A 72,089-nucleotide genomic window follows, 5' to 3' on the forward strand; every position below is an offset into this window, starting at 1 on the left:
CAGCCTGCAGAGCAGCAAGGGGGAGAACAGCTGAGGAGCAGAAAAGCATTCAAAATGTGAACTTTCCAGAAGAAGAAAGGCTCTAAGTTTAATACTTTACAGGATAACTGGGGGAAACCTGTTGGTACTTCTCCTCAGTTTTCCTTTCCTTTGACTTACAGCCTTTATTCCCCCGGAGAAAAAGTATAAGGAGTTAGCTGAAATGATTGTGTTGCTGCAGCTGTCATATTCTAATGTTCTTTTATGAAGTAAGATAAACCCAAAGCAGAAAATTAAGATACTTAAACACAGAAAAGGCAGTTGTAACTTGTCCTGGTGATTCCCTGATTTTGTCTACTTCTTTTGCTAGAGAATTGTGGCCACAGCACAAAGCTGCTTGGCCCTTCTGAGATCTAGGAATCCTCCACTGGCACAGACTGCCAAAAGCCAGCTATTTTCCTGTCTCAGTTTATTAGCCTGAAGGCAAAAAAAGTAATATGAAACCCAATAAAGTCAGGAAGGACTGCATCACAGGTTGAATGCAGAAATGTTTGATCATAAAATTAAAATCTATAGTATAATGCTTACATGTAGTAGGGGCTGTCAAAATTGATTGCTTGTGCAAGTTTGATGACTCTTTTGCAACATAGGCAGTGCTTAGTTTTGCAGCCTTAATCATGTAGCTTAGTGTAGTTTATGTAGAGATGGCCATAAATGGTTCCTTGGGTCATCAGGCAGGCAGATCCTGTCTTCTGCACATCTAAAGTATTCATTAAGAGTTTACCATAGTCTGTGTCTGGAAGTTTAAATATACACTTGAACTTAAGCTTAAGCTAAAGGGTGACTCAATCTATGGTGAGTGACAACATTGAAAACCAAGAAAGGAAAACTCGGTAGCAGCAATCACAGTAACCAAAGCTGCATGAGAGAGGGGTGTGAGATGGGCTTGATAGTACCTGAGACACTTTCTATAATGACAGAAGGAATTTAAGTGCTGGGTCTGTGGGTGTTGATTAAATGTGTCTGTCTGTGCTTTTGCCTCCTTTGAGTTAGTCTTCAGTGGTATCTTGGATCAGAACTGTGAGGATGGTCTGATCCCATGCAGCAGTCCTGGACAGGGCCAAGGGAGCTCAGCTTGGGTGCTGTGGCACAGATATTCTGCAGGACACCTTATGAGGTCTTGATAGTCCTCCTGATCTGAGGAGAGGGACTACTGCCTGTTGGTGGGAATAGCTCCCAAGAAACGACTGTGCCGAAAATCCACAATAGCTGGGGGAAGACCCAGAGGTGGTGATATAGAAGCTGGCTCTAAACATCTGTGGAGAAACTCCAGATTTTTGTACAGGAATATTTTGTCAGGATTTTGACCTAGTGTGTTTTGTTTTGTAATTGTACTTTGATAGTGAATTAATGCTTCTCTTCACTGGGGATGGTTTGAGGCTCACTGGAACACAATCTAGCAGCATAATCTGCTGCTTAAAGAAAACCATGGAGGGCTCTGCTTTTTCTTTCAGGTTGTATTAATCTCTTTGATATAATGCATGGTGGCACAGTAGTTGCACAGTTAACTGTGGCTTTCTGCTTTGGAATGACCCCACTAATTACACTATACAGAAAAGATGGATTAAGTGTCTTGGGAGAGCATTTTACACAGCTGACATTTAGATGGCTGGAGGATGTTGAAGGTGACACTGGAAATGACATGCCCAAACTCTGCTGATGTGCCCAGGAAGCTGAGGATACATTGGTAGCTGGGTGGAAGCTGGTGAGGGCACCTGAGGGACCCTTTTTCACCTCTGTGGAGCTGAACATTGCCAGAGGTGGAGACAGATATGTGTCCCTCCACATAGAGCAGCAGAGAGATCTCACTGCCCACTCCCTCCCTGACCCCATGTAGTCTTTACAGCTCTCCTTGAATCCAAAGGTGTCCATTGTTGTCTGACAAAGCTTTCCAGTTGTGCTTATTGCAGATGTTTCTGCTCCTCGGCTTTCCAGGTTTTGATTTGTAGCAGATATCTGCAGCACTGGCTTCTGGCCGGCAGATGGAAAAATACATACCTTATGGAGTAAACATTGAGAGCTGTGAGCCACAGCCTGTGTGAATGTCACTGTAGCAAGAAAAAGGGTCGGACATGGAATGCAGGGTAAAAATAATGCTCAGAATCAGCATTTTTGAGCTAAGTATTGTAGGTGTTTTGGGTCTTTTCTGGTTGGTTGGTTGCTTTCTTTTGGTTGGTTGGTTTGGGATTTTTTTTGCTATTCCAAGGAGTTACATGCTTTGGTTACCTTTAAAAGTAAATACCTAATGTTTGCTTCCGAAAACCCCACACAGCAAAAGATACAAGGTGACATCATGGACAAGCATAAGGTTCCTTAAAAATAAGCCTAAATTTTACCTGCAGCTGTTATTTCTATTTGAATTTGCAGGCATCCATTTCCCTTATTGTGAAGGTTTCTTTGCACCAGTTTTAAAATGTATTTGTCTCTTTTAGATTTGGTTCTTTTTTTGTGGCTTGTTTGCTTTTCTTTTCATGCTGGAAGAATCCCCCTTTTCTGTTGCTGGGTGTTTGGCTGTTGTACCACAGGACAGTAACATCTGGGCCATAACCCTATGGACTTCTCTGGCCATGCCACATGACATGACAGCCTGGGTATCCTGTGAACCAGCCCTCTCTGAGAGTGCATTTCTGCTGTTGATGTTTTGTATTTGTGGATTTGATTAAAATGCTTGGTGCTGTGAATGTACAGTACGGCTTTTCTTGGGTAATGAATGCTGTGGTGTTGCGTGGGTGCGCAGTATTTAGGCATTGCATTTACTTGTGACAGCAGCAATAACACTTTCTCATTAACTATCTTCTGAAATCTAATTTCATGATGTCAAAAAGTTACTACTTTCATCTCACCAACATAACCCAAGTCCCTACCCCAGCATAACTCAAAAGGTTGCTGGAAAAATGCACAGTCTCTTGGTTTTTTAGTAGGTGAATAGGAATAAAATTATGAGCTTTTAAACTAAATAATAATTTTTTCCTTGTAGCCTGAGATCTGTTCAATCAATAATCTTTCTGCTAACTCTGGGGAGAATTTTAGTTGCCTCCATAAAATGTTTTAATTATTTAAAATCATAAAATATAAGTAGGCACAATTTGCTTGGAACTCATTAGGGAAATATATGAATAAAAAGAAAAGATAATGTTTGCTTCTGCATTAATTTAAAGCAGTCTTTAAAATATGAAATCTAATCCTGGAAAGCAGTGACTTATCATCAATGTTTATTTTTCTTATAATCAGAGTAAATATTAAAGCAGCTAGTTATGTGCTTATCCCTACAGTATTGCACTGAGCCAAAAAGGAAGATAAATAACTTGTCTGAAATCTCCCATTCATTTCCCTCTTTTGCAGGTTTTATGTTTGTTCATTTCCTTTTTCAAAACATTGCTTCAGAAATTATTATAAAACAGGTGACTTAGAAACCACGAGTAGCTGCAAATGCATGAGGCCAATTTTGTGTGATTAGAATTATGCAGAGGTAATGCTTTATATTTGGGCAGAGCCTTTTCATCTAGTGCAGATCACCGGCACAATATGCAGCAGCAGAGAAACGCCACAGCCCCGGGAAAAGGCTCAGCAGACCAGAGAGCAGAGCAAGTGATGAGTTAGGAAACAAAAGAATTTCTTTAAGCTTCTCTGAAGAAACTTCAGTGCTCACTGTGGCAGGAAATGCTCATTTGCAGCTCTTAGGTGTGCACAGAGGGAAAAATCAGCTTTGTCATTCTCTCACTCAGTACTTGTTTGGGATGTCATCAGCAATCCCTTCCCAAAAGACGCTTCTTGTTGTATTTGTGATTCCCACATTTTCATTCTGGGAAGGCCATGATAGTGCTCCCTCTCCCATTAAAATGGAATGAGCATTAAAATCAAATGTGCTGCAAACCATGCAGAAATGGGCCCAGATTGTTTGTGTGTGGGGTGCTTTAAGTTATTCTACTGTGTTGGTCTGGATGTCCTGTGGAAGAAGGGATGGAGCCACCCAGCACAGTCACCTTCTCCAGTGGAGGAGACCTCTGCACTTCCAGCAGATGGGATGGATAAAACCAAGCTGTATTCATCTCAGCTAGTAGGGTGTTGTGGTTAAGCCCAGCTAGCAACTAAGCCCCACACAGCTGCTGATTAAAAACACTTGAGTTTGTTAAAAGAAGGACTGACAGTGGTGTCAGAGGTTCAGGAAATGCCTGAAAGTTATGTTACACTCAGTAGCCCAGTTTGTCTTTAGGCCATTGCTTTCTTTAGTAACATGAGAGACTGCAGATACTCCCTGCATCATCCCCCAATGTCCCAGCAGGGTTAAAAGCTGCAGCATTGAAAATGCAGAACCAAGCCTTGAGCCCTGTGTCTACCCTTGGACAATGAGCTGGTTTTTTTGGGGTAGCCTTCTCTCTAGATTTCTGAGCATTTAGTCTCAGTCCTGCTCATTTAATTAGCTAGTGGAGATGCAAAGCCTACTCTTAAAGTCTTCAGTTCCCTTCTGTTTAAAGATCATACCATACAATTTTGAATGTGTGTCTTTGGAGCAGGGACTCAGATACCTAACCAGCAGCTAGGATTACATGCTTTATCTCATGGTGGCTTCTGGGAGTTACCACACTAGGGGGAATTATTTTTTTTCATTGTTGTTGTCATTCTTTTCTGTTAATGACCCATCCTTCAGCCCCATTTTCTTCTGAGCAAGTCCCAGCTGTACATTTGTCACCTGTGTTGGCTGGGATCCTCTCTTGCAAGCAGAAGAGATGTTGGTATTGCAGGAACAGCTGGGCTGGGAGGGTTTGGGCAGCAGCTGTGCCCCTGGGTCAGCTCTTCTCCTGGGGCAGAAGATCCTGAGCCTCTACTGTGTGAGCAGTAGCTCAGGCAGGTGCATTGCCTGAGAGGGGCGAGCAGACCCACGAGTTCCAGACCTGGTGCCTCCATTAGAGAGAGAAAAAGACTTGGCATTGTGTTAGTGGGTGGCCCATTCTCATCAGCTAATGGAAGTCTAAATTCTCATTGCCCCACAAATTCCCCATAGCCAATTCGGCACTCAAATTAAACCATGATTATATATTATCAGCAGTCATTTCATAGTAAGGGTGAAGGATCAAATGCAGTTAGCAGTGATGAATTCCAGATGTGCAGGACAGAAGCCTGAAGAGAAGGCCAGTTTCTGAGTAACTACAAGATAGAGTAATGTATTCTAAATATTTGATTCAATTAAGCTTCCTTCTGCTCTTTGTTTCCACTTACAGATGGCTCATCAATCTATAGTTTAGGGACACATTGCTATTCTTTCTAATGGTAATTAGGTGATCAGGATGGAGACAGGTTTGATGAAATACTCACATTATGATCTGCATATTTAAAATGGAACAGAGCCCAAAGCAGAGGCAAAATGATAGCTGGCTGCTGCACATGGTTTTAGCCTCAAGCACTTGTTAGGTCTTCCTCCAGCATAGGTAATGGGGACTTTGCTAGTTCCCACCACAGAAAGAATAGTTATTTTTAAATTATTCAACTATGAGTGCTTGTATCTGCTTTTGAATGTTGCTAAACTCTAGTTTCTTGCAAAAATACTCATGATGCTTGCCCATTTTTGGCTCAGCTTCACTGGGAGGATTCTTGCAACCTGGAAAATATAGTAAAAGGGTTGCAGTCTGTGATTGATGACTTCCAATGACTTCTCCATGTCGGGGAAAGGCCACCATGGTACTTTTAGGGCAGGGTATGTATTCTTAACAGCTTCTAGCTTGCACAAGTTTATCAGCTGTTAGCCTCTGAAAGCAGGAAAATTTGAGAAGATACCCTTGCTGTTAAAGTGTCCCATTTTGTGTTTTTAACCCTTAGGATTCTTTTGGTATGTACTGACAAAGTAAAACTGTAAAGTAGAACATGGCCAGAAGCTCTGCATGCAGAAGTGTAATGATCCTGTACCCTCCTTTAGCCACTCCATCTGAGGGCTGTTATAGCTACTAAGAATTTAATAAGGTATCATTTCTTTTATGCAGAGAAGAAATTTGAGGAGTGCAGAGGTTTGAAGTTCTGAGGGTAAATCTGTACTCAGAAAACAAATTGGGCAAACTTCATACCCTGTTTAAATTCTCCTTTAAGGGCAACACGCACCTTGTCCTGGCCTTCTCCCAGACATGGATTTTGCAGCCAGTCCTCAATTAAGCAGATCCTGATATGCTTTGCTGAATCAGGGTTTGAAGTGGAAGTGACAGAAATAGAATTGAGATCTCCTCAGTCATAACCCTACTCTGAAGCCATCAGGCAATGCTTCCTTCCTTCATTGCTCTCCACCGCAGTATGCTATGGCAAGTGTCTGAGACAGGCAAGAGCCATGCTCTGAACTTTGCCCCTTACCAGAACCCAAGCCAGTCAGCTGAAATTTCAAAATATGAGCCAAGCAGACAGTCCTAAACATTCTGAGACAAGGAATCTTTGTCCCCCAGTGTCTCAAGTCATTCAAGTACACTGTTTAAGCAAATGGACAAAGTATTCTCTTAGTTCTGATAGAGCTTCCCTTCAGGATGTCAACAAAACTGAACATTCCTCTATACATATGATACACAGTGTTATCAGTCCCCCAAAAGAGTTACCAGTGAAGCTTTTGCCTGTAAAATCCTACTTTCAGTTCCTTATTTAATCAATTTTTATCTGTACTAAAGAATCGTGGGCTGAAATTTTGTTACGTGCTGCCTAGGGAAGGGAATCTCTGTTTGAACAGGCAGTTCACAGCTGTATTGCATCCTCATACAATCAGGATCCTTCTGTAGGCTTGCCACCAATGCTCTGTGCTTGCATCTTTCTAGGAAACAAGCATCTAGCAAGTTACTTCTTTGAGGGGGCAAGGGGGAGTGACACAGGAAAGAGGCAGAATCGTTTTGCTTTACTTCTTGCCCATTTGCTTTTCCTCATACTGACTTAAAAAAAAAAAAAAATAAATCTATCTGTACTGTTACCTAGGCTAAAGAAATCCAGTTCTGGTGCAAAAAGGTTTTAGAGAATAGTTACCGTATTGTGAATACTGTTTGTCCTTTGGCAAGCTTTTAAAAGCAACTCTTTTTTTCAGCAACGTTTTTTTTTGAGGCTTGTTCTGTAGTATCCTTCAAAGATAAGGAACGACTTAGAATATTTTTAGTCTGGGAAGGCTAGCAATCTCCTTGATGTCATTTCATTAAAAATCCATTTTTCTATTATGGCTATAAACATTAATAAACTGCACTTCTTTTCCTTTTGATGGTACTGACTGATTATTCCACTGCTCAAGAGGCTCTTCTAGGACAGAAAATTACTTTGTTGCATTGAGGCACTTGGATAATCTATACAGGAGGAGTTTTTCAACCACTGTCTTACAAGGACAATTTCATATAAGTTTATTTCCTTTATTACAATTAAAGTAAGAAACCATAGAAGATCTCATAATAAATCTCTTTTCTCTACTTAGTTGCCCTTAGGGTCCAGCTGCTCCTAAAGTCTACTTTCCCAGGCTATGCTATCCAGTGGAGATATAGGTTAAATTGAATTTTTTATACTGTTCCACCTCCATTTTTCCTGATGATTTGATTGATATTTCCCATCTGCTGGGCTTCCTCGAGTTACAACTTGAATGCTAATGTGACTCCATCTCCCACTGGGAGCATGCTGATATTGACACGTGCATCTCTGAGAAGCTTCTCATTGAGGCGGTGGATACTCTGCGCTGCCAAGTCATCCTTCCTTGGTTTTAGCACCTTTCCATTCCAAAAGACCTATTGAAAAAAGAAATGTGATGCACCTCCTTCATTCTAATATGGTCCTTGGACCACAAAGGAAGCTTTGGAAAAGTTCCTGTGCATTTCTTAGAGATTGATATTATTTGTTGTATTTCAGACATCTTAATGGTCTCTGACATGGAACTCTCAAAAGTAAGTGGGACTGAGAGTCCACAGGCCTTGCTAATTGTACTGTAGATTTGAAGCCAAAATAAGTTTAATATCCTTTTTTTCTTGTAATAGTAGTTAATTGATAACTTATTAATAGTTACTGTTTACAAGTGCTACTTTTGATCTTGTGTCAGTACTGTACATAGCCTACAAGACAAACAAGAATAATACAGAGCATTCTCTGTAATGAATAACAAAAAAAATTCTATGATTTCTGTTAGTGTTTTATATAGCTTACTTAAAGAGTTTATGTTGAATTTTCTTTTTGATTGTGTTATGTGTAACTGCCTGTGCATTACCATCAGAACTGCAGTACTTACATTATCAATAGCTATTATTCCCCCTTTCTTTATGAGGTGAAAGCATTTTTCATAGTACTCATTGTAGCTTTCTTTATCGGCATCAATGAAAGCGAAGTCAAAGGTTTCAGCTTCTCCATTGGCCAACAGTTCATCTAGATGAGCAACACAGTGAATTGTTATACCCTGGTTAGTGCTGTGTAGGAGGAAGTAATCCGTTTGTGTCAAAGCTCTCATTAAATGTTTTCTGCTGCCTTGACCAGGCAGCCTATTCCTTCACAGGTAATTACTAGAAAAGCTTATCCCACAGAAACCAATCTAGACATTATGTATGCCATAAAACACAGTTACTGAGGTCTGCATGCTTAGGAGTTTGTGGAGTAGCTCCAAACCTGAAGGATCCAGCTGGGACTGCTGAAAGGGACAGCAAAAACAAGTCAAGCACTTTGAAACTGGACATACTCTACACCTTCAGCATTTTTTCAGCTGAGAACTGTTTTCTTGAGTGGATTAGAATTTTTCTCACTTTATGAACAGGTTCTAAAAGCTAATCTTTGCTTGCAGATCAAGGGCCATGACAGAGGTCATGAACAATCCTGTCAGAGATATTTGCAGCAAAAAACTGCTGTAAGTAGTCCCTCTCTGGGCCAAGTCAAGTAGAATTCAGTTTTAAGTTCTCCTAAACAGATTTCTTGACTGAGAATTCCAAATTGCCAGTTTCAGAGGAGGTGATTTCTGTCTCTGAAGGTCTCCTCTGACATCCCTCTGACTCGCCCTTAGCCTCTGTCAGCAGATCATCATTCTGTCTGAAGCAATGCCTGGACAAAGCATTGCTTTGACAGACTTTAAGGAGTGTGCATACCAACTAACTGCCTGTATTTGCCTCTTCAGAAAGGATGGATTTGAAAGTAATACAAGGTTATCAGGTGTGGATCCAGTAAATACCTTTGCTGGAAATCTTCTGCATCCAGCAATCCTAGAAAATTTATTGTATTTTCAGAACATATATTAGTATTTCCTCTGCCTCACATTTTCTCTTTCCCTGAATAAGAGAAGTCATTGCCTCACTAATGGCCTTGCATGCTTTTGGCACGTCCTAAATTTGAACTACTCTGAACACAATTCAGCCTAAAAGATACCCTTCTTTTATTTTTGGGAGCCCGAGTGGTAAGATGGGAAAAAATAGTCCTCTCTGGTGATACCTACTGGATCACTCCTTGCGGGAACATCCAATTCTCAAGAAGCTGCATCTGGTCAGTATATATTGGCTTCTGAATTTTTTCTGCATCTCAGCCCTTTCAGGGAACTCTCCCTTTCTTAACAAAGGAATACTTGCTTAGAATGGACAATGCTAAGAGAAATTTGGCTTTGTTTGGTTAGTCTGTTTTATTCAGCTTTCCAGAAGCAGCATAGTATTTGATAAATTAAACAAAGTGATGGACAGGACAGGTGAGTGGCCAGTACAGCCCACAACACAGGACAAGCATTTTCTTCCTCCCTACTAGTAGGCAGGAAAACTGTGAACTCTTAAAGATTTTTACTTTTTAATACAAGAGAAGCTGCCTCCCTATTAGCAAAAGGGATCACATTCACAACCATATTTGGTCTTAAATTTCATCACTATTGCATCCCTCTTCTATTTCTAGGGAAGGGGAAACAATCTGTTATTTCAGGTTACTTACCAAGTGTTTGAATTGCTGGCTTAATCCGCAGGTCAATTTTATGCTCTACTCCTGCCTAAGATGAAAAAGAACAGTGTTAATGGTAGGCTGTTAGTAGGCTGTATTCAGGGAGTGACTGGGGTTCAGATAGCTTTCCTATTATTTCTGGATTCCAAACACCACTTATTTTTCTTCCCAAACAGAACTCTATCAGCCTCCTTTAATGTTAAGAATATTTCTGTGTGAATTTGCAAGTCTAAAACAACAAGATCTCTTCACATGTAAACGTAGCTGTCCCCATTGTGTACAGGAGATGCTGCTTACCTCCTTCCACAGCGGCCTTCCGATTTTGGCATAGTCCTCATTTATATCACAGGCAATAACTCGGCCATCATCTGGCAGGAGAAGTGCCATACTCACGGCATTGTAACCTGTGAACACACCTAGGAAAACCATAAGAGACATCAACACTTACTGTATTGTGGAAAAAGGGTTACAGGGCTCTCTTCAGGAATAAAATCCCCAAAGGAATCAAGGATGGTAATTTGTTAATAGACAGTAAAGATTTTTCATTTTTCCTTCCATTTTAATGTAATGGTAGGTTGAGAAGAAGTTTTTTTTTTTTTAGCAAACTTCAATGTTAGCTTTTTCCAAAAGGCTCATGGCCAGACAAAGCGGAGTCTGGTCTTGAATGTGTAACCTAGAGAGACTGGATGGGCAGCAAAATACCAGGGAATTGTAACAGCCAGGCCAAGAATGAAGATGGTGGGAACCCATACCTGGCTGCTCAGTGTCAGCCTGTCTTTTAGGACATCCTGGTAATATAGGTATTCAAGCAAAGTGGATTTGATACAGGGCCTGTGCTGCAAAATCTCTTCTTCTAGCAAGAAAATGGTACAGGAAGGCCAGAATACACCCTGTCCTGCAACTGTTGAAGACTCAAGAGATCCATTTAGCTCAGTTTTTCAGATTGCCTCAGAATGGATGAGCCATCCATCCTGATGTCAGAACTATTTAATGCACAGTTAGACAAAGTGGCAACCAAGTGCAAATCAGACACTCCTTTTCATGCTGTAGTTTGCCCACCTGCTTGCTGACAGTTCTGCAGTACCTACCTGTATTTGGATATTTTATGTTGAACATGGCTGTATTTGGAGAGTGAGAGTCAAGAGTTTTATTTTATTACAAAGTGACACTCTTACCTATTTCAATAACTTTCTTGGCTTTAATGAGTTTGGCCAAATTTGCCATAAGCTGAGCCTCCTCACAGGACACCATCATTCTGCCATGGGGATGATCAGCAGTGAGCTAGGAAAGGGAAAAATCCAAACATATCACATCAAACAAAAACCAACCTACCAATATCCTAAAGAAAAAAACACAGTGAAACTCCAGGAAAAACAGACACCTCTGTCTTCTCATTTTAGACTGCTTTGTGGATGGAGCTAGATGGAGCCATCTATGAGCCAGAAATTGGCGTGAATTTAACTATAAGTAAGGAGGATGTTATGTGTGTCATAAGCAGAGGATATTACCATGGCTGTGGCAAATGCAGCAATATTTGTAACTAAATGAAGAATCGTAGAGGAACTCTGACTGTGAAAGTCCTTTATTTCTGTGAATTTGTGCGAACAGATGCACTTCCTTTAAGATGTGTAGAATGCTTTAATGAACTGCTAGGTTTGTGTCTGCCAAAGGTCAGACCACGTAGTCTGGGCTACAGAATACAAACTTGGAGCATGTGTGCCCATGCCAGGGTGGAAGGGCTCTTGGCACTGAGGAATGGGCAATGGGAGAAGCAGGGTTGTGCCATGACCATTGAAGGGAAAGCGTATCTTCCTATTTTCTGTCTTCTGATAGGGATCGTTCCAACCAACCTGTTCCAGCAGTTAGCATTTAATTTCTTTTATACAAGAACAGTTTGTCTCACCTGAAATGACTCAAACCTGACTCAGAATATCTCATCTCATCTCTGACACTGCAGCCTGATGGAAGGCATCACTTCTCTGAGCTACAGGTTCCTTACATGCCAACCAAAGTGAACAAAAGTCATTTGTTCAAGTCCAAATCAAGTGCAGCCCTGACACGTGGCCTTGGGAGCCGAGGATAGAAAGACATGTCTACAATGTATGCCAATACTATTAAATAGTCATGTAGGTAGCCCTGAACATAGAAGAGTCTGGGTATTACCAGTTTAAAAAACCCCTCTAGTGGGTATGCAAATGAGAGGGAGGAGGGAGATGTGACCAGGATCCCAGCAGCTCAGGACAGGCTGTGGGTGATACTGACCAGACGCAGCTTCTTGAGAATTGGATGTTCCCGCAAGGAGTGATCCAGTAAGTATCGCCGGAGAGGACTATTTTTTCCCATCTTACCACTTGGGGTCCCAAAAATGAAAGAAGGGTATCTTTTACCTACCAAGAAATACGTAATAAGAACTTCTACACTTTTCAGTTATTGCCATTTTAAATAAAGTAAATATTGAAGTATTACCAAAGGTTAAAAAGTTCTCTGCTCTAAAACAGCCATGAAAATGGAAAATGCAACATAGCTGGACAACCAGGTGGACTATAATTTTTTTTCCCTTCTCCTTTTTAGTCTCTAAGATGTCCATTCCAGGCCTCCAGACGCTGAAAGGGAAAGGCTTTAGTACTGTGTTTTTCAGTGGCCAATGTGATGGTTACAAACTGCCATAATCTTACAGGAAAAGTAACCCCATCAAAACTCAAAGGGCAAGTTTAAAGAGAGATAAATGAATGAGGTGCACAATGTTCTTAGTCTGTGGGCCTTCTTTTGCAGATGAATAGAGGCCACTGGGTTTTAGCTCCATCAGCTGATGTGTCTTCTCAAACCCTGTGCTCTCCTCATGATGCTGTCCTGCCTTCCAGCCTGGGGAAATGTGGTATTGCAAAATGCCTTGTTTAGCATGGAACCAGTATGCAGACAAAGTAGGCGCTGACAGCTGAAGTTTCAGTACATGTCTGCTCAAATACAGAACTGACTGCAGCTTTCATGCCCAATGTTTCTTTTACCAAATGGATTAACTATTTTGAAGAAATAACAACAAATTCATTTCCACATCTCCTGGTAGTTGTCTGCTAGACAGAACGCTTTTATTTCGAGGGGTTTATTTTCTATTAATGCTTCTATTTTATAGACGATCACGCCGAGATGTAAATGATTTCAACAACTTGCCTTAAATCAAAGATTAAGTAAGTGCCCGCGTTTCAAACTCAACAGCAGTCTCCTTCCCCTCCTGGATCGTGGGCTCGTTCTTCCGGTGTCCCCGGGGGATGAAAGCGAAACTGCCACCAGAACAATGCTGTGCGCAAGGACCACACCCCGGCCTTTCCGGGCTGGCCGAACAAACGCAGGCAGGGCACCGGGCGGGGAGCGTGTTCTCGCTTTCGCTGGACTTTGTCCCCGGCCCCACACTGCGGTAGCTGGATTACAGGGAGCGGCTTGGGCTCTCAGAACATCATTCTATTTACTGCAGCAGCTCAGCAAAATAAATCTCTGCCCGCACGGCAGCCCTAAGGGGTCTGCTCCCTGACCGCCCCCGGGACTCCTGCCCGCCCTGGGAGGGACCCGCCGGGCGCTGCGCTTCCCGTCCCGTCCCCGGGGCGGACACGGGGTAGGCGCAGCCTTCACGTCCCGTGTGTGTGGCTGGGGGGCGCCGCTTACCTGCAAGCACACCCGCGGCAAAGGCGACCCCCAGCATCGCCGTCCCCACGGCCACTTCCCTGGGCACGCTGAGAAGCGGCATTTCGGAGCCGGCAGCGAGGGGAGCGGCGCCGCCGGGTTCCGCGGGGCGGTGCGGGCGCTCCGCCTGCCGCGAGGGCGGGGCCGCGCTGCCCGGGCCCGGCTTCGGCTCGGCTCGGCTCGGCCCGGCCCGGCCCGGTGGGGCTGGGGCTGCCCGCGGGCCGGATCCTGGGCTGGCTGCGGTGGCGAGAGCGTGGGTCACCCGCGGGAGGTGTGCGCCTTCCTCTCGGTGACATACTCGGCTGTGGTGCGTAAAGTGACACAGCGCCCGGGATTTGTGCCACCACCTCCTCAGGGGCTGGTTGTGGTACAGCTTCACTGCAGTCTTCGTTTTAGAACACACCCAAGTGTGCTCGTACGGGCTGTCATAGAGCTTTTCACAGAAATACGCTCGTAAGAGGCTTGGTACTCCAACTAGCCCAGGCAGTGAGCTCTCTCCTTCCCCTAGAACACAGGTTTCTTTGCAGCTGAGGCGTGAGCAATTACTCGTCAAAATGCATGTAAGATTTTGGAATTTTAGTCTTGTGACCTGTGAGTCTCCAGGTGAAAGGAGTCAAGGAGGATTCTCCAAGGGAGGGGGAATGGGGCCTGGTTTCCTCCACTGCTGTTTCAGCCCCCTTCTGCCTTGTTGAGGGATCTCATCCCGGGCCAGATCTGTTGCTGAGGGAGTTGGTTTATAAGTAACAAGTGATTGTGTAATCTTTTTAAAGTCAACCTAAATTTTTTGTGCTTCTGTGCCTTTTGGAGATGGGCTGGGAATTCGGTTTTCATTTTGTGAAGTATTGGTAATATCTGGGTCTTGGAAAACACAAGCAAAATATGGAGATCTATAATTTTGACATTCTATGGGAGATTAAATTAGTGCTGTAGCGCACAGACTAGGAATACATAGGAATGGATTGGGTTGCAACTTGGCCTCCACAGATGTAGGATGGAAGCCGGTAAAAATTCCGTTTTGGCACATATTCTATCTTCAGAAAGGCAGATGAATAGTGTGTTGGTAGGTTTGGATGAAAACATGTCAACTACTTCCCTATGCTAGCAAAACAAATGTCAGTGCAGTTTTAGTCAGTGTTAGTGCTTTTTAAAGTACATCTTAAGTGTGGGATTAAGTATATCACTAAGGTATTTATGGGAATTGTGTTTGCCTATCACTGCATTTTTAGTGTGTTAGAGGTTATTTACAAAGCTTGCCCCCAGAGCTCTTGTATTTGTTTTGCAGCAACTAATCATGCCACTCACTAGGGAGGCTGCTGTGATTTCTGATTTGCAGAACAAAGTAAGACATATGATCTGTCTTGGCAGATAAAATAACTTCCAGTTCACTTCTAAAATTTATTTGATTTTGAAAGCTGTGAGTGTTGCTGGTTTCTTGGTGGCTTTTTTCATTCAGCGTCTTGTCACTTTCTCTGTGTACATTTTGCGTTTGTAAATGAGAGCATTTCATCCCGTCTTTCAGAAGATGAGTTATCAGCATGTGCTGCAACGTGTCAGTTTTAGGCCAAACAACTGTAGGAGGCAACAGTTCTTGCAGCGGCCATAAATCAGATTTGTGACGGTGCGGCTCCATCTAGTGATTCTTCTGTACAACTGCAGCATGAGGGAGAGGAGCTGAGGGTTGCTCTCTGCAATGGAACACGCCAAGGGCGAGCTTCCAGTGCTGTGTTGACCTGTCGACTCGAAGAGATGACCCATTTGGATGTCTCTGGGAACGTCAAGTTTCTGAAAGCTCCAAGAGAATTGGTGACTTGAATTGCTAATATACTTGAATGTGTTTCTGAAATTCCTTCCACCCCCAAGCTGTCAATCAGTAATAGTTTACCTTTGCTGGCTGTGTCAGGTGTTTTACTGTATCACTGTACTGGACAATGTTTCCTTTAGATAAGGAAGTAAATTTTCAGATATCTATGATATGATGACAAACTCCCATGAGGGGTTAGAAGAGTTATAATCTTCCAGCTGGACAGAATGGAGCCATCAGCTTTTCTTTGAGCCATTTGCATTTTCAGTTTACTTACCTCTGTGATATATATGGAACAGAAAACTTTGATTAACATATTTATTAGATATGTGCCTGCAGTGTGCTGTGGCTACCTGAGCATTTAAACATTTTGGTAGATTTCTGCCTACTACTTGTGCTAAGTAGGGTGAAATCTACCTAGAGATTAAAAACTGGGTATAATATGAGCAGTGGTTTGGGTACAAACCTCACTGCTCCCTAAATCTGTAAGGTCAGTCCAGTTGCACAGATTTCATGGGAGCTCAGGAATGCTCCCAGTGCTGTAGTCAGGAGGCATATTTGCCATGCCTGAAAGTGCCTTCTCTCTTGGACTGCATTCTAGAAAGGGTAGGAGGGTTTTGGAAGCATATTCAGGCTGGAGCAGGAACATGATCTAATTTGTAAAACATATGGAGCAGGACAGACAGGATAGGGGCTGACCTCAGGGTGTACAAATCCTCACTTTATCCATATAGATAATCTATTCAAGGTTTTACAGACACTGGGCAATTGATATATGAAATAGCCTGTTCTTCTCCTGGAACCTTCCTTCCAGGAGTGTTTTTCTATGTGAGAATGTTGCACACCATCTGCCTCGGTGTCATCTGTGTAGACTTATTGTAGAAATGGGATTGGCAGAGGGTTAGCCTACTGATAAGGCTGTCATCTCACTTCTGGGTTTCTGCCTTTCATTTGCAACTATTTTTACATGGACCAATTGTGCCTGGTAACTGAGGCACCACTGTAAAATGCTAAATGACTCGCCTTGAGTATATAAAGTTTTCCCTTTCACTCTCTTCATAATTTACATTTTTTTTTCTGCTCTTGTTTTTATTTCCCTCTTCAATCTTCCATGCGTCAGCTACCTGAACTCAGCCTGTTGTGGCAGGCTGTGCCTTCCGGGTCATTGGTGATGTTCCAAGGTGGTGGTAAAGAGTAGTGAACATCTGATAGTCTTACTGCTTACATTTGTGGCCTGCTCCAAGGTGGTGGTAAAGAGTAGTGAACATCTGATAGTCTTACTGCTGCACTAAAAAGAAGTAAAATCTATGGGTGTTTCAGCCTCTGTCCAGCGTGAACAGCCTGGGTATACATGACTCTTTCTAAAATCATACTCACTCTGTGGTGGAAAATCACTGTGTATCACAGATGTCCCAAAGGAAGTGTGTACAGGCATGTTTGAACAGCACAACCCACAGGAAATAAGGCCTGCATGTATTGTTGCCCTACACATTTGATGAAACTATATTGGCCTATGACACTGGAAAGCATTCAGTGGAGTTGCATGTTGTGTCTGCTTCATTCAGGCTGCAGTGGTGTGGCTTCAAGTGTCATTTAAATGTTGCTTACTTAAAGTCTTAGTTATCTAGACATTGTTCTCCTCTGTTTACAATGAGGATAGCTGTTACACAGTCCTCTAAATCATGCCAAAGTGTTGAAAAGCAAGTGTAAATGCTACATGTATGTAGTTTAGTGAGTAAAGTGGAAAAAATGTTTGATGCTTGTGTACAGCTGAAAGAGAAGACAGCTGTCTTTGTCCCCAAAAGCTTGTAATGTGAATGTAAAACCATGTCATGGGCAGGAAGTGTAGGGAATTGGATTGTAATGAGCTGTGCGCTTGGCAGTAGCCTAACTCAAGTTTCTGAGGAGAAATCAGAGCAAAGTTTAAAGGAGTTATCAACAGGAAGGAAAATGAAGTTTGGAGCTGTTTGAAAGTTTACATCAAGTATGAGTGCAGAATGAGTAAGAGCCCAAATACAAGGAGAAACCAAAGAAGAATGCATTCATGCATTCCTATGGTTAGATTAATTGCTGAAAATGCTGGTTGGGTTGAAATTCTGGATGAATGGAACTTGAATGAGATGAGAGCTGGGGGAAGAAGTTGTAGTAAGCAAGGTAATGAGACCTTAGACAAACCTTTTAATTGTGGAGATGAAAATACAATCTTGAAAATATGTCAAAATGTTTCTGCTTGTTTATGCATAGCTGAGTGTGAGGGTTTGGAATGCAATGAGGGTTGATAATGAAGAGTTACAGGTTGAGTGATAGGCAAAATAGTAATTTTTATCTATATTGATGGAGCAAAAAGTTTGTAGAGCTGAGGCTGACCTGATCTTAGCCATCCTCAGAGAAATGTTTGATACAGATTGGGATTTTAATCTGGTTTAAGAGGATAGGAGGGAAGAGGCATATTTGCAAGTTTTCTGCACAGACACTGGATGAATGCGTGCATAGATTGGGCCAGATACTCAGAAAAGACATCAGGCCATTAATTCCTTACCTTTTAAGATATTCACAAATAACTGAACCCATAAGCATTCAATTGTAGTTATTTATTCTATTTTAATAGATTTTTGTAATATCTTCTTTAAAAAATTGAAACAGAACTTATTTACCTTATTTATGTGTTCATTCATCTGTCTTGGGTGTTGTAGATGAAAAATGTATATATTTTATAATTTTACAGTCCACAGTGTACATCCCCTTGCAAGACCTCGATAAATCACTTGATGGTATATTTTAGAGGACTGTACATGAAATTATTATTTTATTCACAATTGAGATTTCTTATTTCTTCTAATTGGTTTTGCTATGTATTTGTCTGTTCCATCCCTGTTATCTCTCTAGTATTATGCTTAACTTTTAATTTTGCAGTTCTGTAAAGCAGGGTATGCCATTTCCCAGCATAACCTACTTGACCTTAGAGATACTCATTCCAGACATATTTGTTATAGCAATTTTTTCCCCATAAATGTTCATTTATCTTCTAAGCTAAAAATCTTAGAGTTTTTAGAATGGTACGTTTTTATAACAAAAAAAAAAAAAATGTGGTAAATGAAATTGCTCTCTTTTTTTTTTTTTTTTTTGGTTGAATTCAGTAATTTGAAATAAGACTAATAGTTTCCCAAATACTCATCATTGCTTCTGAAGTCATCTGGATTTTTTATCAGATGAACTGTAAGTAGCAAAGCTTCCTTTAATATGATTCATTGTCCAGCTGGAGGGTAATCACTGAAATGGAACACAGACATGAACAATGACTTTAACTAAGTTGGTTCAGTTACTTTCATCCTGCTCAGCTGCTTCTATTGCAGTCACTCTTTTGTGGGAGCTTTTAAAGTATGTCTTTCCATAACAGCTTGTAAAGGCTGTGGTACCTTCACATCTATTTCAAGGCTAAGATATCAACATTTCAAATGCTGCTGCTAAGAAAGCAGGTGATTCATGAGCCCATAAGCCTTAAGCCATTAAACTTGCAAACAGTGAATGGTTTAGAAACGGTTTTCAGCTAGAAGCATTTTGACATATTGGTAAATATTTTCAGGCCTTACTGGCTTACAGGCCAACATTTTGAATATATATGACTACTTTTTGCAATCTCATTACAAGACTAGGTTGAGCTTTGGACATACAAATATTGTGAGGAGAGATAGCCCTTGCCAGGCAGCATAATTCCCAGTGCAAAATACATTAATGGCTTCAATGACAATATCCCACAAGTATCAAGGACTGTAAAACTCAAATTGAGCTTGACTGGGGGAGACCCAGTGAAATGGCTTGTCAGTGGCTCAGCTTGACAGATCCAATGATAGAAGCAGTTCTCCTGACAAAGGAGTTGAAGTTCATGGATCAGAGGCAGGAATTCCTCAAAACAGGTGTCAGACATTTCTGAATGATCTCCTTCCAGGTCACAGTCCAGCTCACGCATGGAACAAGTGCACGGATAGTGTTTATTACTGAGGAATAAAGCTTAACATTAATTTGCCCCTACAAATATTCCCCAGGTGATTGAAATAGACACAACTTGAGTGGAGCATTCTGCTTCACTTACAAAGCCTGCTGTGAGTCTCAAGAAGCTGCTCCACTTAAGCCTTAAATTGTATAGTGCATAAACAAAATGTGAGAAATGTTGCTCCTTGTCACTCTGATACAAATAATAAAATTAAGGAAGCAGTGAACAATCAACCATAGCTGTGACACCTCATTAACCAGGCTCTCCCATGCCTATATATTTTGCTTCTCTTCTTTGACATCTGAAAAAATCTGTGTCAGAGCCCGGCAAGCTGGATTTGTTTCATACCAGCCATGAAATGGATACCAAAAATAAAGAGTACTTTTGGAAGCGAGTGCTTTTTCCCTTCCCTTAAGGGCATTTGCCCGGGAGTGCACAAAAGCAACAGCAGCAGCCTGATGGCAGGAGAGGTGCAGGACTAGGTTGTTATTAGATAGCCTACCCCAAGCATATTAAAGAATGATGAATGGCCAACTCACTAGGCCTGATTTCTAGAGAGCTCCAGGTCAGATTTCATTTCACAAGTAAGAATTTGTCACAAGCATGTAAAAACTGTGCTTGGCTGTTATCTTTGGGACTTAAAAGCAAGAATTCTTAGAAGAGTATTTGTCAGTTGGAAAAACCAGAGCAGGGGCAATCTGTGTTAATCAGCAGTGGATTGCTAATATGATGCAGCTGGGAAGAAGGCAGTACTTACTTTAGCAGATAGAAAACACCTGCTGAAGAGAGAGCCCAATTAGTGTTATCACCTGAAACTCATGAGTGGTGCATTACCCCATGCCTGCTGAAAGCTGTAGTGGGGGGAACGGCTCAGATATCCCCAGGAAACAGGGGGGCAAGGTGTGCAGAGGATGGTATCTGAAATTCTAAAGAGCAGGCTGCTTGTAGGAGGAAATAGAGGCAAGGTAGGAAGGAATGTTTTAGTTGTATACCATGTTCCCTTTATTTTTCTCCTCCCCCCCCCCCTTTTGTTTTTAATTGAAGAGGCAGTCTTTGTAATTGCTGTAAGCCACACTCACTTTTCTCACTTTTTTCTCTCAACATCTCTTTTTAAGATGTTTGTTGTAATTTTATGAGGTTTTGTTCTATGTATTAATAATTTTTTTACATTATTGTTGTATTTCTTTAAGTTTGAATGTTAACAAAGGACTATATGGACTTTTATCTTCTTATCCTGTCACGGCTTCATTTTTTATATATACACGTGCAAACAATTCAGTTTCTTTTGCTATATGCAGTGGGAACATTTCTAGTAAATTTTGCAAGAAATTTTTAAAAGAATGCCTAACAGGTGACCTGTGAGTCTTCAGTGGCATTCATCCTTTTAATAAGAATGAGGCTCTCATAAGAATCAGTACAGTATTTTAAAGTTATGTTTTTACTACCTCCTTTTGGTGTTTTGAACATCAGAAGATCCTTCTGCTTTAGTGTACTTGAATCATATTTTCACCTTTTAATCGAACTTTCTATCTATTTTGGTTTTAAGAAGTCCTTTTCTTTCCATTTCTTTATAGCCTGAGCTTGACTTCATAAGAATCTCTAACTGAACCATAAACTACCTTTATAAATATCATTTTTCCTTGAAAGCTATATCTTACTGGAATGACCAAAGTTTTGTCATGTGTTAGATTAAGATGTCTGCCGAAAATCAATAATGCTGAGGTAACAACATTGGTTTCTGCTAGGCTCTCAATTACTTTCTCAGTTGTTTGTCATAGGAAGAATATATGATCAGTTGTTTCCCCTGCAGGCTATAAACCCAGCCTGTTCTCTTTTGATCACTTCTGCATACTTCACTTTTACTCTCCTAAGTGTAACACAGATTTTTAGAGCTTTGGACCTGTGAAGTAGCAAAATGATTCTTCTGTAGTCTATTCCAAGGGATAATAGTCTCCCTGTATAAAGCATCATAAATATCCCGGGACAACAGTTAGCTCTTTTGGGTTGCATTGCACAATTGCTGTGGAATCTGTTCCTGAATTTGCCATGCTCTTTGAGGAAATATCTGGGAGAAATTTACTTTACAGTCTTCCCTTTGCACCTCATATTCCCTATAGTCCTTTTCACCTTGCATTCTTTTTGTGGGTAGTCCCTTATTCCAAATACAGCTGTAATACTGCTAGTCCTTTACTACTTTTTTTTTTTTTAATCTTTCTTTCTCCCTCTCCCTCCTTATACCTTTGTGTGTTTTTTAAAGATGGTTTCTGGTGCCATTTTGTATTTGAAGTTGCTAGATTTTGCCACAGAGGGGAAACACAGTCGTGCTGTGCTCTTTCCTGGAAGCTTTACTTTGTTTCTCTCTTCATCTTTATCTGAAATAAATTGCACTGTACCTGCTTGATATCAGCAAAGACTGGTAGGTAGAGGAATACTTCAAATAATATAGTCTCCTGTGAAAATGGGAGCAGCTGTAATTGGGCAATTAGACTAAATTAAAGCTGTAACAAGGGTAGTATCTCCTTATTACTGTAAGTGCTCTTTCCTTAAAAAGAGGGAAGTGATTTTCTGAATGAGGTGTCAGAGGTAACAGGTAACTTGGAGAAGTATATTGAAGTTCATATCATATCCCTGAAGAGAAGCTACTTTTATTTGCCTCTGGATTTTCACATGTCCTGTTTTATAAGGACAGAAGCAAATGATGTAGAACAGTAAACACTACTTTTATTTGTAATTAAAAAAAAATTAAAAAGCCAAACAAAACCAAAAAAGCCCCAAACCAAAGAAACAACAAATCTACCCCCCTCCACCCCCCCTCAGAAATTTAGAGATTAATCTAGCAATGTTTAGGTTCTTATCCGGGAAGTGTGTGTGAGAGGTTAGTCAGGTTTGGTGGCATGAACATTTGGATTTCAAGGGTGGGCAGAATACTTAACATGGCTTGTACCCTGGCTAAGCTCAGCTGACATATTTCACAGAACAGAGCAGTTTGGAGCTGTTATGTTTCCTAACAGGGTATTTGTGGCATGTTGTAAACAGTTACTGTTGTAACTGAATCCTAGCCTGTGGTCCTTAAAACGTGAAGTGCTACCCGACTGCCAGAAACCTTAATGCAGTTTGCCTTTGTCTTCAGTCACATTCATGTAGGCTGCAGGGGGAAATGCCAGAGTACTTGGGAGATGGGCCAGGAGGAGGATAGGTATGCAGCTGGTCATCTGCCTCAACACTTTGGAGAACATGGGTAATTACTGTGTGCCATATACCTTCCTGATGAAATGCCTTTTGGAAAATCAAAGTTGTTTGTCTCATTCCACAGCAGAGACAATTTCTGTGTCCAAATGGGGTTTAGTAAACCCTCCAGCCTTGTTGCAGTCTCTCTCATGGACTGTTTAGCTTTTTGATGTTTATGCACCCACAGAGTTTTTGTATCCATAAAATAAGGCATGAAATGGTGTTTATTGTGCAATCAACTCAGCCTTAAAAAGGGCAAATGGCACAATGGACCAAGTGTTGTTCACCCCATACCAGTTCTAATAAACAAGGCTGACTGCTCTTCCCCAGTTCTCTACCTTTTCCATGATATTTGTATTGGTACATCCTTAGAGGAAGCAGTGGGTCTTCTGGTGCTGAAATCATGTTGAAGACCCAAATATTTACCATGCTTTGAAGCCTGGCTGTTATGTTGGATAAGACCTATTTCCTATCTTAAAGCACAAAAGTGACAACAGATGTGTTCTTAATAAGCTGATGAAGTAAAGACAGTGAAAAAAGAGGAGCAATCTAGATGCTTTGAAAGAAGTTATACCTTGTGAGACCGGGAACATGAAGTCATCATAGAATGGTTTGAGCTAGAAGGGACCTTAAAGATCATCTAATTCCAGCCCCTAGCCATGGACAGAGAATCTTCCACCAGAGGCAGGGAATCTTTCACTAGAAGGTGGTTTCTCCTTCACTGAATTGAAGGAGAAAGCTATAATGTGTGCAGGCATTGAAGGACTGTTCTTGTCACCACAGAGTCTGATGCAGTGTGAGAATTCAGGAGTGCCTGGGGATTCCCTGGAGTGCTTTGGCCTCACATGGACAATGGCCAAGAGCTTTGTTAGGCATTAATACTTGACTATACAGATATTGGTCCACCTGAGTCTCTGACAAAGAATACTGCTTGCTGGTCTTGCAGGCTGATGCCATACATTGTTCTGTTTCTTCACTAACACACATCAAACTGGCTAAGCTGCTCTTTTCCAGTGTTTGGTACTGTAGTACTACAGAAAGTTCTCCTTTACTTCTGTTTTGTTTGGTGTGACACATTTTAGAGCCTTGAACACTGGAGGTAGCAAAATGATCCTTCCAGAATCTATTTCTAAGGGACAATAATCTCTGGATGGAATGTTGTGAACTCTCCTCAGTACAAACCAAAATCTGAGCCATACAAATGGTAGTTGTACAAAGACAGAAGTGAAAAATCCTGCTTCCTCTCACTACTTTCTGCCATTATAAAGGAATTTGTTAAGTCAGTACACAACATTAGTATTGTTCAGTTCCTCCTAGATGTTTGTAAAAACAAAATGTTAACTTTCATCATTAGTTGGTTATGATTGTATTCAACAAAACTGTTGGTGGTTGGGGCTGCTTTGCCCTCCCTCATCTCCAGATCACCTCCCTTCTTTTTGAGACTGTGAAAGCCATTTAGACTATGTAGCTTGTTTCTCTTTTGTCTATGTTAATGTAACACTGTGGCTGGTGGGGAAAAAAATCTTGGACCTGATGCAGAGTGATCAGGAATGAAGTGTTTACAAGATACTGTCTCAGGTAAAGAAAGGGCTATTGGTGTTTTCAGGCTTGCAGTATGCAAGCAGATACTGAAACAGTGAACTGTGTTTGATCTTCAGATCAAACTCAGTCAAAGGAGGGCCTGAAAATGAGGAGTGGGGACTGGACTTGTTTATGGGAAATGCAAGAAAATTTGTGTGCAGGATGGCAAAAGGATACCCTTGACTTTGGCTCCGAGGTGAGCTGAAAAGCTCTGCAACTGTGGCAAATTGAGTTCAGAAATTAGTAGGGGGCTTTTAAATATTATTTGCAAGTGTATTTCTGGCACCATTCAATAAGTTATTAATTTTGTGTCTTTGCTTCATCTACTGTTTCTCTGAAGAAGTGTTCTGTAAATCTGAATTTAAGGGGTTCAGCTTAATATCTTTAGCTATTTACTAGACTTTTGTATATCATTGGTACGGAGAAACAGGTGTTTCTGGATGCACAACACATAGTAAGGTAGGTAGCCAAAAATCGCTGAAGATGAATTGTGTTCTGTAAATGCCTGTTGCTCTTTGACTCTCTAGTATTAGATCAAGTGTAGGTGTCAGAGTTTTAAGTATCTCATATTGCATGGAGTGAATGAAGCATTTGTGAGTTTTGGAAGCTTGAAGAAAGGATAGACATTAGTTACTGAAATATTGTTACAAGAAACTGAATCTCAGAACTGGCAAGTTTTTTGAGTTGTCCTACTTCTGTGTAGAGATGGCAGTGGAGAAACTGGTGGCAGAAGAAATGGACAGCTATGAATCTTCAGCTGTTAAGGGAGAAACACTGATCAAAGAGACAGAGCCTAACACATCATCTAGTTCCTCCTTGACTTGCATGTAACTGTGGCACGTTATCCCCTTGGATCTTCTCTGGGCTGGAAAAGGTAATGGAATATAGTGAGAATATAGTTAATTCACTTCAGGAGTACTTGGAAAATCTCATAGACATTTATGTGTAATTGAGAGAACACAGTAACAGTATAGTAATTGAGAAACCTAGTTCTCCTTTGAGACAATTCGTTCCTAGTCTTTGCCTTTGTCCCCTGGCATTTCCAGCTGGAGGTGTTGGCGGTGCTTTTGTAGATAGAAATGTGTTCAATTATAGCGGTGTTTCTATCTGAGCTTTGTTAAAGTATTGCAGGGTTGCTGAGGTGAAATTCCATTTTTTCCTGGCACTACCAGGATAACAGAAGAACTTTTTGTTTTTTTTAAAGGAGTTGTGAGTAAGTGGCACACGTTAAAATTCTTATTATTCTGAATAGATAGTATGTGTTATAACATTGGCCATTCAAATTAATCTCTTTGAATATACCACTTATAGCCTGAATTTAAAAATAGGAGTTTGGTCCCAGTAAATTTCCTTGAACAGGAAAGGAGGGGTTCTCTGAGAAGGTTATGGCTTACTGTATTAAGTAAGAAATGTGCTTGGGTTAACTGTTTTAATAAGGTTATTAATAGCACATACAATTTACCTGTATTTATTAACTAAATATGCTGCTAAGAATGGCTCTGTAAATAAACCCTACTTTTAATAACTTCAGTGTCCCAGTGGCTTTACATGCAGTTTCCGATTTGAAAATACAATGGCTAATTAAATGAGTAACTTTTAAAAAGCTTATCATCTGTGGATTTATCCAATCAGCTTGCTTAGAATTATATGCAATACAGGAGTTCTTCCTAACAGGCAGATGTAAAAATCTTAGCATTTTTCAAGCTCAAACTGAGAATTTTTGGCTTGTCAGTTTTTTGGTGGATTTCCTAGAAGGTGGTAAGCAAGCCTCCTTTCCCCTTCAGAATGGTCACTCTGTGAAGCCTCTCCTCTGTACATGTACTCACATCTCTGCTGTCTTTGTTTTGCATGGAATCTGTCGAGCTGGTGCAGTTAACGCCCTCTTTTGACTGTTTTATAGTGTGGTAGGATGGGACAAATATTTGTTGTTGTGTTAAGCAGCAAGATTGCTTTTTTGTCATATCTTTACTTAGAGGAATATCTTCTAAGGGTATAATTGTTACATGCAGATTTCTAGCTGGCCTGTTTGCACCTGGATTCTCCCCAGCCCTGATTTAACTGGAGTCACCAAGTGAAACTCCTTTCCTCCTGCCTTCTCCTTCTGTATTTATGGTCACAGTAATTTTCTTCCATGCTGCACAGCAAGGTGAAGCAACTTTTCTCCCCAGTACTTAATGATAATAGAATTTTTTAAAAAGTGTCTCCAGATATGGGATACCCCATTATGTTTTAGCGCTTACAAATGCCCTGCTTACTCACTGCCTTTTGAAGAGAAAACAGAGATTTCCTATGGATTTATCTTTCTGTGGTGTCTCAGTCCTACATGTTCAGTATTCCCCCATGCTGGTCAGCATTCTACTTAATCCTGTCAGCACAAGCCCTTCTTGCTGCTGTTGATAACTCTCTCCTTTTTTGTTTAATATGGATGTCCTCAGCTCCTAGATTTTCTTACACAAGAGATAAACATTAAGGGGACGATTTTTTCTTGACAAATTTCTGGGGGGGGGGGGAACCCATGGTGTAGGAATAGTGCCAAAAAGCAGACCTTTCAGAAAATCAGTTAGTTTTGCTGCTCTCCATTCTTTTCTGGAGCTGCTTTTGCTGTCCTTGAGGAGGTCAGAGAAGGGAAAGGCTGCCCATTTCACATCTGCTGCACTGACAAGCAACCAAATGTACCTTTTGGCTAGTAGCTGGCATTTTGGCAGTGCAAAGCTTTCAACTCCCACCCTTTTACAATCAGATGGGATGAATAGCAGAGCTGTGCTATATTGGCAGTTGGCATACATGGCTAAATACATGGGCTGCATATGAGTCTATTCATCTGAAGATATCCTTTCAGATCACTGCTTAGTTTTCTAGCATAATCTTCTTGGAAAAGAGCTTGGCTCATGTGTCCCCTCTTCTCTTGGCACATGGCAGTTTTGTTTTTTCTTTCTTTTTTGTAATCCCTCTGGTAATTTCCTGGTGTGCAGTAGTTATCCTAAGCAGCAGTACTGGTATCTGAAAATGAATGGACATATTGCAATCTGGAGAAATGTCATGTCCTTCTGCTGTGGATTCTGAGTAATACAAGCTGTGGAGGGGTGTGTGTAGTGGGCATGCTATAAATTAAACATTCTCTTTGCTTCAAGCAGGGATAAAAGAAGAGTACTCCCACACTTTCTCATTCTTTCCTATCCTTTTTAGGCATCTGAGAATGGAATAAGCCTGTCATAAAAAACAGGGCCAGGTCAGAGTAGATAAGTACCTTCCCCTGTTGTAAAATTCAGAGCAGCATTTCAATCCCTGCCTCCCCTAACACACCTCTAGAGAATCACCCAATCACTTGTAATTACTTGCTTAAAAGAGCATGGGAACAGCTGAATTTCCCTGCATTAAGGTAGCTCTTTATTATATTTCTGCCCTTTTCTGCATCAAAAAAAACCTCAAACTCCAGCTCATTGTTTTAGTCTTTGTGATGTTGTTGTGTTGTGTTGGTTGTGGGCAGCTAAACTCTCTAAAAAACAGGAGGGGGAGTAGAGACAGTAATTTAAAAGTCCTGTTCATATGATAGCTTTTCCACCCTTTTACCTTGTACTCTGTATTTGGTTCATCCCCCTCATTTCACCTTGTTTTAAGTTATGACTGCTTTTAGGGGCAGGAGCTGTTTCTTTACTGTAGGTGGGCTGCACTTGGCACCATGGAGTCCTCCTCGCGTTGGAGCCATTACTTGCCCCAGTAGTACAAACATGGATATGCTTGGAGGGCAGGGGAAAGGCATCCTGCAAGGCAGAGAGGGCTGTGAGTTTATGTCATTTCAGCAGCATCTTGGAATAGAGGAGAACATCTTTGATGCTAATGGAATAGCCAAAAGGCTTACAGCTTCTCTTTGTTGTTTCTTTGTCTCCCCCTTGGATCTCCGTGAGTGGAAATTATGCTCCAACAGGGGGAAAATGACCAAACAAAAAAACATCCCACCTCAACCGCTGCTTACAGCCTGGGGCTTGAGATCTTGTGTAGAGCTTTCTGCTGAAGGCTTAGTAAAAGTGAACTCAGGAGAAGGAAAATTGGTGCTGGATTCTGTGGTCTGAATGCATGCTGTGGGTCTGGTGTTTGGTCTTCACTTCTACTGCACCATTCCACATAAATAATGAAGCCATTTCAGGGCCTGGGAGCAGCTTAGGAACATTAGCATGAAAGTTTATTGATGGTTTTGAGACTTGCCCATTGAATTTTAATCTTAAAGGCTTCTCTTGGGCTGCTGGAGTTCTTGCATGTGAATGGTCCCTTATTCTCTAGTCTGGTGCTGATCAGTGTCACAGGAGACACAAATCCTAGTTTTCCCTTTGTGACCTTAGTCATGTAGTCACTATATTATGAGTTGTAGAAACAGAAAGAAAAGTTCTCTTGCATGTCTCCTAAATTGGGACTTTACCCTGATCCAGGATCTTAATGTGTATAGGTATTATATCTGAAATGGTGTTGATCAAGGTCTTCTGTAATAAAAATAACAGCAGAAACTACAGAGTTTCAGCAGGCTACTCTCTCCCTCACTCTGTTTCTACCAATGGCTAAATCAACTGTGGCAGCTGTTGCCTTCACTGCAGGCTTTTCCATTTCATACTGAAGACTGACACGTGTGGTGAGGGTTGCTTATCTGTTGAGGGGTGGGTGGGTGATAGGACAGGGCAATTTCTCAGTAAATGGTGATGTGTGTGTAGGAATGACAGCTTTGATGTGTTTCCCTGTGGGGTAGAGTCCTGCCATGGAGGATGAAAGCCTGATATCTTTGGCATTTGGCTAAAAGCAAAGCAGCTCAAGGGTATGCAAAAGAACAAGAGGAAAGAGCAGGGGCATTCTCTGTGGACTGTTTTCTTGTTCCTAAAGCAGCTGGAATGTGAAGGCTGTATGTAAATGTAATAGCCTGCTTATTTCATATTGGGGCCTGTAAAAATGTGCCCTTGTGTTGTGGTTTTAAGTCCAGCCAGCAGCCAAGTACCATGCAGCTGCTGGCTCACTTCCCCACCTGTGGGATCAGGGAGAGGAAGTGGGGACATGTTTGGAGTGATGGTGTTTGTCTTCCCAAGTAACTGTCACATGTCCAGGACATCTCCCTGTCCTCCTGGAGATGGCTGAACACTTGCCTGCCCATGGGAAACAGTGATTTCATTCCTTGCTTTGCTTGTATGTGTGGCTTTTGCTTTTCCTATTAAACTGTCTTAATCTCAATTTCAAGTTTCTTAGCTTTTACCCTTTGATTCTCTTCTGGATTATGCTGGTGGGAGAGTGAATGAATGGTTGTGTGGGGCTTGGCTGCTGCCTGGTTTAAACCCTGCCATTCATGATTCCTGCTGACAGCATGGAACAGTCTGTCACAGCAGCACAGAGCCTCCCTGTACCATCCCTCTGAAAGCTGCACTCAGGTTGTGATTGGCAAGATCTTGAGGATGCTCAGGTGAGCACTTGAAAGCAGAACCCTTGGATGTTGCAGAAAATGGGGTGATGATTTATTAGGTGACTTGGGTGACTTGTTCTTTTTATTTTAACTGGTGGAGTTCCTTCCAGGTGGGTTTCTAAGGGAAAGACTTAAATAGCCATTAACCAGTGGTATTGCTTCCCATTGCTCTATGTAACCAGGATTATCTCCAGTTCTTGGCTCTTTTCCAGCTATAGACTGTTTCCTTAGTTCACCTACCTTTGTGGATTCCTTTGTGCTATCTACAGTGTGGAGTTACGTTTTTGCTGTTAAATCTCTTCAGTGTTTTGCCCTGGAGGAGGCTGCATTCCAGTGGTGATGCTGTAAGGAGAAAGGTTATTCTTGTGCTTGATTTACCTGTCAGTTGAGAGCTGTGAAGGGCTTTGTTTGTCTGTAGTATGTCATGACACTCCATGATAGGCATGCTGTCTTCCTTGACAGAGGTGCTAAGTTTGTAGTATGAATTATTTTTATTGCCTGTCCACACAGCTGAGCTGGGCAGGCAGAGTATGGCGACACTGTGAGTGTGGTGTGGGGTTTCTTTTTGGTTATTTTTTAAATGCTGGCAGCTTCTTCTATCTGAAGCATTAGTTATGGTCTCTGATTGTGTTTGCACCCCTGGATCAATTTGCTGCCCTCCCATGTTTACTCTGGGACTATAACTAAGCTGTAATACCTGTGGCTGAAACACTGCTGCTTCTTTGATGTTGCCTTTCTATGACCCTTCCAAGTAGATGAAAGACAATTTTTTTTCTATCATATCCCACTTCTCGACTTTTCATCAGCTTGTGATGATATCCTGCCAAAAATCTAGTGGTACTTAGGCAGCAAAGCAGTTTCCTAGCATTTTGGTTAAGAGGAAATGTTGATGGAATTAAGAGTCAGGATTGTGTTGGGAGATGAAAACAGTTTATACAAAGTAGTGCTGCTTCAGCCTGGTCTCTGGTGTGCATTTTTTTCTTTTTTAGAATTTCATGATTGTATTTCCTCAGGTGTGAGGCAAGGTGCAACCTAAAATGTGTAGAAAAATTGGATTTCACTTTGCATTGAATATCAGCAAAAGGTAGTAAAGTGAGAGTTTTGGGTACCCATTCTTCTTCTGTAGAAGAGATTAAAAATTAAGCTGACAGATAGTTTTACATAATATTGATGTGGCAAGACGTGCCTGTTCTCAGGAGAGCTGAGGTTTGTGGGTTTCTGCAGGTGAAGAATCTGTTAACCACATCACAACAGCTTATTCCAAACCATCCAGTCTTTCCTTTTAAGGTGGTCCTAACTTCCTCAACTTTCAGGAATGTTTTTGTCCATGGTCACTATAATCGGTGCTTACAGGAGAAACCTGTTTGCTGGGTGTCAGCAAGAGTAATACTGGGGACTTTGGTCAGTGCTGAGTGCTCTGCTAATCTCAGCCAGGTACGTGCACTCTCAAATGGCTGGGGGAGCAGAGCTGGAATTAGCTGCTAAGCTGCCATGTGTTTAATATTGATCTACCTGCACCTGCAGAACCAATAGCTCAAGCCTTTGCTGACAAAGCATTTCAGGGCAGGGAGTGGGAAGATGGATTCAACACAGAGGCTGTGGCTGATTTATAAGTGCTGATTTATTGAGCTACATGCATAGTAGGAATTCATAAGGTGCAAAACACAATGTGTACATTACTGGATGAGGAGCTAGAGACATTCACTCCCTACACACACATCTCTGAAGATGGGGATGTGTGTGTGGGGAGTGAATGTCTCCAGTATGCAGCATTTTAAACACTTGTATGTGTAAATCAGTATGTTACCTGTCAAATATTACTGATCTCAGTATCAGGGGTGAGACTGCAGGTCATTTTGGCTTTAAACTTAAAAACTAGGCATCTGAGTTATATTGCATCATTAGTTGTGAAGGGGTGACAAATTGCAGGGAATGGCCAACTGAAGCAAATACTAACAAATGTGTAGAAGCTTAAATGAATTAAGTGGCATACTGTCATCCTGTGGACCCTGCAGGTGATGTAGAGGGATGTGGATGCAGATAAAGATCACAAACTAATAAGTGTCATTAAAGAGGTTGTGGCGAGTTTATGTCAAATATAAGAACTTCTAGTTATTTTTTGTTCCTTGGTTTACATTATAGAATACACCACCCTGTCAAAAAGAAAAGGTTTGCATTGGTATGAGTTCTCTTCAGGTTTTGGTTCTATATCAGCCATTCTTACAAGCCATAACAGGGGTCTCACTTATGGTGCTGTGGAAATATAAGGCATTACTAACAGTTTGATTCCAGGATCTCTAATCTTTCTGGAGCTAGAATAGCTAGTTTTACCTGTTAAATTACATATTAGATATAAAACCAAGAAAGGTAAAAAAAATCTGAAAGTGGAACAAGCTACTATATTATCTCTTTCTCCCTGCAAAGCACTGGAATGGTGGTATTCCTTTTCGGTTTTCCTCATGGATATTTGAAGAAATCAAACTTGGTAAAATTTGCTGTGCAAGGCAATTGTCAGGCACCTGCTGTTAGCCTAATGTGGAGTAAAGATGTCTGGGATACAGAAACGACTTAGCAACAGACCAGGTGATCTTCTGAATCTTCCTTGGTCTTTGTTGAAAATGCAGTTATAACCCTTCTCTTTTAGGAAACCAACAGACAAGTGCAGACTGCAGGATTTATCAACGGTAACACAGAATCAGTGTTCTAAAATCTCAGTCTTCATGTCTGCCTAAAGTTTTCCACAGATTTATGTCACATACATAACTTGAGCCAGGCCTTTTGATTTCTTAAAGACCTTGGGTAAAAGGTGAATGATCTAGTAAGAAAGTGATTGTTCTTTAAATAAAAAAAAGCAGCAGTGAGGCAAATCTGAGCTGTAGAAAGCACACATAATCCTTGCCAGAAATATTGCAGTCTCTAATTGAGAAGCAGCTAGTCTGCAGCCAAGCTGGCTCTGGAGGAAAGATGGAAGTGTTTGATCTCGGCTGTGTTACCACCTGTATCATGCCAGGGAAGTTAAATGCTCTGAAAGAGCTCCACTTACCATTGATTTTATTTCTCCAAATGAAGAATGTGTTGATAAATGGCTGATGAAATGAGGTAGCAGTGGGTAAATGGGCACCCTACCACAATCCCTTTTTTTTCTGTTGGAGCAGTAGCCCTGGCACCATTAGGAAATGCTTCTTTCCAGTAATGGCAATGCTATGAAAGCGAGTGGTGGGCCAGTTCCTGCCATTTGAGATAATGTGATGAAAATCTGAGATACAATAAAATTATTTAGAACCAGGAGAAAAATACATTGCTTTAAGAGCTCCAGTACTTGCTATTATGTTCCTTCTCTCCCTCTTGCCAGTGCTCATATCCGAGAGCCCTCCTTAGATTAAAGGGCTCAGAATGGGAAATATGGTTCTGTTGCACTGGCACACTAAAGCGGGAAGAAGCTCTGTGCATAGAGGTCACTGTGAAAAGAGGATGTGTACTGCTCCAGCTTTCCCAGAGCAGCTTGAAAAAGAATCAAAATGCCAGGAGAGGCACAAGAGCAGGCTGCTCTAAGAGTCTAGGGAATAAGTCATATGAGGAGAAGGGCTGAGCTGGGATTGTTTGGTCTGGAGAAGGCTCAGTGATGATTCTGTTGCTCTCTACAACTGCCTGAAAGGAGCCTGCAGCAAGATGGGGTTGGCCTCTTTTCTGAGGCAGCCATTGACAGGATATGAGGACATGGCCTCAAGCTGTGCCAGGGTAGATTCTGGTTGGATATCAGGAAGAATTTTTTTCACTAAAAGGGTGGCTAAGCATTGGAATGGACTTCACTAGTGGAGTCACCATCCCTGGAAGTGTTCAGCAAATGACTGGTTGTGACACTTAGTGCTGTGCATGGTGATGTTTGGTCAGAGGTTAGATTCAATCTTGGAGGTCTTTTCCAACGTTGATGATTCTGTGATTTTTGTCTACTGTCACTGAACATGGAGATGGTATCCTAGTGTATCCTGGCTATCCTTCCTGCCAGTTATCCATGCTTAGGGTCTTAGGAATGCCTAAGCAGCAGCACCTTCATTCAAAGAGGGACTATTTGAAGCCTTCTTTAATGGAGAGGCTGCTTTATTGAGGCTTGCTGCTCTTGAATTGATTCCCTGAGGTCTTTGACTGCAAACACTGTATGGAGTAACCTGATCTGTGACACAGGGATGAAAAGAAAACTGAAGAGCCAGAAATCCAGCTGAACTAGCATGTGGAAGTTAAGAGCTCAAAGTAATGAATGAGTGGCATTGAATAAAATTGAGTTAATCACATTGGGTTGTTCAACGGGATATTAACATCTATAAGAATCAATAACCTTAGAACTGGTGCATATCAGCTTAGATGATGTATGATGATTGACCAGTTTGTTTAATCTGTTATTTTCTAAGGTGTTTTGTATCAAGATAAAAAGGAAATAAACAGAATGCTAAATGGGAGGAATAATATATCCCAATCCTTAACTCTAGAGTGAGACATGACTGATAAAAACTCAATTGTATCCTAGCTATGTGAGGTGGCCCAACAGGATTTCCACTGGACATTTACAGATGTTTCAAGTGTCTTTTCTGGGTGATTTGGGAGTACTGGGAAAACTCTCAGAACAGGTTGGGTAAAAATATCACATTAAAGTGATGCTATGCTAGAAAATGTCCTTCTCTATTAAATGTAGTTCTCTGTTAAAAATGCAGTTGTGAAATACTATAGAGTTCAGTGTGAATCCCACTGCAGGAGGAGGGGAGACTGAGGCCAAGACAAGTCTAAGATTACTCTGAAAAGCAGGAAGCATGTAATACTAACTCAGACCTTTTCTGTAGCTTGTGTCTTGCATTACTATCAATTCCACTAGCATCTGGATTCAGTGGGGACAACTTTGTCATTTCAGGCATCATAGATTGTTATTTCTGAAGTGACCTGCAAGTATTAAGGAACCAGCTCCTTTGAATTTAATTATTTTACACCTTTTTAAAATTTCATCTAGATCTTTAGGTGGTTTGTGCTCTTTCCTCACTGGCATTTTTAAGGTATTTGAGTTATTTTTGTGATATAGACCCAGAGAGATTATATACAAAAGTTAATAATGACTATTCTTTTTCTGACTAATTCTGAAGTGGCTATGTTTAAGTTTTACAATTTTTTTTAGTTCAAACTGAATGGGTTTGAGTCGTGTGGTGAATGATGCCTTGGCTAGTAGGGGTAACTTGCTGTGCACAGTAGTGCTTTGTTTTATACATCTATCAAAAAAATAACTGGGGTGTTGGAAATGACACATGGATTTCTCTCTGGCAATAAAGTACCTGACTGGCTGTGTTATATTATAGTGATGGTTGCAGTATAACAACCTTGATGGATAAAACAGTAGCTAACCTTTGGGCTGGGACGTCTAGGTCAGCAATTTAAAATTGGAGGCCATCCATATCAGCTTTCATTTCCGTCCTTGTCATCTAACACTCAGCTATTGTTGTTCCACGTGCCTGAATGTCTACATGCTACAGAAGTTCCTAGTTTCCTATTTAATGTACAAATGACATGGTATTTTCTCTGATTTGCCAAAATTACTTTGTACTTTTACTTGTGCTCATCTTCTCCTCTGTGAGTCCATATTTAACATTAACTGCAGTGCAGATCAAATTCATCTCTGTGAAGATGAGCATTTGAACTTGATGGTGAGTGAATGATTGACAAGGTGCAAGTGTTTTTGTGTCAAGGCTGTGACATGTCATTTGTTGAAAAAGCTATTCAGCCGAATGCTGTACTCATCTGAAAGCTGGGAGTGAAGAATGTGCCAGATTCTCAAAAGGATGCTGCTTGATGTCTAGTGACGCTATTAGTGACATTTTGATGTTAATGAATAAGGGAGCACTTTCTGCTCTGGAAATTATGCTTTTTAAGGTTAGAAGAGGATGTTTTATGAACTCTGTGCTACACTGTTGCAAACCATGTAGCCATCCAGCCTTGCAGTAGATAATGAAGTTACAGTTTGTGGGTTGCTGTGGTCTGTAGCATTTGCTGATCACAGGGTTAGAGCTGCATGACAGACAGCTGAAACAGTTCAAATGTCTCTCTGCTAGTTCTTTGCTGCATAGGCGCTTGCTGAGGGTGCCACAGGGTTGTTAGAAGTTTGTTAATGGGAAAAGGGAAAGTGTTGGGGAGGTTGTGCCTCTATTAAATTGTGTTCCACAATGTGATGGAAATCTGAAGAATTGCAGCGATGGCTTGACCCAAGTTAATGCTCTATTCCCTAGTGTGGAAACCTAAAATGTTGCCAATATTGTGTGTAACTACTCAGCTCTCTGAACACTGCTGTTAATTAACATCTGTTTGCCTGTTTTGTGAGAATATAGGCTGCAAATGAGCAAGTTTTAAGAGCTATGTCAGATGAATTTACAGCCTTCCTGAGCATCTCTTGGATTTTACATCTGAATTAATCAGCTAGATCAATTGACTCTTCAGTAGTGTTGCTTTAGTGGGAGATGAAAAATACTTCATATCATAGGTTTTTTTAGGCTTTTTCCTCCATGCCTAATATGGTCTTAGGTATTTTAAAATGGGTACTTGGACTTGGTGTGCTACATCTCAAGACTTGTTTCCAAATATTGTATAGGAATGACCGGAGAAGTCATAAAAAAAATTTGTTTAAGAACATATAAAAATTATGTCTTTTAAGTTACTCTAGAAGGAGTAGTGTTGTTTCTTCACATGACAATAAGATGATTTTTTCTCCCCTAATGCCTAACAGATTTTTTGAAAAAGGAATGAATTTTGTTTGGGTGGAGAAGAGGAGGGGAAGACCCTCTAGAGACCAATCTTTACCAGGGGTTGAAATCGGCTGCCTTGTGGTTCTGGCTGTGGATTAAATCTCACCCATTTCTTACAGATGCTGATGAATTGTCGCATCTCTTTCTCTGATATTCTAGACCCACAAGTGATCTGACTATATAACACCATTGCCTGAAAGATCAGAGCACGGTGTGTGTACAGCTGTGGCTATTGTTGTTCCATTTGATGAATGCACTGTGTGCTGGTTGCTTTGCTGTGAGTTTTTTGGGGACCAAAATTCATTAAAATCTCTCCACTGCCCTTTTCCGAAGACAAGGCTGGGGAGGGAGGTAGAGGAACACCCTGTCACTATAGTGTCTCTATTAAATTGCTGCCGCAGATGCTGCCTTGGCTGCTGGTAACAGTGTCAGAAATGGCAGCCTTCTGTAGAAGTGGTTTAAAAATAGGCCTATTTGAGTATGCTTGTTCCCTTAAAGGGACATTGTCAGTTTGATTTAGTCCCAACATTTTAGCTTGGTTGCTGTTAGCTATGCCATCTCTTCTGAGTTGCCAGCCAATTTGGCCAGGTCTGCAATGGGTTTGGTATTGTTTTACATAGAGGCAAAGATGTTTTGAACAAAGCATAATAAAGTTTTACTAAACCTAGTAAATTGATGATAGTTTTGTATTTTTCTTCTTGTGTCTGTTGCCATGAAAGTGAGGCACAGCTAGTATTTCCTTGCCAGCGTTGTCACCCTTGCAGTTGAAGGCCTTGTGCAGTCAGTTAGTTATCCATGTCCTTTCAAAATATATTCCTCTTCTGTTTTTTGCCATAGTGCATCACTGCCATCGACATCCTGCTTTTTTTTCTGAGATAGAAATGCTATTCCTTTCTTTTGGCTCTTTCACGAGACTTAATTTGGACAATGCAATGGAATAAGATTGGAAATGCACAACCCCCATCTTCAATCCATCTTAAAAGCCCAAGGTTGCTTTTAAGGGTGAGAGTGGTTCTTTGAAATGATGAAGTTTGTTGGGTTGGTGACTTCCTCTCTTCAGAACAACGCAACATCCTGCTGCTTGTGCCAGGAGGCAAATAAGAAGCTTGACCTGTAGCACATCCACCAACAGGACTTTTGTTGTCTATCATTTCTGTCAGAGACAAATGTTCTGGCTCTGCCCAGTGTTAGCACAGGTTGTGTGCAGCCCTGGAGAGCAGAGCAGCTACCATCACATGACTGCAGTGGCTGGTAAGGAGATCCAGGTTTCCATCCTGAAAGCTCTGTTTTATTTTCTTGTTGCCTGTAATATTTGTTCCCCTCGGTGCGGTGGTATGGCATTTGACAGCACTGAGCAAAAGCTGTGAAAGCTGACTGAAGCAGGATGAGAGGGGACTGTTGAAATGTGCTTTCAAGCAATTGCATCTGGTTTTGCATTGATTTTAATATCTTTCTCCTCCACCATCCTTTCCATGTTAACTACTTCTTTCTCCTCTGCTGCCTTATTGCCCTTCTGCAATGTTTCTTACTCTTTGACATGTCCCCATCTCTTACATCAACTATCACTTCCATCTAGGCCCTCGAGCCCCTTCTTAGCCTGGTTTCCACTTGTCTAATCTTTTTTCATTAAGAGTTAGATTTTGCTGACATCTTTAAGCTTCTGTATCTCCTGACTTTGAGAGTTCAGCATTGATTTCAATTAGAGCCCATGCCTAGAAGGCTTCAGCAAACAGCATCTTCTCTCATGGTAATGAGTTGTTGTCACCAGTCTCCCAAATGTGCTCACTTGTGCACGGTTCAACACTTGCTCTGATTTGTGGTCTCTCATCAAACCATGCAAAACAGGGCAGCATTTCAGGTCCTCTCCCTGCTTCTGTTGGATGGACAGATGAGGAGGCAGCTGTGGAGGGCTTTCTTCTCAAAGAAGTCTTGAAATGCTATTGTGGTAATTTGAGGCCTTCCAAGTGTGCTAGATGGAGGCACCTGCCATTTGCATTTTAACTTGTCCTTTCTTGGTGTTTGCTCCTGGCTTAGTTGTGCTTCAGTGAGATACATGATGCACATCCTGTGACAGGTGTGTAGGTTCTGGAGCTGATTTATCCTGTGCAACCATAAGCAGTTTTTAAGATGATGGCATATCTGTCTCTCTCTGATACTGATGTTTGTTCTTGGAATTGTGGTGAGATTCCAGAAGCCTGGAAGAAACTTACTGTTGTGCCAGTGCGTAAAAAGGGAAAACAAGACAAATCTGGTAATTATAGCCCTGTCAACTTGATGTTTATCCCAGGCACAATAATGAAATGGCTGATTAAAGGATTTGAGTAGCAAAGAGTTAAAAAGAGTAATATAATTAATGTCAGTCAAGTTGGGTTTATGGGAAAGCGATCCTGTCAAACTAACTTGATATCTCTTTTGATAAATTTAGTTGATTAAAGGAAATTCTCTAGACATCTCTAAAGTAGTTGACTTGCTACCACAGGACATTTTGGAAAAAAGTGATAGAGAACTAGCATGGCACACACTAATGATATTACCAACTGGCCAGCTGTGACAGGTCTCTAAACATGATGGTTAACAAGGAATTATTGCTGAACATGTGTTTCTAGTAAGGTTCTGCAGCATTTGGTTCCCAGATCTGTTTAATGCTTTTTGATTACATGAATTTGGAATAACCCCCAAGATCATTTGTGATTAAAGTGTGCAGTTATGCTCCCCCAAGTTTTCTGCCAACCAGGAAGATAATATTCTGTAATATCAGGTTTCCAAGCCAGTAGTACCATATAGGCCAATGTAAGCAAGCAAATGTGGAGCTTCCTAGTGGGGCTGAAAGTTAAATTTGGCATCTAGGAACTAACAAGGTAGTGGTTCCAGAGTGGGAGACCCTGTTGGGGAGGGGCAGATGCTGAGAGGGACTTGAGGCATCTGCTGAATAACCAATTCCTAAGTTACCACAAGGATTAATGAGGTCTTTGGGTGTGAAAACAAGGGATTTTTAAATGAGAGGCTAGAGGTAATTCCTTTGTCACTGGTGCAATTGCTTTTGTAATAGTGTGCCTGGCTCTCATTTAAGCAGTGCTGGAAGGATGCTGATAAATTGGAGGAGGATCAGAGGCAATGTCAGAATGATTAAAAGGTCTGAAAAAATGTCCTTTAGTGACATGCTCTGAGAGCACAATCTGCTTTAGCTTTCACAGAAGTTTAAAGGTGGCTTGACCAGTCTCTAAGTACCTATATAAGGACCAGAAATGTTCTATCTAGCTGACAAGTGTGCTGTGATTGCTCCTGGCTGGAAGTTGCAGCTGGACAAGTTTAGACAAGAAGAAAGAGCTGTGCTTAAAAAGAATGGGGCTAATTAACCACTGGAGTGTTTTACTCAGGGTTGTCATGGATTTTTCTCTGTTGGTAATTTCAGTCTTCCTTGACAGCATGCTCTAGTCAAACCAGGGACTTCATTTAGGGACTGGTATGATCTGTGTTTTACAGGAGGTCAGAAAGGGTGATTGGTTTGGTGTCCTCTAGCTGCAGGATCTGAGAATCCTTTATAGTAGTTCTTGGCAGTGCTGGGTAGTTTGCTCCAGCAAACAGGAGAAAGAAGAGCTCTCTTGTTTTAACTTGTGTGAAATGGATGCAATTTAAGAAAATTAGACATAAGTTCACATAATGAATAACCTTGATTTTATCACTTTGAAGTTCTATTTTTCTGCAATTTGACAAGTTTAAATGGCATTCAGGTAGCTTTTCATGTAAGGTGTCACTCTGTTTCCTTACTAATGCCTGAGCAAGTACCTTACCCATTGTCAGATTGTTAATTCTCTGTTATTAAGTACTCAGGTGCCTCTTCATTGAAAGGACTGTCAGTTGTCAATGTGGATCATTTAGATTAAGAACCCAGCCTGTCAGATGCTCCTCTGCTTTTACAGACTAGCATCCAATAGCATGAGTGTCGTCTTTCTGGAATTAAGATTTTTTTTTTAATATTCACCCCGGCAAAAAAAAAACCCTACAAGTAATCACTAGAAAGGAATCCACCACATTCTACTTATGTGCAACACCTACAGATACATGAGTGCATCGAAGTCCTTCCTGGTTTGTTTAGTAGTAATGCAGAGGGAGGAAACTGCTTGTTTCTGAGTCTGGATTTGGTTTTACTCTGATTATTATATTGGCTGTCTAGGTTGGAGCTTAAAAGGCTTTAAGTGATTGTCAGACCGTCTTTCTTGGAAGAGAAGCACTGTTCTATGACTTAGGAGACCTGACATCATCTACTGAGCCTGCCAAATGACTCTGGTGTGACCAAAACTTTCTTTTGTGCCTGTTTCCTGTAATAGGAGTATGAATAGCAATGTTTATATGTCTTGCTTTGATATATTTAAGGACTTCATGGCAGGAGAGGTTTTCCCGGCTTTTCCTGAGGGTCTCTATACATAGCATTGGCAGAAGAACTTGAGAAACTTGTAGTCTTTGCTTCCCAGCTTACAGAAAATTGTGTAACTGGTTATTGAACACATTTAGGGTCTGGGTACTTTGAGAGCTGGCTGGAGGCCAGGCTGAGTTGGGAGTATTTGTTTAACATATGTACCATATATGGGTACCTCAGAAGAACTCTCTGTATCCTGGGCCCTTGTGAAACCCCTTGCCCCGGTAGCAGCACAGGTTTGACTTTGCCTGGGCTGTGGCCAGGTAACAGGATGGCTGCTGTTAGTGGGTACTGTGTATGCCTGGTGAAATGCAGTTGTGTACAATACCTATCTAGCTGCCTGCATCTTCCCTGCAATGTTTTTATCAGAGGCTGAGTAGGATCTGTGTTTCTAGAATAACTGAATGGTAACCTACTCATAGGGAAAGTATTTGTAGGGGAGGAGACTCCTGAGAGCAGTCACAGAGTAGAGTGGCACTGACAGAATCCAACTGGTGCTTGTGCAAGTGGAGCTGTAGCTCTACTTGGCTTCCATGAAGCCTTATCAGACAGAGCCAGGGGCTAACTTGAGCCATACCTACCTCACTAAAGTCAGCGTGGTCTTGAGATTATCTGATTCTAGCACCTTTAGTTTATAACTCAAGCAGCTTTCACCAAGAGAAAAGTTGTAAAGATAAACTCCAGTCTGGATTGCCATATATCTCTTAGCATCTGCAAAAAATGTTGGCCTTTTAATTTTTTTTTCCTGTTTGTTTCCCCACTGTCATTTGGGAGCACATTCCTTCTGCTCTATTTGGTTTTGTCTTTTGCCATTATCAAGACTGTTTCTGTCAAGTGAAGGCCCCCTGCCTGAACATGAAATAAAGAGGTAGGTGAGAATCTACAGTTAGTTGTGCACTGCAGTGTCATTCAGCTACTTGCATAATATTTAATTGAAGTGGTTATATTCTGTTCTCTCTCAGACTCTTTATTGGAGGCTGTGTCTGGTTTCGTGGCTTCCTCTGTTAGTAGATCTTCAAAGCAGTTGCAGTTGTGACAGTGTCAGTACTGTCTTCTGTGGCTCGCATAGAAGGCTTCCAGACCTCTCTCTCCACAGGAGTCATGCAACTTGACTAACTCCTGATCGTGTATGGTTCAATACAGAGGCCCTTGTAATATAACCTCCCTGTATTTTCATTTCAAAGAGCTTGGTGTGCAGTGATTGTAGTTTTGAAGTCTGTTCTTCCTCTCCTGCTAGAAGAGCAATTAATGAAGACTATCCTCACAACATCAGCTGTCATTATTTTTTGAGGTAGAATATGTATAAGCATGTGCTCCAACCTTTAGTCTTTGAAAAGAAGTTGTCTAAAATGGAATACCGAAGATAAACTTGCCCTTGGAAGTTTGATCCATCAGTTTCTATCTGTTTTGCTGAGAAATAAGAGACAAGGAAGAATGGTTTGGATAGTTACATAATGCAGGGAGCCATATGAGATTACAGAGAAGTTGGCAGGAAAAAGAACAGAAATGGAGCAAATAAGTAATGATTTATTTTCTTTCTTTTGAAGTAGAAGTGAACTGATTACAAAGCCTGGGCGAAATTGTTCTCAACTTTACGAAGTCTGGTTCTGAATGTAATGCTTATGTCTTAATCCTATCTACGATAAGCTTGTTTTCAGACCAGTGACTTGACAAAGGTCCTGATCTGTGTTCTGTCTGGCAGGAAATGTGAATAGTCTCATTCTGATAGCCTGGGTGGCAATCAGAATTTTGTAATGTGGCTTATTTCTTTTAAGCATTTTTCTGTTGGAGACTTGTTTGGCGTACAGGCTGATCACCAGTTAAAGAAGAATAATGAGCTGACATGGAGCTGTTCTTGTTGTTGCTCCTCAAAAAATTAACCTATTGGGTAGAAAGAAGAGATTTGCAGAAAAATAAATATAGGGAGAATATTTTCAGTTTCTTACTCTGGCAGGATGAAATGCTTATTTTGAGTTTGATTGAGGTAGCTTGTAAGGGCAATTGTCTAATAGTGTAGTATTTCTGGATCTGGTCTTTGCAGTGTTAGGAAACTGTTGCCTCAGGTCTGGGTTTCTGCTGAGAAGAATTCTTAGATTTCAAGGGTGAAAAATGTTTTTAGGGCATTGATTCTTGATTTACTTAACTCACTTAAAAATAAGCAAATTAAAAAATAAAGATTTGTTCTTGTTAGAAATTCTGTCAAGTATTGCTACTGGTTACCAGCAAATAGTTGATTAATATGAACAGACAAAGAAACACTTGAGCATTAGATATAAAAAACCCCTGGCATATACACTAAAGCTGGTATCAGTTCAAAATGCTACTGGGAGAACTGACCATTTACAGTGGCACGCATCTCAGAGTATGATGTTCTCTTCCACAAAGGACCATGCTTTATTTTAAAATGAATTAATGTGTGATCTATGTTTCAAATTTGCAAATCCTTGTGATTTCTGTGAAAGTGTCAAGCTGTGAGTATCATATGTTGCTATTTAAAGCTTTACTTTGTCCTAAGGTGCATAAGTACCTGAAATTTGGTGCAAAGGCTGAACAGTAATATGAGAAGGAACCTACTAGTTTTGCACTTAAGTTTGTAGACTATGTTGGAGCTTTTTTGACGAATGGCTTAATATAGAGACTGATTTCCTTTTCTTCTTTCCTTGTGAAACTCTCACTCCCTTGATTCATTAAAAGAAGGAAAATGCACAAGATGAAAACTGATTTTTTTTTTCTGCACTCTCTTGACTTTGACTTTTGTTTTCTGTAACTTGTGTATTTATTTCCTAGTTGGTGCCATAGCATAATTATGAACCTGATGTAGTCTTAGTACACTCTTATTTTGTCCCTCCAGCATTGCCTAAAAGACTTGCTCAGAAAGCGTGGTTTTATTGGAAAAGCGGCAAAACCTGGATAATTTTTTTAAAATTCCTTATGTTTTAAGCAGCCTAATTACTGCCATGTTGAAATTCAGCACTGCAGCAGCGGAATGAAAAGAGGAATCAACTGTCTGAATAAATGTAACGCTCAGGACGGGTCAGGCTGGAACTCCAAAAAGCTGTTATTGACTTCTTCAAGCTGACTGTAGGGCCAGTCATGCAAAATTGTGTCCAGCAGAGGATGATTTCTTTCAGAAGTTCTACAAGGCTGGTTCCATCACTGGTGAAATTGTTCTGCAGGGAATGTAGCTTGGATTCTGGTTGGGAACGTGTCCTGTGGTTGAGTGATTAGAGATGACCTGTATTCTGTCCTGGTCACGTCTCTGGTTTGCTGGGTAAACCATTCCCATTTCTTGTATCCTGTTCAGTAACTGGTGAGCAGCATTGAGGAGTCTGGTTTCCTTTCAGATGCATAGCAAAATACACACATTTTTCTCAGTGAGCATTACTAGTACAAGAGAAGACTTGTCCTGGTACTCTTGATCTTCTGGTGAAAAGTGCTACTGGAAGTCTTAGGTGCTGTTTATTCTACCTCTTTGTGTTGCAGACCTTTTAAGGAAATTTCAACTCAGATTAAAGATTTAGTTTCAAATTTCTAATACAATGAAGCAGGAAGGACTTTGCCGTCAACGACATAAAAATTGATGGGAAGAAAAATCCTTATAAGGGCATCTTTATATTTTTTCTAGAATCAGGTTCTGTGTTTTTCATGTTTTAAATTAGTCATGAAGTAGTGGCTTTGTGAAGCTTCATTCCTTTCTTTGTTGTTCATGGTACTTAAGAAAAGCTGGTATTTAGAAAATTATTTACCATGTGTGCTTCAGCAAAGATTACCTGAAGCTGCCTAATTTCTATTTTGTGTGTATTTGTAAACCTTACTCTAATATGTAAAATGCCAGTAGGTGGCAATCAAGAATATACAGGCTGATGCCTCTGTGTTTCATAGCACCAAAAAGATTCTTGTGCATGACAAAATATCAGTTTGCAATTTAACAAGCATGCAAAACTGAGAGCCTGGAATGAGTGGAAACTTGTGCAAGAATGGCTTTGGTCTCTTAGTCTGTAGTTAATCATATCTGTTTTCCCCAAGGAACAGATAGGGGTTAGATGTTCTTTAGGAACTTGTAGCTGTGGTTCCGAATGCTTCACCTTCCAGCTTGCTTCAGCTGAACTTTCACCTTTTGGGCTGTTGGGAGCAGCCCAAGTGTATGTTGGGATGCATTGCAGGGGCTGTGTCCTCAGGCCAGCTATGGCTGATGTAGAACAGATGTCTCTGCAGGGTGACATAAGGAACCTGCATCCGTGCAGCCAGAAGAGCAGCTGTGTGTAGGTGTGATTCAACAGTGTTACTCCTTTCAGAGCTTATTTTGCCATCGCAGGTTTCCATAATTTTGTGTTACTTTCAAAGTCCACTATAGTGACCTGGGAACTCACTCTGGGCACGTGAAGAGTGAATTGAAAACAGTTTTGCTGTAACTGCACTCAAGTCAGACAGGGGTAGGATTTTTCTATCTTACTTTCCCCCTGTGGGATAGGAAAAAAAATTACTGTTCACTAATGAAGTTAACAGTTGATAATTTGCTGGTAATTGGACGGACAGATTTATTTTTGGTGCAGCAGGGAAATCTTATTGCTATACATAAAACTTCCAATGAAACAGTTTGTAAGATTAAATTGCAACTGACAGTGCAGCATTTGCTTCTACCATTTACCAGCATAGTAAATGACTTTTTCCCACATCTGCCCTCAGCTTCATCTTTCCTTATGATAGGAGACTGCCATGAAGGGGAGAAAGGTGCAAGGATTTGACTTTGTGGAGGCCTTTTTTGCAAAAGAAATGGCTGTGGCATGAGGTCGTTTGAAACATTGACTGCTTTGTATTGGTATTGTTAAAACATTGTGACCTACATTGCTTGGGCAATGTGATCTGCTCCAATTAATGGATCTGTCAGCACAGATTAATTATAAAACTGACAACCACTTCTAGATGTAGTGGGTGCTGGTGACCTCTCATCATGAGAGGAAGATGTTGGCTTCTGCTTTGTGTTTGTGTGATAATATAATTTGTATGACTCTGCTCTGTGGAAACTGTCCTTTTAAAATGCTAGATCTCATGTACCACACTTGAATTATTTTTACCAGGTTTTAGTTTCTTAATACACTAGAAGTCTCTATTGCCAAATTGATTAGCATCTTGGAAATTTGCTTCTAGTCCTGCATTTTGCTTTACTTCAAAAGAATCAGTGTAATCATCATTGCATTCTGTCATTAACTTCATTAGTGAGCCTCTCCTGATCTTAGGTGACTGCTTTTCAATCATTGCATGAAAAAGGTACCAGAAGTAAAGGGTATTGCTTGAGCCCCCTTTTTGTGGCATTGTTTAGTGGCAGAGAGCACAAACTACTGTATAACAGACAAAAATAATATTTCTAGCTCCTGTGCAGCCTCTTCTTGATTCCACTCCTCTTCCTAGATCTGCTTTCAATTATCTTGGTCTCTTCCCTGTGTTTCTGGAGGGGACATTGAGCTAGGTATTTCAGATGACAGTTTAATTTAGAAGTTTAGCTGTAGATAGTTTCTAAGCTTTGCTAAACAGAGTCAAGAAAGAGGGAACCTCTCTGCTTTAGTAACTCTTCTGAGTGGGAGGAGAGTAGGGGCAGCTTTACTGTGATTTTCAGGTTGGCTCCACTGCCTTTTCTCCTGTGGAAGGCCTCCCTTTTTATTAGCAACTCAACAGTGTACAGTAGACATTGAGATTGTTTTGCCAGTGTACATTAGTTTGAACTCTTGCAAGTTAAATACCATCTGCAGTGTGTTCCTTGCTCCCTCAGTATGTCCTGGTACAACTGTAGTGTTTCAGATTTCATAGCTCACTTCAACTGAAACAATTTACTTTTGCTAGAAAACTTGTCCTACTCCCCATCCACTTCTCTTGTGTTAGACAATGGTTCAGGAAACAACAGACTCTCAAAACCAGGCTGTGACTTCTCTAAAGGCCCAGGCAGCAGGCAGTCATTGGGAAGTAACAGGGCAAGAACGTGACATTAATGTCATGTCACTTAACTGTGGGATGTTTCTGAATGGGAGAGGAATGTTCATAGTGACGTGTTCCCTTTTGATGGCTGATCTTTAATATTTCATGAAACCAAACTAGTTCAGAAACATAAAGAAGCTTTTTACTAAAGTGATTTTCTAGAGCAGACTTGGCATAATACACATAGGCTAAGTCTAGCCAGAAAACTGTCAAGCTTCTTCCTCCATTTTCCCTTCTCTAATGAGCTGAGACACATTGTTCTTATGCTTCAAGGCATCCCAGAAAGCTGGAAGATCCCATGCTTCTGAACTGGTACAGCTACAGACATTTTTTCTAGGATTTATCTACAGAGTCTTTCAACTGGTCTAGAAAAAAATTTCCTGTGCTTCAGTGCACAGTAGAGAAATTGTCCAATGCTGTTTAGAAATATCCATGCACTAAAATATCTTATTTAAATATTTGGACAGGACTGAAATTGTACAATGATCTAGTATGAAGCATGAACATATTGTAGGCAACTTTATTCCCCACAGTAGGTAATGTAAACCATTTTCTGTGGAATGTATCTATTATATCTTCCTTTTAAGAGAATTTTCCTAATGCATGTAGCTGCTGGGCACAAACTACTTTTTTTTTTTTTCCTTTCTCAGTACTGAGGGAGCAAGTTTTTAGGTGTATAAGTTGTTGCCTTGTAAGCACTTTCTCTTTGACACTTGAACTGCCTTTTCAGCTTCCTTGTAATAGAGATGATGTGTTTCCTCATGCTTGAACTTATACACTGCAGCAACTTTACCATATGAAAACTTTTGTCTCCTGCATTATCCACCATAACTAAAGCTATACACATCAACACCTTCAAAATGGGGATGTATATCTGATCCTGTTGTATATGGACTCAGAATGGCGATGTTCAAAAACATAAAAAGCTTCATGGGTCCAGATGAAGCAGAAATCCTGATCCATTTTTACCTTACCCTATTGCCCCAAAGAGTCCAGATAGATTTGACCCCTCTTACAGTTCTGGATTCTGCAATCCAGCCTTTCAAAAGACAGCAGCTGTAGTTTGCTGAAAACATGGATTATTATCCCAGATAAATAATCCAAGCAGAGAGAAGTAGACTGAAAATTATAAAATACCACCAAAATATGTGTGGCTCTGAACTAACCCCTCCTTTGGATTTCCTTGTTAGGTAAACAAGTTCTTAACTGTTGACACAAACTCAGCCCTGGCAATTGCTCAGTCCAGCACTACCCCCTTCTAGTTATTCCTTCCACAGCACATACTTTGTGTTGTTCATCCTTTCCAGGTATTCGAAATGTTCCTTTGATTTAGTCCTGCACTGAGCCTCATGGATTGTGTTTCCAGTTGTATCTGCAGGAGCTTTCTAATAGAGGTCAGTCTTTGTTCCTTCAAGGACCAGACTGTTGAAGAGAAGATGCTGCCTACATTCCTCAAACTTTAAAGTGCTCAGACTGAATTTAACCTTAGGGTTTCCTAGAACCAGGAACTAGATAATCTTGAAATCCCCACATATGTATCTGATGGATAAGTTACATTTTTCACTCTATCTCCCAAAATACTTGATTCTTTCTCAGTGTATAAAATTGCTCCTGATCCTCTAGGCTTTGCAGGAATTACACAGTTGAAATTATTACTGTTATCTGACACTAGCTCTGCAACTTTCATTAAATACACTTAGGGATTCCCCCACTGCCCTTAAACTGGCAATGAGTATATTTTCTAGATGTGAACATGTATGCCCTTTCTGAGGTATTTATCTTATTGTGTCGTGCACTCTGCAAAGTGGCCTCAGCAGTACCTGCTGTATTTTGGAGTCATCCTTTACCAGCTGACTCTAACTGAGGCAGGCACAAGCTTTTGCTGCCTGTGCACCCAGTGAGGAAACCAGCAGTGGAGGAGTGAGGGATGCTCTGTCCCTCTGCCTTCTGCAGGACTAGAAGGCTACATAGGGAGATAGCTTCAGGAATACCAGGAAAGAAAAGCTGCTCTTGTGGTGAGAGGCAGTGGACTCCTGCTGCCCCCTCCCTGCAGACTTGCAGAGCAGTGCTTGCATTGCAAGGTGCACTGGAGCCTCAGAGATGGGAGTGTTTGGTACTGGGACATGGTGCAGATTGCCTATGCCTGATGCAATGTGTTGTGTAAGGACCTGGAGTGTTCTTTTAAGACAGGATGTGTCAGATAAAGCTGTGGAGGGTTGGAGCAGACTATTTCTACTTTGCAACTTTGGGCAGGGTGTACTTGATAATACATTTTAGTATTTCTGGACAAATGAAAGTTAACAAATACAAGTTTAACTTCAGCCAAATTCTCCCCTTAGTTCCTGTTTGCATACATAAATAATGATCACACAGAGCATTTTAACATAAAGGGCTCCAAAGCTCTTGAGACTATTAGCCTCAGTGAGAAGTGATGGAATCACAGCCTTTTCTTGTACTATTCAGGACAATTCACTGGAAATGGAGGATGAATCTGGATAAACTTTCAAAAGACATTAGAAACATCCAACTTTTTATCAGTATCACGGAAATCCCAGAACCCTTTGTCCATACCTTATTCATAAAATAGATATTAAAGGGAAGGATTGTATTAAGTAGCTTCAGGAACAAGACCATCTTTGTCTTCACAAAATAGTTCTGAAGTTTTAGCCTAATAGGACCAGAAGAAAATCTGCCATAAGTGATGGATGGAAGGGGACCTCCTGCTCTTATTTTGCCTTTGCAAGAGTTTCTTGCCTCTTGAAATGCCTGATCATGTTGAATTATGCTGTGACTTCAGTTAACTTTGGTCTTAGTGACAAGTAGCAAATCCTAAATATTCCTGTGTCCTTATATCAGTGTTTCATCTATGACTCACTATAGTTAAACAAAATACTCCTAGAGTGATCTTTAAAGCAGGCACTGTGAAAGGGCAAGTCCCTTCATCAGGCCAAAAAATAAGGGACCAAATAAATCCTCCAAGCAGACAATGACTGAGTATTATACTTTTCCACTGATCTAGATGTCAGTCCTAAAGTCCTGACTGCCTACATGATGTTCTGCACCTGTTATATGCGCCTTCCTCCTCTGTAGGAAGCATTACATCTTAATCTGCAGCCCTGTCAGTTTGTCAAGAGATGGGAAGTCCTGATAGAGATGGTTGTTGACAGAAAGGAGCAGTAGAGTGTGAGGAGAATGAGAGGACACAGGACTCTGAGCAGCCTCATTTAGGGTTCTGCTGGCAGACACTGGACAGAGCTGGATCTCCTGAAAAGGAACACATTAAGAAGTTGTTTAGTACCCTTAGCTATGGACTATTACAGTAAAAACTCACTTCATTACATCTGGATGTAAAAAAATAGAAAGCTGTGTTGTTTGGCCAAAAGGTATATTTTTTATTAAAAAACTAACCCCAAAAGAGAACAAAACACCCAACCCCCCTTCCCCCCCCCCCCCTCCAAAAAAAACCCATCTAGGTAACACCCCAAAAGACCCTTTTTCCCTAAAAAAAACCCCTAGGAACAAAAAATTAATTAAGGATCCTTCTCTTCATGAACACTTATGTAAATATTCTCATCATAAGCTTTGTATCTAGCCATTTAGTTAACAGAATACATGAATGATTCATGGTAGCCCCATACATAATGCATAATTAAATCACAGACTGATGGAGTGGAATTTATTAATTGTGAAGACACATGTGTTACCATGATACTAATTTATTTCTTTCAATTTTATTGGCATATTGCTCGCTCATCTGTGATTGCCTGCTTTGTTGCATTACCCGAGAACAGTAACATGTTGTTAAAACAAATTATCTGGATGTTTGGATAGGCTGTTTGTTCACTGATGGGAACAATATGTATTTAGCAAAAAGATTTAATGTAAATTATTATACATGGGGTATTATCTTAGCACAGAACCATCACACCAAAGCTGCTCTGATGAGCCATATTAATTTCTGATATGAGTAAAAAATATGTTAGAAAAATAACTGCCAGGACTCTGGTATGAAGAAAAAGTGGAAGTTCATAGAAAATGATCTTGGCAAAATTACATGGTAACTTTTTATATATTTTCATGAATCCTTGCAATATTAGGTTGGAAAATTTAATGTCTTAACTAGCACAAACAAAAATGGAATTTGATTTCTAGCATGGATATATTGTGGTAGTATTTGAATGAAAATTAGGGAAAATTCTTTTAAGGAGACTTTACACACCTTTGTTTTCTGTGTCTCTGTACATTTGCCAGATCAACTGGAAATTGACATTATGGCATTGAAAACTCAAGTAACTGTTTTGCTATGAATTTGATGAAAGGAGTCAAGTCTCACTTGGAAAAGAGGCCATATTTTAATATACGTCACATTTTTAGCCTTTTTGTTAGTCAGATGATTGTAATCACAGTGCTGAAAGGCAAGGGCCTTCTCTGGGGGTCCAAGGCACAGTAACAAGTGGAAATGAAAAATAGAGACTCTCTTAGGAAGATTTGAGTAGAACAGATGTGTAGTTGTCTTCAGAAAATATTGGTTAAATAGGTCCTTTTGGAATATCTCAGGTATGCCTGAGCCCTTAAATCAAGCTGCTGTCAGGAGCGATCTGCAATGAGCCCTAGTGATTGTAATTCCACTGCTGTGTGGTGAGAGCAGCAGTGCATATAGAAAATCCTGTGTCTTTGTAGCCAGAAGCTGATATTAGGCTTAATATCATTAACTGTCTTATTTCTTTTGCCATCTAAGCTGGGAAATAAAGCCAGAAGGGACACTTAACACATCTCATTTTACCTGTTGTGTACCCCAGGCTGTTATTTTGTATTTCTGCCATAGTGGCCAGTAGCAAGGGTAGGGTAGGAATCACTGGAGGATCTTCTAACTCTGGCATACTTTGATCACTTTCTGTGTTGTTATATTTGCTGTACTGGGCTTAAAAAATACATTCTGCTTTTGTGCAGAAGACTCTGGTTGGGTCATCTTTTAAAATCACTCAAAATCTTTGTTCCTGAACTTGCTTCAGTGGAAGAGTTATTTCTGTGCTTGGTTCTTCTGGAACATGGATGGTGACTCCTCTGCTGAGCAGAATTTCTTCCACTGGATGCACGCAACAACCAGCTTTGCTCTGCAAGTAGAGATGGAGTAGAGCTTGGTGGTTTATACATGAAGCCCTCCCTCTGTTTTGCTGTAATATTAGCTGCCTTCTTTCACATAAAATGATGCTGGAAGATAGTGGTGAAAAAAATGCATCTGGGAAAGAAATCATAATACATAATCAAGCAACATTTTGGAATTTCTTTTAGTAGCAGAGGGAAAGGAAGTTGGGGTGTTTTGTTTGGTTTAGCCAACTGACAGGACCTCAGCTTGCTAAGTGCTGTATTGGCACATGTTAAGAATCAGTTCTTGCTCAAAAAGTTTGCTATTGGGTGAGACAAACAAAAGCCAGATGTGATAAGTACCATCACTGCTCTTCAGAGGCAGAACAATTGAGTTGACAGATACAGAAGTAATTGAGACCCTGGTTTAAGAGGTTAAATTACTGACAGAGGCCCTCCAGGAATTAAACTGCAGGGCTGAGAAATAAATGTGGGTTCTAGTGTAGGCTCTTGGCCATAAAACTGAAGGAAAAATTTATAGGCTGAAGAATAGACAAGAACTGCAAAAACCCACTTCTCCCCTTTAATTTTAAATATACAGGTACCTTAAGAAAATAATATAATGCAGCTATTGTTTCTTGACATATCAAAGTTGTTCTAATTCTGACTCTGATTTGTGTGACTTGAAACCATATTGTGTCAGCAAGAATATTGGTAAAACTTCAGCTTATTGCAAACTAGTTTATATGCAAGAGTTCCATACACATTTTTTTGAGCTGCCTTTTTATGAGTAAGCTAATTTCTGGTTTGCCTGAGCTTCAGAACAAGCCCATCTCAAAATTAATCAGCACCTGCCTCTTCACTAATACTGCAAGGAGTAGCTCTCGCTGTACTGAATCTGTATCCATCAGATAAAACATAGTATCTGTGGTGTATTAGTCATCCTGAAAAACAGAGGAAAAGTTCCTATTGCAGAACTATCAGAAGATAAATATTTTCTGCTTTGAAATTATTCAAGTAGTTTTCTCTCAAGCTTTATCTTTTGCCTTTTGCTCTTCTTACAGGAGTATCATTGGTCTCTCTGTATCTTATTACAAACTCCACTTGAATTAACTTTAAGAATTTAATTTCCCCCGCACTCTCTTCCCCAGAGCTGTGGACCAGATCCTTGACTCCCGCAAGCAGGTCTTGTTCCCTCTGATTCTGTGTCTGTTCTATGAAGTGTGCACTTCAGCATTTTCAGAAAACTGCTTATTTTAAGGGTATTGTGCTGTAATTTTGAGCTGTTAAACTTGAGGCTTTCTCCAGTGTCATGTTTCCAGGTTTTTGATCAGGTAAATGAAAATGTTGGTGTTTTTAGCTGAGATGCTGAGGGAACTTCTCAGCTTAAGACAGCTAGATGCTGAAATAGAATACTCAGAAAGGTTGTAGAAACTCTACCAATGGAGGTTTTCTGGGTTGGGTTTGTTTCTTTAATTTTTTTTTTTGTTCTTTAACAATTTTTTACACAAAAGGCCCTGTAACAAGGGGGCATGTAGGTGTAAATGCTCTGCTCTGGGAGCATCCTGAGGTCATTTGCAATGTTTTTTACTGATACTGTGCAGACTGTTCACATAGTGATTTTTCTGATCAAATCTATGAAATTTTGGGCTGGTTGACTTCTGCCCTTGCATGCTTTATAAAGTTGATGGGTTTTGAAGATGGTTCCAAAAGCAATTTAGGGATCTATTGTCTGAACACATAGCCCTTGAGAGTAGCATGGTAAAAAAGGAAAATCTCCTCCTCTTCCTAAAGACTTGGCCTGAGAAGCACCAGAGCAGAAATGGCTATGTTAGGAATAAATTTGGAGGAAAAGGTTAAATATACTTCTACTTTCCTGTCATAGCAATGTGAATATTAGATTACTGTTTCTGTGTGAGCAAGAAACCACTGAATTTGAAATGGATCAAGTGGGGAAGTATTCAGTCAATACCAGCTTCCAGCACCATGTCCAGAAAGGAAGCTCTGGGACCTTCTTGGGTTCAGGCCCGGGCCTGTCTGACTTTTAGTCGGATTTTAGTCTTGCCTTGAAGTGCACAGGGTGATGCCCTGGTGGAGATGTTTGATTAGTGGAGTTCTCTTCTGAATGTGGCTTGGAAGTGTTCCAGCTCTTTGCCTACAGACCTGGTGTGCTATCTCTGTTTTGTAACAGGTTGAGGAATGTTGATGTGCTGAACAGTAGTACTGGGGTCACTGAAAGGCAGCATGATGTCCTCTCATGCTGGATACAATATTACCTATAGTTGTGGAAAGGACTTTGCTACATCCACAGTTACCTTTAAATCCAAATGGCAAAATTATGGACACTGGTCTAAAGGGTAAGCATTGATCATGACTTTACTTGTTTGTCCTGATTATCCTATATTGTACTGGGATCTCTGTTCCAAAGTTCTATGAACTTGGGCCTGTTTGTATTATCCCTGCTTTTTTGAGTCCATGATTTCTAGATGATATTTCTGAATAATTCCAGGTGTTCATAGAGAAATAAATTTAAAATCTAATTTTTTTTAGATTTATTTCTGACCTGTTTTTTGAGATGGGAGCACAAAAGTCTGATGTGAACATAATCCAAAATGGTTGACTGTAGTTTATCTTTTATGCAGTTAGCCACAGCAGCTGCTGGAGATATGTGAATGCAACACATCTTTAATAAATGAGATGGTACTTGCTTTGACTACTAGTACAGGAGATGGTTTAGCCTGAGGCAAACCTACAGGCTATAGATATTTCAGCTGGCCATGTACAGTTTTTGCTCTAACTTGAAGCCATGCAAATAATAGATCATAGTCTTTAAATAGATATTTGGGGGTAAAGCTAAAAAAGAAAGAATCTAGACAATGTGTTATATTCGTAGTACTTGATACTGAGGGGAGGAAGGAGGGAGTTGTCCATATCTTGAGCATCTGTAAAGAAGCCAGTTGAATAACATAGTTTTTTGGGGCAAGATGTCATACCAGGCTACTTAATTGCAAAGGTATTGAAGATGCATGAAACGCAGCCTCAGATTCTGCAGCAATGGAAATACTATTACAAGAGGTAGACTAATAGAAGGAGACTGATGAAAATATGGGGTAATTAAAGTAGATGGTGCAGATTTGATGTATGAACACTGTTGAACCTAGGTGTTACAGTTATTGAGAAAGACTAATATCCGCAGTTTTTACCCTCACCCAAAGTGAACTCTCTGCAGGATTCCCAGCAGATTTCTACCCTGGAACTGAAGAGGAAGTGTTGAATAAGAGAGGGATAAGAGGGACCAACTAATTATGCTTTAAAAGCAGATAGGAGGAAAGCAAAAAGGAAAAAGCCAGCAAATTAGAACACACTATTTTTTTCTTCTGCGCCACACAGATAGGATTGGATTTTGTTTTTGGTTTTTTTTTTTTCTTTTCCCATCCCTATAGTGTCACTTAAAAGATGATGAAGATTGTATGACATGACATCTTTAATATGGAACTGTAATGAAACTGCTGAATAACCCTAAGTTTTCTAAGGGGAAAAGATCTGATTAGAGAGAGCCTAAATGTTCTACCTTTCATATTAGGCAAAGTTATGGAATGCCTTTTTAAAAACAGCCAATGTATATAGCTGCAGTCAACATCTCAACAAATATAGAGAATTGGACATTTATTGTGCAGGCTTTTGAGCAATTGTACATAGTTCTCTGTGGTTTGGAGAGTTGTAATTAAGAATTAGTGCAGAGTTTGAAACTTCCTGTTTGTAGACTAGGTGGAGTTTTTTTCTGGGGTGTATAGTTTGTGATATACTGCACTCATTCCTATCTCACTGTCCCTGTATTTTAGGGTTGCCAAAACTGGGTCATTTATCATCCTGATACCCAGCATCTGTTCTGCCATATAACCTGTAAAAGAAGACATTGCTAATGCATTTGCAGGCAGTGTTACAGCTCATGGGCTGGAGCACACAGAGATGAGAGGCTGAGTGCTGGTGTCCATCTCCAGCTGGATTAGCAGGGTCTCAGCCACACATACTGTCTCCCACAGAGAGAGGTTTGGCAGTCAGCATGGAACTGGGTAGCAAAGCAAGCAAATAGTATCTGGACAGCACTAACCATCTCCAGACTAGTGCAAAAATTTGAATTAAGCTCAGATCTAGCAGTTACTGAAACTTAACACCTCTTGGTGACTGTTCATTCAGTGTTGAGAGCTTGGTATCTGGTGCAGATATCCACAATTTTGAGTCTACTGCTACCTTTTGGCATTTGGGGCAGGTAGGAGAGATGCAACTTGATCTTTCTTTCACCATGATCTTGCAGCCCAAGGTGGGTGTAGGGTTATAAACTTATTTTTGAGATGCAGATAGCCTAGGGAATGCTCAGGAAAAAAGATTTTTACACATGTGTTTTTGCACCTATAGAGTAACTCTTACCCAATTGTGTGTGTTACCCAAGATAATATATATGGGCAGACACAGTCACTCATAAAAGTATCTCACCAAAATCTTCTGTGTATATCTGTGTTATGTTTATACAATACAAAGTTTAGTGGCAGTGCTTGTTTATTGGATTTTCAGCTCCATGTCACTTATTCTGCTGCACTCATGATTCAATGCTGCCTTAGCTGTAGTTTCATGTTCAGCTGTAGGGCCACTTGAGCTGGATTAGTGGACCCAGGTGAGAAACCCCAGCTCTGAGCCCAGGGTAGGGCTGATCATTGAGCTGGATCACCTTTCTTTCTGGCTGCTGAATGGACAATGGTTAAAATCAGTTGGCTTAGAAAAATACATTTAACTCAGGCAAGTAGCTTTGTTTGAAGTCATATAAGGAAATTATTTCACCAGCATTTACACCAGCAAACCTGACAGAATGTATCTGTGAGGGCAGGTATGGGTTGGTGACCAATAGCTGGGATGACCTGGAAGTGGCAAACCCCTGAAGAGGACATCTGACTGCTTTATTGCAGGGAACGAGAACAGCTTAAGGGAGAGAAAATCCAAAGGTGCTTTATGGAAATCAAAACTTGGTCTTTGTAGGGAAGTTTCCTGGAATGTGAGATGCTATCATCTATTGGAAACTCAGGATCAAATCTGTTGCATCTCTGAGCAGTATTGATTTACCAAGTGGAGTTTGTCTCCCTTTGGGATTTCTTCCCCAATTTAGGCTTCAATTGATATAATCTCAGAAGAAAAGCCTTGCTTCCCCTTATAAACTGTTCTCACCAGATGTCTTGTTTTTCCCTTTATACCTTTGAAATGACTGGCTTTGACCTTAGCTTTCCTAATGTTATTTAGCCCACATGAAATATCTATAAAAACGAGAGCTGCAAACTCTATTAAGAAAAGCACATATGACCTCCGATTGTAATAACAGAATACAATTAATGTCAGGCTTGATGTTTTGATGATAAATTCAGGGGTTACAAATGGATTTTGCTTTTTCAAACATACTAGTATGAAGGGAAAAGGGAAAATGAACTTTAAACTACTTACTGACATTTTAAAAGATCTTTTCTTCCCTAGACCTGAATCAATCTATACAATTGAATATTTAGCCGATTTGCACATTCTAAACAAAAAACCCTCAACAAATAATAGAAAAAAGCTTTTTATAGGCAATTTTAAATGAAGAGCTGTAATTGTGAATGGGGATGTTCTTGTGTTACAAACTAGGAACAAGTTCCACTTGTGAAGCAGCTTATTAATTGTGGCTGTTGCAGCAGTTCCACAGGGACATGATGAAGATCCTGTTGGTTCAGCGTCTTCAGAGGCACATTGAAAACATTTGCACCCACCCTCTAGCATTTAAATGTCATGGCTTCTCCTCTATATTTATCCACAAAAGTGCCATCTTCCACTAGGTCAGAAAGCCTTGCTCTTCAATTTAAGCTGCATATTTTCAAAAGGAAGTAGCTCTGTTTCAGTTCAAGGTAGTTATTTGTTAAAAAAGGGTTTCAGAGGATCAAGATGACCTAGGTGAGTTTAAAACACAGCAAGTTTGGCAAAGAGCAGGTGGAAGATGCCCAAGGGAAAATTAAATGCCAAGGCCACAACTGTAGAAGAATGCAATTGCCTAGGCTGACTGGGTATAAGTGCCTTTCCTTCAGCTAGTGCCCTCCTTTCTCTCGTGCTTCGAGTCTGTGTAGGAAAGCCTTCCTTATGAAATTGGATTATGTTACTTAAGACTGGAGAGCACTTTTGGGGCGTTTTCATCTCTAATAGCCAAATATGAATAATTCCCTGCTCTAGTAAGTACTTGCCCTTTCCTCCCCCTCTCTCACGACTGGGGGACTAATAATAATAACAACTCTCTGGTGTAAGTCACCAGAAGTTCTTGTAAGGGACAGAGTATTCTCTCACCCAAAGGGCAGATGGCACTGCAATGCATTTGGAGCAGGTGTTTGCTTAGAGCAGAGAAATGCTCGCTGTCTGTGGTGCCCAAGCAGCTGAGCTGGGAGCATCATTCATTTCCTAGTTTGCTTAGGGCAGCAAATTCCTAGAACTAGTTCACCTACAGTTAAAACAAGCAGGGAGAGCATTTAGTTTCTGTATGCAGTTTTCAGCATAGCAACTTAATTTCAGAAATCTGTGGTAAAGCAAAGAGGAATCCACAAAGAGAAAGGCAGATAACTTGTGCACCAACTGAGTAGATGGAATAATTTGTCTTTTTCTCCTCATTCAAACCCCCCCCCCCGCCCCCATCAAGCCAAAACAACAAAACCCCTCCCAAACCCACCATCAACTTAAAAAGGGTGCTGTACTCGTCTGCAGCTGTCAATTATTGTTAAAAGTGATGTGTATCACTTGAAAGGGAACATTAGAGTACTATGGAGAACTGCTACTACTATCATGGAGCAGTTTTGCTTGTATGATAGAGTTTGACAATAAAGTTGTCCTGCTGACAGAAAGGAGTCCCTGGGCATGGTTCTTGTACCCAGGATTTGCTCTAGGGACAAGATTTTGGTCTCTAATATTTTCATCCAGGAGCTGGCATCAAATGTCATTTATGTGGGGACACTGTCAGTGTCTCTTTTTCCAGAACACTGAACTCACTGAACACTGTGTATTGGGTTTGTGTGAAACAGTTTTGATAGTGGTTGTCAGGGGCTACAGGGCTGACTTCCATGGAAGGTGCTATGAGCTTTCCCTGTGTCTGATGGATCCAATACCAGCTGGTACTAAGATGGACCTGCTCCTGGCCAAGGCTGAGCCCATCTAAGATGGTGGTAACACCTCTGGGATAAAGGAATTAGGAGAGGGACAAGTTGTGCAGCAGCATTTGCAGCCTGTGAGAGGAATGAGATGTGAGAGGAACAGCTCTGTAGACATCAGTGTCCTTGCACAAGGGGGGACAGGAGGTGCTCCAGCTGCTGGGCTGGAGATTTCATGGCAGCCCCAGACCATGGTGAGGCAGCCGTGCCCTCACAGCCATGGAGGGCCATGGTGGAGCAGACATCCACCTGGAGCCCATGGAGAGCCCCACAGTGGGGCAGGTGGAAGTGTCCAAAGGAGGCTGTGGCCCCGAGGGAAGCCTGTGCTGGGGCAGGCTCCTGGCAGGGCCTGTGGACCCATGGGGAGGAGGCCATGCTGGGGCAGCTTTGCTGGCAGGACTTGGGACCCCACAGGGAACCCCTCTGTTCCTGAAGGACTGCGCCCTCTGGAAGGGCCCCATGCTGGAGCAGTTCTTGACCTGCAGCCTCTGGGAAGGATTCACCTTGGAGAAGTTTGTAGAGGACATTCTCAAGTGAGGAAACCCTGTGCTGGAGCAGGGGAAGAGCGTGAGGAGGGAGCAGCAGAGATGTGTGATGCACTGCTTGCAACCCCCATTCCTGTTTCCTTGTGCTGCTGGGAGGAAGAGTATGGAGGGATATGTATGTGTAGAGAAATTTGGAGTAAAATTAAACCTGAGAAGCAGGGGTGGGGTGGGGGGATGTGTCTGAATCTGTTTTGCCTGTGACTGTAATGGCTGAGTGATCTCTCCCTGTCTTTATCTTGACCCTTTTTTGAAAATTCCCCTTGTCCAGCTGAAGAGAAGTAGTGATACAGCAGCTTTGGCTGGATGCCAGGTGACTACCAAGGTCAACCCACCACAGAAAGTGACTTTTTTTCCATATAATTCCTGTGCAAGTTTGGTGGAGGAATGCAGTGCATATGCTGGATGAAGTCATTTCCCTCTCAGACTACTGTTTAGCTTATTGTTTTGTATTTATGCCAACCTCACTGACGAAAGAAACTGCTTTGATTTTTTTCTTGACTTGGAAGTTGTTTTCAATCCTGTAACAAAGTTCAAAATCACATGGAAAAAGAGCAGAGAGACAACAACTCTGTTAGTGTTTAAAAGAAAGTAAACTATGGGAGGTTATCAAGGAAAGGAAGACTTCTTTCTGCAAGGTGAATTTGAAGCAGGTGTGGCTATGTTTTGGAACGTGGAACTTCATTGTATTTTAGACCACTGCTGCCACCATGTGGAATAGTTCCTCCAACTCTTCACGAGGTCTTAACCTTGCGCTTGCCTTCCATCTCCTGCTAGTTCATGGAAGGGAAATGGGCTGTATTTTTAAGTTGTCCTAATAATACAAAAAAGCTGTTGAGTGCACCTCAGAGTCGTTGGCTCAGGTTCATGTCATTGATACCTAATGTGCTGCTTGTCTAAGCATGTAAGCAGCCATATGGTACAAAGTGGGTTGGGGAAAATGCTTACTCTGTGCATGCCAGAATTGGGAGCCAAAAGGAAGATAATGGGATCCATCAGTAATGACACATGAGTCTTAAGAAAAAGCATCAGCAATTTGCTGAGTTTAACATGAGGCATTTGCACATACAAAATATTGGGTTAATGTTTCTGTTTCAGTTGCTTGTAGTTTTTCTGTTGCTTCTCTTTGACTAGTTACTGTAGGTGACTTTTATCCTTTGCATCCTCCTTTTGCTTTGCCAAGAGCTCTGTGTCAAAAAGGTGGCCACTTTATCAGGTCCACAGCTGCTAAAAGCTTCCTTGCTTAAGGTGTGTAACAATGGAGGGCAGCATCTGTACAAAGAAGAGTGGTGTGGCACTTTGGAGGAAGGATTTGTTTATCCTTAAGCCTGCTTGGTTGGTTAGCTGACTGGGTACAAATGTGACGGGGTTCCTTCAGTAGACAGTGACACTCTTGCTGTCTCACACAGCCTGTGCCACTGTGTTCCCAGGCAGGTGATTCACAGACTTGTGGATCAAAAGGAGTATCATCAATGCTATCAATATACTGTACCTGGCACCATTGATATTAAATTTGTGTTTTCATAAAGTACATTTTACCCGGACAGTGTTTTTTTTCTATTTTGTGAAAGTAGTGTGCAACTATGTCTGAATACACATTTCCAGGCAGCAGCTTCTCAATAACAGTTTTGGAAAAAGTTCATTTTCTCTTGACCTTTGAAATTGAACATGCAAGTGATATTGAGCAGTGCAGCCATCCTAAACATTCATTTATCAGCCTGCTCAGGAGGGTGTGTTTCTTGAGTGTTTCCTTTATGAGGAGTCTTGGCTTTGTAAGAGTATGAAATAATAGTAAGGTGGAGAACTTCTTTTTTTGTGGTTTTTTTTTTGACTCTCTGGTACTCCCTAATTTCACTTGCTTGATAAATGATAGTCACCACATGTACCACTGCACCTCATTCAAATTTATACCTGAAATGAATTTCTGCACTTGTGTTAGCCACTGAACTCACTAAATGCTGGTTTCAACAAAAGTGTAGAGAAGACTTTTAATTTGCTCAGCTGACAAAATTGTAATGTACTACTTTGAAACTACTATCTTGCAACATGTTCTGTCTTCAAGTCCCTTTCTTCCCTTATGCTCTTAGTACAAATTGTGCTCTGGAGAAAGGTGCTCAAGACCAAAATCCTCTCTAGTTATAGAACAGATCCAAGTGATGCAAATACTTGATAATACTACAGACTGTCTGTGGAAAGAAGTAGAATGTAATTTCATTTCCAGTTCTGATTCTGGATTTTATCATTCAGGCATGGAGATAGTGCTGTGTTTTGTCTGTGGATGCCCATGCATCAGGATCTAGCAAGTTAATGTCATGAAGCCACTCTTTGTGGATGTATCTAGCTGACAGGTTTGCTATCCCTAAGGGTAGCTATAATGTTTTGGAAAAACATTTTTTCTTCTATTATTGGGAGTAAGATTAAACATGGCATGAGAAGTCAGGAACTCTTCATTTTAGTGATGTCAGAATGCTTTTATCTTGGAACACTTTAGCCTCATGTGAGGATATATATGCCGATATTTTAATAAAATGTAATACAAAATTAAAAGTCAGAATGAAATACAGCCTAACTGACAAACCTAAGAAGTCAAATTAAACATTCCATCATGGAAATCAATATTCCAGAAGGTTTTATTGTTGACAAAATTGTATTTGTCATCTGAAAAGTAATTTTGCTGTCTAGTTGAAATCTTCTTTTAACGGGGTCTGGTTGTGAATTGCTGAATTTTGTGTTCAAGAATATGGATGCATTCCAAAGAAAGCATTGAAAAGCCACTTAGATGATGATGAATCTTCAGCAGTAATGTAGTGAATTTTGATATACTGATGTAGAAAAGAATTGCTTTGTGTCCAGCATCGAATTTCTATCGCAAATATTCTTTGGGTCATGTTGTATTTATCACCAGGACAGATAAGTATCATCTTGTTTAGGCTAGAATTTGCATACAATTGTTTCACATTTGATAAATTTGCTTAGGCAGTGGTCAAACCACAACAGTGGAAGAAGCAGGGGTTTCCTGGCTTGCAAGACAAAAACCAAGAAGTCTCAGAATTACAGCACTAGACTGAGGCATGTCAGTTACTGTCTTCAGGCAACCTTGTCTCTGAATTGAAGTCTTCTTTCTATTTTGTTCCTTGTGCACAACTTTCAGGGTTTCTTTATGCTCCTTGCTATAAAAAATGGCTCTACTAATGGGAATTTAAGATTCTTTTCTTCTTGATTTGAAACCTATAATGCATCAATTTTTAAATTTAATTAACAAAGTTGTTCTGGAATATCATGAGCAACTTAAATTTCAGATAAGTTAGAATTCAAATTATTTCATAAACCATAAATAGAATGGAATTTAATAAAGGACAGTTACAGTTAGTAATTGATACAATGGCAACTTCTAGATAGCGAACAGTTTTTCTGGCTCCTATAATTAATATTGCAAATTCATTAAATTTATTTGAGAGTGTGTCCTACTTTATTCAGCTTGGAAACAAGTCTTTAAGAATTTAGAAAACCAGATGTGGAAAACAGGCGAGGAATCTTCTGCATTACCTATTTCCCACTCCCCACTTTTTTCATGCTTGAGAAATTCTTGCCAGTTTTTAAGGGTCCCAGAAGGAGCCCTGTCAATGTTTAAAACACCAAGTACGTGTAAAAGGTGTGTGAAGAAGGATATAATATAAAAATAGTACCAGGTTCTGCTAGTGGTTTCTCATAATGTTTTCTGATGAGTTAGTCAGGAATTTGGCACCTTGGAAAACTGAAAAGCAGTCAAATCAAAGTTACTTTTCTATCTAGTGTGGATCATGAACTCCTGAGTTTCTCCAGAGTCAATGTGTGTGATGATTGGAGCCCTGTCTAGGTCACTGGTTTTTTTCTTAAGGGATAACATTTCAAGTACAGGGGACTTGCATATCCAACTTCCAATTCCTTCTATTATTTTGGAAATCCTCTGCCAATGTTCCTTGAAATTTTTGTTTGTTTTCTCTGTTCATTCTCTTCACAGTAATATGTTGTGGTTTCTTCCTGCAGTCTGCTCAGGCCTGGTTTCCACTGAAGTCAAGTAGACCATTCAGTAGGTGACTGTTTTGGTTCTCTATGTGTGAGGGGTTTTTTCTTTTTTACTGACTGTTGCAAAAGTAATGCTAGTGACACTTGCCAAAATTTTTTGCTTCCCTGCACGTGAGCTGATGGATGTTACTCTAGATCACAGAAACCAATGTCAATGTTCCAGTCATTATGGTGTAGCTGATTATTTTGATACTTTTCAGTTCACTGGATAGTGTAAGATATCTTTCTTTCAACTAGTGTTTGGTTGATTTGGTTGGAACTCCCAGTGATGACGTGGCTTTTAACCAAAAGTAATGTTTTTTCTGGGTCTCAGTTCTGAATCATATCCATTTAGATGACTGGCTTCATTAGAATCTTCCAATGCAAACAGTGGATTTGAGTTTCATTCAAAAAGTCATGTCCTGAAGTTGAATTTATTATAGAACCAGCATTCTGTACAAAGTCAACCCCAAGAATGAAAATATTTATGCTTGGCAAGAATACCAAAGTTTGTTTGCGTTACCTTGTCCTGTAGAGTTAGGTCAGGAACCATCTATTTTACAGCTTTGCACCAACGTGTATTGTTTGGTGAAAGAAAACATCAGCCTCCCAGGAACATTGAGAAATACTGGCCTCTTGCCTTGATAAAGTGAATGATGACCCACTAGTAATGAATATCTTACTGAAATATCTTGTGTAATAACACACAATTGTCTGCACTTCTTAAATACTCCCTCAGATAGAGACCTCCATTGGCATCTGTGAAAGAACAGCAGCTTGTATTGTTAGATTCTGTAGCAGTTCCTCTTGCAGGGAAATTTTTAGTCTGGTTGGATGTCAGGTTGTCTAGCATAATTAGTCCAGGGAATCTGTGCTTAGCACTTGGTTGCTGTATCTCATTTCCAGATATTTTGGATAAGAAACAACAATGTTTGGGTGCAGAGAAATATTTACACTCGTAAACTAGAAAGCCACATCTTCCTTTTTTGTTTGAAGTTTCTCATTGAAGTTTCTGGCTCTGATTCTGTGTCATTCCCATTGCCACAAATTACACTGTATGCTCCATTGCTCAACTGTTTGTGTTTATATCATGCTAGTAAAGACCTGTTTGACTGAAGGTCTTTTTGATATTTGAAAGTATTTCATTCCCTCATCACTGTTAGCTGTAATATCACACTACTGAGAAGCTGTAAGATGGATCTAATCAGACAGAGCTACAAGACAAGGCCCTCTCTCTATTCTTATAAATAAATTGCCAGACTGAAGAGGACTACAAAGTTATGGGGTGAGCAGGAAAGTTTTTAACTAACTTTTGATTCCTGAATTTTTTTCTGACTACTGATAAAGCCCATGTTATACAAGATTTCTACTTCATACTATTTTTCCGTACTCTCATCTTTTTGTTCTCATTTATCATATTGACAGTACTTCCCAGGAGTAATGAGTTATTTTTTGAGATGTTAGACCTGAATGGCTAAATAAGTTAAAAAAAAAATTGAACAAATAGGTTTGTCTCTGACACTACTTGTTAATCCTTTAAGAGCTTTCCTCTACATGAACCTAGGGAATTCTACATGTTTTAAGATAGAGTAGAACTGTGTCAAACTAAGCAATCACTTTCAGATTTTCATACCCTGCAGCTCATCAACTTATTCATAACTTTTTATCTTGTAACAGAAGTAATAAGTCAAGTTATATTCATAATGTACTGCCCTCAACAGCAGAAACCCAGGATGACCTTTTATTTAAAATTAAGGGAGGACTTTTTTTTCCTCCCTAAGACTTCCTTCTCTTTCAAGGAGAAGTTCCTTGTTTGTTATAAATTCTACTGCTCAGGAAAATTTTGTCTCAGGACAGTTCATGTACCACAGAAATAAATAAAGATAGGTGCAGAAATATTGCTTATTCTGGATTCATGTAGGAATATGCAATTTGCTAGCAACAAAAAATACCCTTCTCTCTCATCTGAAAACTCAGTGAAACATTCTTCTTTACTCAATTTCACTGTAATCAAAATATACCAAAAACTCTTGGAAAAGTTAGTCTGGTATTCTACTCCACCTGGCAAGTAAAGCAATTGTTTCTCAGTGGCATTCAATGCAGAGTTTTTGAATAAAAACTAAAGGGGTGGAGGGGAGCTGGGAGCTCTGCTGGGTTCATCACGTGCCTCTGCTGAACAGTGCAGTGGGTTCCTGTTGTGGATCTTTTTCCCCTGTGAAGCCCAGATGGGACAATGAGAATGTACTGGAGCTTTACCTTAGAGACCTGGCTTGCTCAGTGGGACCTTATTTTGTAATTATTAGTGGTCAGAAGGGGTTAGGGACTTGGAGCAGCAAACTCAGCTTGGGAGGAGTTTTCAGAGTTGGTGGCTGGGAGAAAAAATATTTTTCCTCTCTTTATAAATTCAATGTATTTGATCTGAAGTTGCTGAAAGACGTGAACTGTGGAACCTCACATCAGTGTTTTTACAGTAACTCTGCAGAGGAGACCAATATGGCAGATCATGAAAGGAAGCAATGTTGCTCATATCCTGCATAGGGCTTTAAAAATACATCCATGGTTCTAAGGGCTGCTCCGTGGTTTCCTGAAGATAAATATTTTTCAATTCATGTCAATTTATGCCTGAACAGCCAATATACTGAAGGGTGGACTCTAATCTAAGCTTCACCTACTGCAAATCCAGAGGAACCCAAGAGTCGCTGGATTTTCCCCTGTCTATGAGATGGCTATTATGTCTTTATCTGACTATTAAATCATATGTTTATGTTGTTATGGCCCTTTTGAAGAGGAATTTAATGACTGCTTTCTTTTACACTCCTCAGTTTTGGGTACTAAGTTGATTAGGATAATCATAACTTGCAGTCTTAAATTGCCTGACAGTTTAATTTCTTTCTGTGACTTGTCATCCTCTAAGAGCAGGGTTTTGGATGGGGATTTAGGTGTGTTTTAAAAAGAATTTCAGTTTCTGTACAGGATGTAGTTACTATTCCCTGGTCTTATGTAAAGCGTTCTACTCCCTTTCATTTTCTTCTTCCACTTCTATCACTTAGAACACTTCTCCTGCATGTATATGTTTTACGGTTTATCTTTTTGCTGAGTACTTGTGATGAAGTCTTATTCAATCTGGGTATTTTTGACTATTCAAGTAGGATGTCTCTTTAGTGTTATTTTTATATTTATTTGCAATCTTTAAGAAAAAATATTTTTGGAAATTCAGTGGAATTAATTTGCTTTGGTACGTGCTTTGGATTTGTCGATATTCAGTCTGTAATAATTTCACCCTTTTTCATGCTAAAACATGTGTAACTGATGTTTATATCAGTCATTTTTCTTTAATGGTTTTTGTTTCTCTGGATTGAGTAGAAGGTGTGGAGGGCTGGGCAAGTGGAAAAGTAAAAAAATTAATTGGTGTCACAGAATACATATCCTTTTCATAAGTGAAACTCAATAAAATTGTGTTATTTTGGTGCTGGAAGTAAGTTGCTGCAGAGCAGAACGTGGTAGGATTTTGCAGCAAGTCTACTGCATGCCTCTCTAGTTGCACCAGATCATCTGTCTTTGGAGTCCATATCAACATGCTGTGAGTCCTGTCATGGAGGATTAGGAAAAAACCCTTCCAGGAGGGATTACATGCATTCCTGAGCCACTGCACAGAGGAGTTAATTAGAGTTGGGGGGAGGAAGACAGGAATGAGACAAAGACTGTATTAGCCATCTAATTTGGAAGAAAAGTGTTGTATCAAATCATGATTATTGCAATCATTGCACCCTTGATGAACCTTCAGTAAGAGAGGAGTATTCATCTGACTGCATAAATTAGAGAGAAGAAAAAGATTTGCATGAGGTCATCTAATCTGTCCCCTGAGGCCAGTCCCCTGGAGTACAGCTTCTAATGCTTGTCCAGTCTGTTTCTAAACACCTCACATGATGAGGCTTACTTCTCTGTGGGTTGCTCGAGGGGGAATAATGTAGGAGTGACTGGGCAGAAAATAAAGCACTGTAGCATTCTTATAAGAGTGGTTTCGAGTGCCCATGTTGAGTGTTGGAGCTTGCCTAGTGTAGGCCAGCACAGAGTGAGGAAAGTGTATGCTGCTATGGAGTCTTCTCTGAGCCCAGCCTCCTCCTTGCTGTGTGAGTTACAAGAGTTACTACCATGGCCTTCCAGCAGCCAGTCAGTGCTCACTCTGCCCTTGTCCTTTCTACCTCTACCTGTATTCTAAATATAGGTACCTCTATGTTCTAAATGCTTTGAATTAATTCTTTTGAATGCTGTGTGCAGCCATTTAGGAAATGTGCATGTTGTGGTTGGAGTGCTGAGTCAGTATGTTGTGTCGTGTGAAACCAAAGAAATTTTTTTCTGTGTTCCTAGTTTCTGTGGTTCTTGGATAGCTCCAAGGTAATGCTGCACAGAAATGATGGGTTGCTGATCTACAGCAGCTGAGTTCAAATATCTTCCCTCTGTTACTACTGGAGCCAAAAGAGGGAGGCTATGAAATGTGCAAGACATTTACATAGTTTTTTGTTAGATATAGATATATTATATCTATTTATGGATATGTTTATATAGATGTAAAGTACTTTCACCTTTTGATTTACAGTCTTGTGTAAGCTTTTCCAGCCAAACCACAGATGCATCTGAGCAGAAGACTAGAAATCAGAGCTGTCATTTTGCCCACATGATTGTCAGTTCTTTGCAAGTGGGAATATTTTATCAATGGATGCTCTGGGCAAACAATGCTATTGCAGAGACTGGTGCAATTCCTGGCACCATTCTGTAAGCCATTGCACATCAAAATTAAGAAGTGGTAGGAGTGGAGAATGGCTGTTGAAGGTGTCTTGAGAATGTAAAATAATAGTGGTAGCCTAGCAAAGGCTCAAAGGACAATGTATTAGTCACAAGTTTTCTATGAAATCATCAAGTTTCCTGGCTCATGCAACCAAAATATTTTTTAATGAGTGATGTACTTATACTACTCTGTCTCTTGACACCATGAGCTAGTCAGTGTAAGGTCCCGTGTTGCATTTTTGGCTTCTTTTGCCTGTGCCATCTGTTATTTTGGTGTACTGTTGAAAGGTTGGTGTTGCTATTGCATATGTGAGAGTAAAACAGAGAGACAGGACATGCTGTGTCAATATGAAATGCCAAAACATGGGCTGCATTTTAAAATAATTTTCAGTAGGTTGAAGCTAGTGTTTTCTACAAGGTTTCTGGATTTGAGCAGAATGTCAAAATGGCACTTAATGGTTGACTTCTTGGGCAGAGATGATCTCTGAGAACCATTCAGCTATTGGAACACTTGCTTTTGTTCATTTTCCTTCCATCCTCATGATAATCCAGCATTTGTCATGGAGCTGAGCTCTCCTATGTCATGTTCTCATTCAGTGCCTTTAGGTGTTATTTCTAGCTCAACCTTTTTCCAGGCTTTTTGTTGGTGGTGGTTTTTTGTTTGTTTGTTTTCCCCTCCTCCCTACTTCCCTTGTCAGTCATGGGATTTTGAGGTTCCTCAGTTCTACAGCTGAATTTGAATGCCCAGAACACCAGCACTGTGGGACGTCCAGGCTTATAAAGTGTGATTTCATGTAGTATGTATAGTTGGCCTTTCTGCATAATGTGAGATGTGTTTCTTTGCTGTTTTTTTCTGTTTCCTGTTATCCCAGGGTTCTGTGTTCACTGCTATTCTCTTTCAGTGATGTGCAAAACCTGACTTCTGGCGTGCTTTTCTTTCATGCTTATCTACTCTTTGCTCTTCTATTTGCCTACCAGATGAATTAATGGTGGCACATCAAATGAGTGAGACTACACATTTTCGTTACTCTTATATAAAGTGAGTACTTGTGTCACAGGCATAGAGGTAGGTATGTGGTGAGAATGAGTGCAGCAGGATACCTGTCCAGAACATGCAAATCAATTTTCAGATTCCTGATTGTCTGGGGAAAGCTGAAACTGAATCCATATTGTTAATAGACTGAAGGCTAAAGTATATGTCTTCATATACCCTAAAGGATGCAGAGGAAATAGAATTTGTTGCTGGTTTGTGATCCTGTGAGTCTATCAGAGCAGAGAACTAATTTATTAAATGTATATTTTTTTCAAGAGAAGCTGAGCAATATCTTGTTGAGAGAGACTTCTATTTTTTTCCCCCCTTTCTCCTCCCCTGCTGCCAACAAGTGAATATTCAACTTGCATTCATGGCTGGACCCTGTATTGGCTATCATAGTGCAAGTAGTCATCCTTACGATACCTACATACTGAATTATTCACAGAAACTCCAAGTAGTTGAGGTTGGAAAGGATCCCCCTGCTCAAACCATGGTCAGCTCCAGTGGGCTGCTCAGGATCACGTCCAGTCAGATTAAGCAGAACTCTAAGGATTAAGGAGAACTCCAAGAACTCTTTTTTACTCAGGCATTTGCAGAGTTGAATCACTCTTACAGTAAAAAGATGAATTTTTTTTCTTTTAATGCTGAATGGAACATACAGTATGTCAGTTTGTGCCAGCTGTCTTGTCCTTTCATTGGCTGCTACAGCACCTGGATCTATCATCTTTACTTGCTTCTACTGTTCAGTTATATACATGAATAAGCTCCCCTATGAGCCTTCTCTTCTCTAGGCTGAGCAGTCCCACGCAGTTCTCTCAGCTTTTCCTTGGATAACAAATGCTCCAGTCTTGTGACCATCTCTGTGGCCCTTTGCTGGGTTTGGCCTGGTCTGCTGGTGTCTGTTCTTTCCCTCTCCCATCCCTCCTGGGGAGCCCCACAATGAGCACAGCACTCCCGATGGGTTGAACTTGACGTGGTTCTCACTGACCGATGTCTCCATGTCAAGGTACCTCGGAGTGGCAGCATTGTGGTCCCAGATGTCAGCCCCTCCTGCCAATTTATCATTGCAAAACTTCTGAGGGTGCCTTCTGTCCTGTCATCCCAGTCATTAATGGAGATGTTAGACAGTACTGATGCAAGTGCTCACCACTGAGGTCACAGTATCAGTGACTGGCCTCCATCTGGATTTCATGCACTGGTCACAGCTGTGTAAGCCAGGCAGTTCAGCCAGGTCTCAGTCTATACCACAGCCATTTTATCCACCCCTCTTCAGTTTGTCTGTAAGGATATTCTGGTACACAGTGTCAGAAACCTTGCAAAAGTCAGGAAACAAAATCCACTTCTCTTCCTGCATCTAATGAGCTAGTCATCTTGTAGAAGGCTTTCAGATTGGTTAAACATTATTTCATTATCTTTTTCTCTTATCAACTTGTTATAATATTGTACTTTTTATATCTTATTTGACATCATACTATGAACATGCATTTATACATTAATTGAAGAGTGTTACATTAAAAATAATCTTGATAGACCAGGAATGTGTCTTACAACTGAAAGACTGCCTAGATTTTCAAACTGAAAAGTTTTTTTTTTGATGTTAACACATGTCAGGTTATCATCTGTATATAAATATCGTAAATCCTATGGACATAACAAGGCTTAAACATTTAGTGTTTAACTGAACAGAGTGCAAGACAACTGCAAAGTATTTTCTCTCTTTTTGGCATTTTTTAGAATGTGTTACTTTTCTGTTGAAGTAAAGGAACTGCAAGAAACAATGGTGTATGTTTAATGTCCATTTTGTGTTGTAGATACTGGCTGTTCGTGTCTCTGTTATTGCTAATCAGAGCTGCGTGGTTAATTTCCCCATAAGTCACCACGAATATTTACACTGGAATGTGTCATTGTCCTAAATGAATTTAAGGCTGCTGTCTCTTGCCAGCAGGACATGTTTCCAGAGACATCTGTTTATCCTCAGAGTCTGGACAGTAGGGAAAAAAGAGCCAAGGGAACCATTCTACACTTTCTTGTGGATGCTGTATATAAGTTAGAGGGTTTTAAATAAAATGTTCTCCCAGTCACTATCACTGGCGCAACTTCAGCAGTAGCACAGGTGTGAGGATACTGGCACAGGTTACAGTCACTGTCTTCCAAGCTTTATTCATTTCAGAGCTGGATATCTGCTGTTCAAATCTACTGGGCTGGCTTTCAGTGCTGCTAATACTTGATTCTAAATAGTGCTGCACAGCTGTGAAACAGTGTTCAAAACTGTCAGTGAGTTGTGTAGACAAAGTCATGCTGTGTTAAGCAGAGCTAGACAATAGGTTGACATTTTAAGTTCTTTTTCAAAATTTTAAATAAATTAATTTGTTGTATTGAGTCTTGCTCTATGATAGTTCTGTTCGTGCTTTGTTTTTCTTGAAACAGCAGTAGTAGAGTATTGAAAACTTTTTGAATTTGACAGCATTTCTTTTTTGTGTCTTTCTAATTGCTTATGCTTGTCTTGTTAGGACTGAGAAGTAAACTGAATGAGCAAGGAGACCCACCTTGTTTGGAGTATTCAACACTTGTGGTGGCTGTGATGATACTGCAAATAATTTTGAG

The 72,089-nt window shown here is 40.5% G+C and overlaps 1 protein-coding gene across 1 annotated transcript; it reads right to left on the bottom strand.

Moving 5' to 3' along the window:
* Positions 1-7,361: 7,361 nt before the first annotated feature.
* Positions 7,362-13,706, bottom strand: COMTD1 (catechol-O-methyltransferase domain containing 1). Its single transcript, XM_063163842.1, has 7 exons — positions 13,579-13,706; positions 12,184-12,308; positions 11,097-11,202; positions 10,219-10,337; positions 9,916-9,970; positions 8,255-8,388; positions 7,362-7,760 (listed from the first exon to the last, which is right to left on the bottom strand). Exons 1-7 carry the CDS (start codon positions 13,658-13,660, stop codon positions 7,608-7,610), a joined length of 774 nt encoding a protein of 257 aa, XP_063019912.1. The 5' UTR covers positions 13,661-13,706; the 3' UTR covers positions 7,362-7,607.
* Positions 13,707-72,089: the final 58,383 nt, after the last annotated feature.

Source organism: Melospiza melodia, chromosome 9 (assembly GCF_035770615.1).
Source record: "Melospiza melodia melodia isolate bMelMel2 chromosome 9, bMelMel2.pri, whole genome shotgun sequence".
Lineage (NCBI taxonomy): Eukaryota > Metazoa > Chordata > Aves > Passeriformes > Passerellidae > Melospiza > Melospiza melodia.

What these genes read in the sequence shown, in the direction of transcription:
- COMTD1 (XM_063163842.1), bottom strand. Translation starts at nt 13,660, where the DNA reads ATGCCGCTTCTCAGCGTGCCCAGGGAAGTGGCCGTGGGGACGGCGATG. An exon ending in CAAGAAAGTTATTGAAATAG is followed by an intron (nt 10,338 to 11,096) that starts GTAAGAGTGTCA and finishes TGGTTTTCCTAG; the next exon opens with GTGTGTTCACAGGTTACAAT. An exon ending in GCCAGCAATTCAAACACTTG is followed by an intron (nt 8,389 to 9,915) that starts GTAAGTAACCTG and finishes TTGCTCATCTAG; the next exon opens with ATGAACTGTTGGCCAATGGA.